This window comes from Arachis hypogaea, chromosome 6 (genome assembly GCF_003086295.3).
Source record: "Arachis hypogaea cultivar Tifrunner chromosome 6, arahy.Tifrunner.gnm2.J5K5, whole genome shotgun sequence".
In the NCBI taxonomy this organism is placed as follows: domain Eukaryota; kingdom Viridiplantae; phylum Streptophyta; class Magnoliopsida; order Fabales; family Fabaceae; genus Arachis; species Arachis hypogaea.
The window spans coordinates 64,049,563-64,121,651 of NC_092041.1; the positions used below are offsets into that span (position 1 = coordinate 64,049,563).

At 37.6% G+C, this 72,089-nt stretch overlaps 5 non-coding genes and 1 pseudogene across 5 annotated transcripts; 1 reads left to right on the plus strand and 5 right to left on the minus strand.

The window, feature by feature from the left end:
* Window positions 1-6,006: 6,006 nt before the first annotated feature.
* On the minus strand, window positions 6,007-6,110 carry LOC112700302 (small nucleolar RNA R71). The gene has a single exon (XR_003153212.1). It is a non-coding gene; the product is annotated as a small nucleolar RNA R71 (small nucleolar RNA).
* A 12,390-nt stretch (window positions 6,111-18,500) lies between these two features.
* LOC112699636 (small nucleolar RNA R71) lies at window positions 18,501-18,608 on the minus strand. The gene has a single exon (XR_003152579.1). It is a non-coding gene; the product is annotated as a small nucleolar RNA R71 (small nucleolar RNA).
* Window positions 18,609-30,129: 11,521 nt separating this feature from the next.
* On the plus strand, window positions 30,130-30,233 carry LOC112700287 (small nucleolar RNA R71). Its single transcript, XR_003153197.1, has one exon. It is a non-coding gene; the product is annotated as a small nucleolar RNA R71 (small nucleolar RNA).
* Window positions 30,234-41,490: 11,257 nt separating this feature from the next.
* LOC112699962 (small nucleolar RNA R71) lies at window positions 41,491-41,594 on the minus strand. Its single transcript, XR_003152892.1, has one exon. It is a non-coding gene; the product is annotated as a small nucleolar RNA R71 (small nucleolar RNA).
* A 27,051-nt stretch (window positions 41,595-68,645) lies between these two features.
* LOC112805594 (large ribosomal subunit protein eL18-like) lies at window positions 68,646-70,430 on the minus strand (annotated as a pseudogene).
* Window positions 69,706-69,785, minus strand: LOC112700648 (small nucleolar RNA snoR53Y). The gene has a single exon (XR_003153552.1). It is a non-coding gene; the product is annotated as a small nucleolar RNA snoR53Y (small nucleolar RNA).
* Window positions 70,431-72,089: the final 1,659 nt, after the last annotated feature.

Genomic DNA, 72,089 nt, shown 5'->3' on the forward strand with positions numbered 1-72,089 from the left:
TCTACTAGAGTGTCGATGCTTGGGAGTGGATAAGGATCTTTTGGGCAGGCTGTGTTGAGGTCGGTGTAGTCGGTGCACATTCGCCACTTCCCATTTGACTTTTTCACCAAGACGACATTTGCTAGCCATAGTGGGTACTTAACTTCTCTTATGAATCTGCCTCTAGCAGTGCTTGCACCTGTTCTGCCACAGCCTGAGACCGTTCTGGTCCGAATTTTTTTCGTCTTTGTTGTACCGGCTGGGATTTCGGATAGACTGCCAACTTGTGGCTCATCAGTTTGGGATCTATGCCTGGCATGTCGAAGGCTTTCCATGCGAAGAGATCAACATTATCTCGTAGGAATTTTATGAGTGATTCCTTTGTGTCTCATTTCAGGATTGTGCCAATATTAGTTGTCTTGTCCGAGGTGTCTCTGATCTGAACTTTCTCTACTTCACCTTCGGGATGTGGACGGAGTTCTTCTCGCCTCTGAACTCTACCAAGTTCGATTGTGTGGAACTCTTCTCCTTCTCCTCTGAGGTTTAGACTTTCGTTATAACAGCGACGCGCCATCCTTTGCTATGCTTTTATTGTAGCTATCCCTTCTGCAGTTGGGAATTTCATACATAGATGTGGAGTTGAAACTATTGCGCCGAGTTGGTTTAACGTTGTCCGACCTATTAAGGCATTGTAGGCTGAGCTTACATTGACCACGATGTAGTCTATCTTGAGTGTTCTGGATTGGTTCCCCTTTTAGAAGGTTGTGTGTAGCAATACGTATCCCAGTGGTTGTACTGGGGTATCCCCAAGTCCGAACAGGCTGTTCGGGTATGCTCTTAGCTCTTTTTCTTCTAAGCCGAGCTTGTCGAAGGCAGTTTTGAATAAGATGTTGGCAGAGCTTCCTTGGTCAATTAATGTACGGTGGAGGTTGGCGTTTGCCAGTATGATAGTGATGACTATGGGATCGTCGTGTCCTGAGATGATTCCGGATGCGTCTTCTTTGGTAAACGTAATTGTTGGGATGTCTGGCGCCTCCTTCTTTCCTTCGACATGGTATACTTCTTTGAGGTGTCGCTTGCTGGATGATTTGGAGATTCCTCCTCCCGCAAATCCACCGTGTATCATGTGGACGTGTCTTTCCGATGTGCGAGGTGATCGCTCAGACCGTCCGACATCTTCATCCCGGTCGGCCAAAAACCGATCTAGTTTTCCTTCTCTCGCTAATTTTTCTATGACATTTTTCAAGTCGAAGCATTCGTTGGTGGAATGTCCTCGGACTCGATGATACTCACAATCTTTTGCCTTTGAGTGGCCGAGCTGGGGGTATTTTTTCCGTATGGCAGACTTCTTTGTAAACATCTACCAAGGATACCCTAAGAGGGGTGTAGTTATGATATTTTTTTATTTTCTCCCCAGAGCGATCTTCCTTTTTCTTGGATTCTTTATCTTTGTCTCGGTAGGTGGAACCGAACCTCGAGGCTTCCTCAAGTCGTGAATTCTCCTCCACGTTGATGTACTTCTGCGCCCGTTCTTGTACTTCGTCCAGGGATGCAGGATATTTCTTAGATATAGATTGGCTAAAAGGTCCTTCTCGTAGGCCATTTATGAGGCCTATAATGGCAGCTTCTGTTGGTAGACTTTGTATGTCCATGCATGTTTTGTTGAATCTTTCTATGTAGTTACGAAGACTTTCCCGATCTCCTTGCTTGATCCCTAGTAGGCTGGGGGCGTGTTTAGCCTTATCTTTTTGTATGGAAAATCTGGCCAGGAATTTTTTGGCCAGGTCGTCGAAGCTCAGGATGGACTTTGGAGGTAGGCTGTCGAACCATCTAATGGCTGTCTTGGTAAGAGTTGTTGGAAATGCTTTGCAGCGAACTGCATCCGAGGCATCAGTGAGGTACATTCTACTTCTGAAATTGCTGAGGTGATGGTTGGGGTCTGAAGTGCCGTCGTACAGAGTCATATCCGGAATTTTGAAGTCCTTTGGGATTTTGGTCTTCATGATTTCCCTAGTAAATGGATCTTGATCCTTGCGAGAGCTATCCTCTGGAGTGGATCGAGTAGCTTTGGTTTTGAGATCGGCTTCGAGTTTTAGAAGCTTATCTTCTAATTCCCGGCGTCGCCTTATCTCCCGATGTAGATCCTCTCCTTTTTCGCGTTGATGTTGGGCTTCTTTCTCAAGTTGCTTTAATCAATCTTGAAGCCCCTCTATGGTTCCTGCGTTTGGAGAATCCTTTTCGTTGTTAAGTTGAGGAGTATCCTTTGGTGTAGTGTCCGCGTTTTTGTGCGGCGTTCTATTGAAGAGCGGATAATTTATACGCTTTTTGGCATTGTTTTTAGGTAGTTTTTAGTATGATCTAGTTACTTTTAGGGATGTTTTCATTAGTTTTTATGCTAAATTCACATTTCTGGACTTTACTATGAGTTTGTGTGTTTTTCTGTGATTTCATGTATTTTCTGGCTGAAATTGAGGGACCTGAGCAAAACACTGATAACGAGGCTGACAAAGGACTGCTGATGCTGTTGGAATCTGACCTCCCTGCACTCAAAATGGATTTTCTAGAGCTACAAAACTCAAAATGGCGCGCTCGCAACGGCGTTGGAAAGTGGACATCCAGAGCTTTCCAGCAATATATAATATTCCATACTTTGTTCGAGATTTGACAACGTAAACTGGCGCTCAACGCCAGTTCCATGCAGCATTCTGGAGTCAAACGCCAGAAACACGTCACGAACCAAAGTTGAACGCCCAAAACACATTACAACTTGGCGTTCAACTCCAAAAGAAGCCTCAGCTCGTGGATAGATCAAGCTCAGCCCAAACATACACCAAGTGGGCCCTGGAAGTGGATTTAAGCATCAATTACTTACTCCTGTAAACCCTAGTAGCTAGTCTAGTATAAATAGGATAGTTTACTATTGTATTAGACATCTTTTGGCCATTCGGTCTTTTGATCATTCAAGGGGCTGGCCTCTCGGCCATGCCTGAACCTTTCACTCATGTATTTTTAACGGTGGAGTTTCTACACACCATAGATTAAGGGTGTGTAGCTTTGCTGTACCTCAAGTTTTAATGCAATTACTACTCATTTCCTTTAAATTTCATTTATTCCTGTTCTAAGATATTCGTTGCACTTCAACGTGACGAATGTGATGATCTGTGACACTCATCATCATTCTCACCTATGAACGCGCGTGATTGACAACCACTTCCGTTCTACCTTAGGCCGGTCGCATATCTCTTAGATTCCTTAATCAGAATCTTCGTAGTAGAAGCTAGAATTGATGACGGCATTCATGGGAATCCGGAAAGTCTAACCTTGTCTGTGGTATTCCGAGTAGGATTCCGTGATTGAATGACTATGACGAGCTTCAAACTCCTGAAGGCTGGGCATTAGTGACAGACACAAAAGAATCACTAGATTCTATTCCAACCTGATTGAGAACCAACAGTTGATTAGTCGTGCTGTGACAGAGCATTTGGACCTTTTTCACTGAGAGGATGGGATGTAGCCATTGACAACGGTGATGCCCTACATACAGCTTGCCATAGAAAGGAGTGATGAAAAATTAGAAGGAAGAAGTAGGAAAGAGAGATTCAGAAGGAGCACAGTATCTCCATACGCCTATCTGAAATTCCGACCATTAATTTACATAAGTATTTCTATCTTATTTTATTTATCTTTATTTTCTATTTATTTTATTAATCATATTTAAACCAATAATCCCTTAAATTAGTTAAATCCGTCTGACTGAGATTTATAAGGTGACCATAGCTTGCTTCATACCAACAATCTCTATGGGATCGACCCTTACTCACGTAAGGTTTATTACTTGGACGACCCAATACACTTGCTGGTTAGTTGAACGGAGTTGTGGAAAGAAAGTGCTAAGTTAATAGATGCACATGCCAAGGAGCCATTATTGATAATCACAATTTCGTCCACCAAGTAACGGTTCATCTTGTTGCTCAGATTAGGTAATTTTCTTTTTGTTTTGTTTTCAAAAATTTTTCAAAAAATTTTTTTCCTTTTATTTCGAAAATAAATAAAAAAAATACCAAAAAATCATAAAATCATAAAAACCAAAAATATTTTGTGTTTCTTGTTTGAGTCTTGAGTCAATTTTTAAGTTTGGTGTCAATTGCATATGCATATTGTTCTTGCATTTTTTCGAAAAATTCATGCATTCATGGTGTTCTTCATGATCTTCAAGTTGTTCTTGGTAAGACTTCTTGTTTGATCTTGATGATTTCTTATTTTGTGTCTTTTGTTGTTTTTCATGTGCATCTTTGCATACATATTTTCCAAGCCTTAAAAATTTCTAAGTTTGGTGTCTTGCATGTTTTCTTTGCATCAAAAATTTTTCAAAAAATATGTTCTTGATGTTCATCATGATCTTCAAAGTGTTCTTGGTGTTCATCTTGACATTCATAGTGTTCTTGCATGCATCATGTGTTTTGATCCAAAATTTTCATGTTTTGGGTCATAATTGTGTTTTTCTCTCTCATCATTAAAAATTCAAAAAATCAAAAAATATCATTTCCTTAATTTTCTCCAAATTTTCGAAAATTTAAGTTGACTTAGTCAACAACTTTTAAAATTAGTTGTTACTCATAAGTCAAGTCAAATTTTCAATTTTAAAAATCTTATCTTTTCAAAATCTTTTTTAAAAATCACATCTTTTTCATTTTTTCAATAATTTCGAAATTTTAAAAATTTATTTTTAAAATCTTTTTCTTATCTTTTTTTTTCAAAAAAAAAATTGAAACTTTACTAACAATTAATTTGATTGATTCAAAAATTTGATGTTTGTTACTTTCTTGTTAAGAAAGGTTCAATCTTTAACTTCTAGAATCCTATCTTTTAGTTTCTTATTAGTCAAGTAATCAATTTTAATTTTAAAAATTAAATCTTTTTCAAAATATCTTTTTCTTAAGAATCTTATCTTTTTATCATATCTTTTTATCATATCTTCTTATCTTATCTTTTTATCATATCTTTTTCAAAATTTTATCTTTTTCAAAAAAGTTTGATTTTAAAATATCTTTTCTAACTTCTTATCTTCTTATCTTTTCAAATTTGATTTTAATATCTTTTCCAACTAACTAGTTGACTTTTTGTTTGTTTCTTATCTTTTCAAAACCACCTAACTACTCTTTCCTCTCTAATTTTCGAAAATATCTCATCCCTTTTTCAAAAAATTTTTTTAATTAATTAATTGTTTTAATTTTAATATCTTATCTTTTATTTTCGAAAATCATTTAACTTCTTTTCAAATTTATTTTCGAAATTTCTTCCCTCTCCCTTTCTTCTATTTATTTATTTATTTACTAACTCTTCTCTTCACCTCTCTTCATCTCAAATCACTGCCCCTACCTATTCATTCTTCTTCGCTCCTATTCCCTTTCTTCTTCTACTAACATAAAGGAATCTCTATACTGTGACATAGAGGATTCCTCTTTCTTTTCTTGTTCTCTTCTTCCCTATATGAGCAGGAACAAGAAAAATGGCATTCTTGTTGAAGCTGATCCAGAACCTGAAAGAACTCTAAAAAGGAAACTAAGAAAAGCTAAATTACAACAATCTAGAGGAAACCTTTCTAAGATTTTCGAACAAGAGAAGGAGATGGCAGCCGAACCCAACAACAATAATGCAAGGAGAATGCTAGGTAATTTCACTAAACCAACGTCCAAATTTCATGGAAGAAGCATCTCCATTCCGGCCATTGGAGCAAACAATTTTGAGCTGAAACCTCAATTAGTTGCTCTAATGCAACAGAACTGCAAGGTTCATGGACTTCCATCTGAAGATCCTTATCAGTTTTTAACTGAGTTCTTGCAGATTTGTGAGACTGTTAAGACAAATGGAGTAGATCCTGAAGTCTACAGGCTCATGCTTTTCCCCTTTGCTGTAAGAGACAGAGCTAGAACATGGTTGGATTCACAACCTAAAGATAGCCTGGACTCCTGGGGTAAGCTGGTCACGGCCTTCTTGGCTAAGTTCTTTCCTCCTCAAAAGCTGAGCAAGCTTAGAGTGGATGTTCAGACCTTCAAACAAAAAGATGGTGAATCCCTCTATGAAGCTTGGGAAAGATACAAACAGATGACCAAAAGATGTCCTTCTGACATGTTTTCTGAATGGACCATGATAGATATATTCTATTATGGTCTATCTGAGTTTTCCAAAATGTCATTGGACCATTCTGCAGGTGGATCCATTCACTTAAAGAAAATGCCTGCAGAAGCTCAAGAACTTATTGACATGGTTACAAATAACCAATTCATGTACACTTCTGAGAGGAATTCTGTGAATAATGGGATGCCTCAGAGGAAGAGAGTTCTTGAAATTGATGCTCTGAATGCCATATTGGCTCAGAACAAAGTGTTGACTCAGCAAGTCAACATGATCTCTCAAAGTCTGAATGGATGGCAAAATGCATCCAACAGTACTAAAGAGGCAGCTTCTGAAGAAGCTTATGATCCTGAGAACCCTACAATGGCAGAGGTTAATTACATGAGTGAACCTTATGGAAACACCTATAATTCATCATGGAGAAATCATCTAAATTTCTCATGGAAGGATCAACAAAAGCCTCAACAAGGCTTTAATAATGGTGGAAGAAACAGGCTTATCAATAACAAGCCTTTTCCATCATCTTCTCAGCAACAGACAGAGAATTCTGAGCAGAGCCCCTCTAATTTAGTAAATTTAGTCTCTGATTTGTCAAAAGCCACTTTAAGTTTCATGAGTGAGACAAGGTCCTCCATCAGAAATTTGGAGGCACAAGTGGGCCAGCTGAGTAAGAAAGTCATTGAAACTCCTCCCAGTATTCTCCCAAGCAATACAGAAGAGAATCCAAAAGGAGAGTGCAAGGCCATTGATGTAATCAATATGGCCGAATGCACAAGGGAGGAGAAAGACAAAAATCCTAGTGAGAAAGATCTCCTGGGACGTCTCTCAAGCAAGAAAGAGTCCCCTATTAAGGACCTAAAGGAATCTGAGGCTCATATAGAGACCATAGAGATTCCATTAAATCTCCTTCTGCCATTCATGAGCTCTGAAGACTATTCTTCCTCTGAAGAGGATGAAGATGTAACTAGAGAGCAAGTTGCTCAATATTTAGGAGCTATCATGAAGCTGAATGCCATGTTGTTTGGTAATGAGACTTGGGAAGGTGAACCCCCTTGCTCATTAGTGAACTAGATACATGGATTCAGAAAACTTTACCTCAAAAGAGACAAGATCCTGGTAAATTCTTAATACCCTGTACCATAGGCACCATGACCTTTAACAAGGCTCTGTGTGACCTGGAGTCAGGCATAAATCTTATGCCATTCTCTATAATGGAGAAACTAGGGATCATTGAGGTACAACCTGCCTTATTCTCATTACAACTGGCAGACAAGTCAGTAAGACAAGCTTATGGATTAGTAGAGGACGTGTTAGTAAAGGTTGAAGGCCTTTACATCCCTGCTGATTTCATAATCTTAAACACTAGGAAGGAAGAGGATAAATGCATCATCCTTGGAAGACCCTTCCTAGCCACAGCAGAAGCTGTGATTATTGTTAACAGAGGAGAATTAGTCCTTCAATTGAATGGGGACTATCTTGTGTTTAAAGCTCAAGGACCTTCCTCTGCAACCATGGAGAGGACGCATGAAAAGCTTCTCTTAGTACAGAGTCAAAAAGAGCCCCCACAGTCAACCTCTAAGTTTGGTGTTGGGAGGCCCTCATCATGCTCTAAATATCTGTGAGGCTCCATGAGAGCCCACTGTCAAGCTAGTGACATTAAAAGAGCGCTTGTTGGGAGGTAACCTAATTTTTATTTATCTAATTTTATTTTTATTTTATTGTTATTTTGTGTTTTATTAGGTTCATGATCATGTGGAGTCACGAAAAAAATTATTAAAATTAAAAACAGAATCAAAATAGCAGAAGAAAAATCACACCCTGGAGGAAGGACTTACTGGCGTTTAAACGCTAGTAAGGTGCATCTGGCTAGCGTTCAACACCAGAACAGAGCATGGATCTGGCGCTGAATGCCAGAAACAAGCAACATCCTGGCGTTTTGACGCCAAGAATATGCCTTGAGGAAAGCTGGCACTGAACGCCAGTAACAAGCATGGAACTGGCGTTCAACGTCAGAAACATGCTGCACATGGGCGTTGGACACCCAGAACGTGCATCACTTCGGCGTTTAAACGCCAGAATGGTATTCTAAGACATTTTACATGCCTAATTGGTGTAGGGATGTAAATCCTTGGCACCTCAGGATCTGTGGACCCCACAGGATCATCTCAGGATCTGTGGACCCCACAGGATTCCCATTTAACATATTCCCACCTTACCTCCTAATAATCCTATAACACACTTCCCCAAAAACTCTTCACCAATCACCTCAATCTCTCTTCCCAATTACCCCCTTCACCACTCACATTCATCCACTCTTCCCCATAAACCCCACCAACCTTCAAAATTCAAACATCTTTCCCACCCAAACCCACCCTACATAGCCGAACCTAACCTCCCTCCCCTCCCTATATATACCCATCCATTCAACTTCATTTTCATACCACACAACCCCCTCTTCTATACCTTGGCCGAATCCTTCACCACTCACTCTCCTCCATTTTTTCTTCTTCTTCTTCTTTTCTTCTTTCTTTTCTTGCTCGAGGGCAATCAATATTTTAAGTTTGGTGTGGTAAAAGCATAAGCTTTTTGTTTTTTCATTACCATCAATGGCACCTAAGGCCGGAGAATCCTCTAGAAAAGGGAAAGGGAAGACAAAAGCTTCCACCTCCGAGTCATTGGAGATGGAAAGATTCATCTCCAAAAGCCATCAAGACCACTTCTATGATGTTGTGGCAAAGAAGAAGGTGATCCCTGAGGTCCCTTTCAAGCTCAAGAAAAATAAGTATCCGGAGATCCGACATGAGATCTGAAGAAGAAGTTGGGAAGTGCTAACCAACCCCATTCAACAAGTCGGAATCTTAATGGTTCAAGAGTTCTATGCCAATGCATGGATCACTAGGAACCATGATCAAAGTGTGAACCCGAATCCAAAGAATTCTCTTACAATGGTTCGGGGGAAATACTTAGATTTTAATCCGGAAAATGTGAGGTTGGCATTCAACTTGCCCATGATGCAAGGAGATGAACGCCCCTACACTAGAAGAGTCAACTTTGATCAAAGGTTGGACCAAGTCCTCGTGGACATATGTGTGGAAGGAGCTCAATGGAAAAGAGACTCCAAAGGCAAGCCAGTTCAACTGAGAAGACTGAACCTCAAGCCTGTAGCTAGAGGATGGTTGGAGTTCATCCAACACTCTATCATCCCTACTAGCAACCGATCCGAAGTTACTGTGGATCGGGCCATCATGGTTCAAAGCATCATGATTGGAGAGAAAATAGAAGTTCATGAAGTTATCTCTTTTGAATTCTACAAAATAGCCGACAAGTCTTCCACCACGGCAAGGCTAGCTTTTCCTCATCTTATTTGCCTTCTATGTTGCTCAGCTGGAGTTATCATAGAAGGAGACATCCTCATTGAAGAGGATAAGCCCATCACAAAGAAGAGGATGGAGCAAACAAGAGAGACCCTCCACGGATCTCAAGAGATGCATGAGGAAGCTCATCATCAAGAAATCCCTGAGATGCCTCAAAGGATGCACTTTCCTCCCAACAACTATTGGGAACAACACAACACTTCCCTAGAAGATTTGAGTTACAATGTGGAACAATTAAGGGTGGAACATCAAGAGCACTCCATCATCCTCCATGAAATTAGAGAAGACCAAAGAGTAATGAGGGAGGAGCAACAAAGGCAAGGAAGGGGCATAGAGGAGCTTAAGGACATTGTTGGTCTTTCAAGAAGAAGACGCCACTAAGGTGGATTCATTCCTTGTTCTTATTTTTCTACTGTTCGATTTTTATGTTATATGTTCATCTATGTTTTGTGTCTCTACTTCATGATCATTAATAGTTAGTAACTATGTCTTAAAGTTATGAATAATTCCATTAATCCTTCACCTCTCTTAAATGAAAAATATTTTAATTTAAAAGAACAAGAAGTACATGAATTTCGAATTTATCCTTGAATTTAGTTTAATTATATTGATGTGGTGACAATACTTTTTGTTTTCTGAATGAATGCTTGAACAGTGCATATTTTGATCTTGTTGTGTATGAATGTTAAAAATGTTCGCTCTTGAAAGAATGATGAACAAAGAGAAATGTTATTGATTATCTGAAAAATCATAAAATTGATTTTTGAAGCAAGAAAAAGCAGTGAAAAAGCAAAGGCTAGAAAAAAAAGTGGCAAAAAAAATTTAGAAAGAAAAAGAAAAAGCAAGCAGAAAAAGCCAATAGCCCTTAAAACCAAAAGGCAAGGGTAAAAGGATCCAAGGCTTTGAGCATCAATGGATAGGAGGGCCAAAGGAAATAAATCCAGGCCTAAGCGGCTAAACCAAGCTGTCCCTAACCATGTGCTTGTGTCATGAAGGTCCAAGTGAAAAGCTTGAGACTGAGTGGTTAAAGTCATGATCCAAAGCAAAAAGAGTGTGCTTAAGTGCTCTGGACACCTCTAAGTGGGGACTCTAGCAAAGCTGAGTCACAATCTGAAAAGGTTCACCTAGTCATGTGTCTGTGGCATTTATGTATCCGGTGGTAATACTGGAAAACAAAGTGCTTAGGGCCACGGCCATGACTCATAAAAGTAGCTGTGTTCAAGAATCAACATACTTAACTAGGAGAAGCAATAACACTATCTGAAATTCTAAGTTCCTAGAGAAGCCAATCATTCTGAACTTCAAAGGAAAAAGTGAGATGCCAAAACTGTTCAAAAGCAAAAAGCTACAAGTCCCGCTCATCTAATTAGAATTAATATTCATCGATATTTTGAGATTTATAGTATATTCTCTTCTTTTTATCCTATTTTATTTTCAGTTGCTTGGGGACAAGCAACGATTTAAGTTTGGTGTTGTGATGAGCGGATAATTTATACGCTTTTTGGCATTGATTTTAGGTAGTTTTTAGCATGATCTAGTTACTTTTAGGGATGTTTTCATTAGGTTTTATGCTAAATTCACATTTTTGGACTTTACTATGAGTTTGTGTATTTTTCTGTGATTTCAGGTATTTTCTGGCTGAAATTGAGGGACCTGAGCAAAACTCTGATAACGAGGCTGACAAATTAAAGGACTGCTGATGCTGTTGGAATCTGACCTCCCTGCACTCAAAATGGATTTTCTAGAGCTAAAATACTCCAAATGCCGCGCTCTCAACGGCGTTGGAAAGTAGACATCCAGTGCTTTCCAGCAATATATAATACTCCGTACTTTGTTCGGGATTTGACGATGTAAACTGGCGCTCAACGCCAGTTCCATGCTGCATTCTGGAGTCAAACGCCAGAAACACGTCACGAACCAGAGTTGAACGCCCAAAACACATTACAACTTGGCGTTCAACTCCAAAAGAAGCCTCAGCTCGTGGATAGATCAAGCTCAGCCCAAACATACACCAAGTGGGCCCTGGAAGTGGATTTATGCATCAATTACTTACTCCTGTAAACCCTAGTAGCTAGTCTAGTATAAATAGGATAGTTTACTATTGTATTAGACATCTTTTGGCCATTCGGTCTTTTGATCATTCAGGGACCGGCCTCCCGGCCATGCCTGAACCTTTCACTTTTGTATTTTCAATGGTGGAGTTTCTACACACCATAGATTAAGGGTGTGGAGCTCTGCTGTACCTCAAGTTTTAATGCAATTACTACTCTTTTCCTTTAAATTTCATTTATTCCTGTTCTAAGATATTCGTTGCACTTCAACATGACGAATGTGATGATCCGTGACACTCATCACTATTCTCACCTATGAACACGCGTGATTGACAACCACTTCCGTTCTACCTTAGGCCGGGCGCATATCTCTTAGATTCCTTAATCAGAATCTTCGTGGTAGAAGCTAGAATTGATGGCGGTATTCATCGGAATCCGGAAAGTCTAACCTTGTCTGTGGTATTCCGAGTAGGATTCTGGGATTGAATGACCGTGACGAGCTTCAAACTCCTAAAGGCTGGGCGTTAGTGACAGACGCAAAAGAATCACGGGATTCTATTCCAACCTGATTGAGAACCGACAGATGATTAGCCGTGCTGTGACAGAGCATTTGGACCTTTTTCACTGAGAGGATGGGATGTAGCCATTGACAACAGTGATGCCCTACATATAGCTTACCATAGAAAGGAGTGATGAAAAACAAGAAGGAAGAAGTTGGAAAGCAGAGATTCAGAAGGAGCACAGCATCTCCATACGCCTATCTAAAATTCCCACCATTAATTTACATAAGTATTTCTATCCTATTTTATTTATCTTTATTTTCTATTTATTTTATTAATCATATTTAAACCAATAATCCCTTAAATTAGTTAAATCCACCTGACTGAGATTTATAAGGTGACCATAGCTTGCTTCATACCTACAATCTCTGTGGGATCGACCCTTACTCACGTAAGGTTTACTACTTGGACGACCCAGTATGCTTGGTGGTTAGTTGAACAGAGTTGTGGAAAGAAAGTGCTAAGTTAATAGATGCACATGCCAAGGAGCCATTATTGATAATCACAATTTCGTCCACAATCTATCCTCTAGATCTGAGTCGTGGTCGTTGTCATGGTCATCCGCCATGGTGATGGGATGACTTCCAGGGTCCCCGGCAACGGCACCAATTTCTGAGGATTACCTGAAATTGGAGGTCGATCTCAGACGAGATCTTCTGTGCTGGTTGGAGCAGTTGTGTTCGACTTGTTGGACTTGGTGGTAGTGCTGATCCTTCAACCCCAGAGGGTGGGGGGTACCTGCAAGGGACTCCGATGCTTAAGTTAGCAAGGGTATTAAGCAGGTATTGAATAGAATCAGAGTATGAGTTATATCTGGGTGCTCCAATGTATTTATAATGGTGAGATGTGACCTTCTTTGGATAAGATAAGTTAGTTATCTTATCTTATCTTATCTTTTGTCGAGGTCAGTTTATCTTCCATGGAATCGCTATTATCTCTATAGGCTTGGGCTGCCTTTGGATCGGGGTCGTATTCCTTGAGTTGGGCCCTTCTTTGGGCTTTCCTGTCAATTTGGCCGAGTTCTTTACGAAGAAGTCGGTCTGCTTGACCAAAAGAGGTTGGTCGCTTTGCTACTGAACATCCCGACTCAGACAGCTCGACCCAAGGTATGAACAGATTTCATGGAGGATAATGAAGTGCTCTTGGTGCTCCATCCTTAGTGCTTTTGGTGCTCCTTTCTAGTGATGGGTTTTTGAGATAATCTCTCCATCTCCCATGACTCGGAGTTGGACATAACTGCCTTTTCTTTCCTCTTCCTAGAGGTTTCTCCAGTCTTAGGTGCCATTAATGGTTATGGAAAAACAAAAAGCAATGCTTTTTCAACACCAAACTTAAAAGATTGCTCGTCCTCGAGCAAAAGAAGAAAGAAAGAAGGAGAAGAAGAAGAAATGGAAGAGATGGAGGTGTATAAAGGGTCGGCCATGTGGGGTTGGGAGTGTTTTGGGAGGGGAATAGTTTGAATTTAAGTGGGTGGGTGTAGGTGGGAAATAGTGGTTGGATGTGAGTGGTGAAAAGGGTGTTATGGAAAGGTTTGAAGAAGGGGGAAAGTGAGTTGGGGTAGGTAGGGATCCTGTGAGGTCCACAGATCCTGAGGTGTCAATGATTTCTCATTGCTGCACCATTCTGGCGTGTAAACGCCTCTTTGAGTGCCAATCCTGGCGTTAAACGCCAGGTTGCTGCCCATTTCTGGCGTTTAACGCCAGCTTTACTTTCCTTTCTGGCATTTAACGCCATCTTTTCTTCCCTTTCTGGCATTTAACACCAGCTTGGTGCCCTTTTTGGCGTTAAACGCCAGTCCGGTGCCCTTTTCTGGCGTTAAACGCCCAGAATGGTCCCAGACTGGGCGTTTAACACCCATTCTGCTACCTAAATGCCAGTAAGCTCATCCTCCAGGGTGTGCTATTTTTAATGCTATTTTTTATTTTTACTTTAATTTTTGCATTTGTTTTTGTGATTCCACATGATTATCATCCTAAAGAAAACATAAAATAACAATGGAAATTTAACATAGATAAGTAAAAATTGGGTTGCTTCCCAATAAGCGCTTCTTTAATGTCAATAGCTTGACAGTGAGCTCTCATGGAGCCTCACAGATACTCAGAGCATGGTTGTGGCCTCCTAACACCAAACTTAGAGTTTGAATGTGGGGGCTTGTTTTGACTCTGTATTGAGAGAAGCTTTTCATGCTACTTTTCCATGTGTATTGAAGGAGATCCGTGAGCTTTAAACATAAGGTAATCCTCATTCACTTGAAGGACAAACTCTCCTCAGTCAAAATCAATCACAGCTTTTGCTGTGGCTAGGAAGGGTCTGCCAAGGATGATGGATTCATCCTTGTTCCTTCCAATGGCTAGGATTATGAAGTCAGCAGGGAAGTAAAGGCCCTCAACCTTCTCTAAAACATCCTCTACAAGTCCATAAGCCTGTTTCATGGATTTGTCTGCCATCTCTAGTGAGATTCTTGTAGCTTGCACCTCAAAGATTCCCAATTTCTCCATTACAGAGAGTGGTATGAGGTTTATGCCTGAGCCCAGGTCACACAGAGCCTTCTCAAAGGTCATGGTGCCTATGGTACAGGGTATTAAGAATTTTTTGGGATCCGGTTTCTTCTGAGGTAATGTCTGCCTAATCAAGTCATTCAGTTCATTGGTGAGTAAGGAGGGTGATGAGCGGATAATTTAAATGCATTTTGGCATTGTTTTTAGGTAGTTTTTAGTAGGATCTAGCTACTTTCAAGGATTTTTTATTAGTTTTTATCAAAAAATCATATTTCTGGACTTTACTATGAGTTTATGTGTTTTTCTGTGATTTCAGGTATTTTCTGGCTGAAATTGAGGGACCTGAGCAAAAATCTGATAGTAGGCTGAAAAAGGACTGTAGATGTTGTTGGATTCTGACCTCCCTGCACTCGAAATGGAATTTCTAGAGCTACAGAACTCCAAATGGCGCGTTCTCAATTGAATTAAAATGTAGACATCCAGAGCTTTCCAGCAATATATAATAATCCATACTTTATTTGAGTTTAGATGACGCAAACTGGCATTCAACGCCAGTTCCATGCTACATTCTGGAGTAAAACGCCAGAAACATGTCACAAACCAGAGTTAAACGCCAAAAACACGTTACAACTTGGCGTTTAAGCCCAAGAGGAGCCTCTGCACGTGTAAAGCTAATGCTCAGGCCAAGCACACACCAAAGTGGGCCCCGAAAGTTGATTTCTGCACTTAGACTTATTTCTGTAAACCCTAGTAGCTAGTCTAGTATAAATAGAACTTTTTACTTTTGTATTGGGAGTCTCTCTTAGACCATTGTTCCTTTTCCCTATTTTCGAATTCATATGCCATTTGGGGAGGCTGGCCATTCGGCCACGCCTGGACCTTTATCACTTATGTATTTTCAACGGTGGAGTTTCTACACACCATAGATTACGGTGTGGAGCTCTGCTGTTCCAAGAGTATTAATGCAAAGTACTATTGTTCTTCTATTCAATAAATGCTTATTCTTGTTCTAAGATATTTGGTGCACTTCAACATAATGAATGTGATGATTCGTGACACTCATCATCATTCTCACCTATAAACGCATGACTAACAACCACTTCCGTTCTTCCTTAGATCGAACGTGTATCTCTTAGCCTCCATTCCGAAAGATCGGAGACTTCTTGATATAAGCTAGAATTTTTGGAGGCCATTCCTGAGATCCGGAAAGTCTGAACCTTGTCTGTGGTATTCCAAGTAGGATCTGGAAAGAGATGACTGTGACGAGCTTTAAACTCGCGAGTGTTGGGCGTAGTGACAGACGCAAAAGGATCACTGGATTCTATTCCAACATGATCGAGAACCGACAGATGATTAGCCGTGCGGTGACAGCGCATTTGGACCATTTTCACTGAGAGGACGGGAGGTAGCCATTGACGCCAGTGAAACCCGAACATACAGCTTGCCATAGAAAGGAGTAAGAATGATCTAATGAAAGCAGTAGGAAAGCAGAGATTCAAAAGGAACACAGTATCTTCATGCGCTTATCTGAAATTCCCACTAATGAATTACATAAGTATCTCTATCTCTATTTTATGCTTTATTTATCTTTATATTCAAAAACCATTATAACCATTAGAATCCGGCTGACTGAGATTTACAAGATGACCATAGCTTGCTTCATTCCAAACAATCTCCGTGGGATCGACACTTACTCACGTAAGGTTTATTACTTGGACGACCCAGTGCACTTGCTGATTTGTTGTGCAAAGTTGTGAAGAAGAATGATATTACAATTGTGCGTACCAAGTTGTTGGTGCCATTGAGATCACAATTTCGTGCACCATGTTTTTGGCGCCGTTGCCGGGGATTGTTTGAGTTTGGACAATTGACGGTTCGTCTTGTTGCTCACATTAGGTAATTTTCTTTTCAAAAAGTTTTCAAAAAAAAATCTTTCAAAAAATTTTTTTATTTTATTTTCGTTTTTCAAAAAGAAATTTTTGAAAAAATCCAAAAAAAATTAATAAAATCATAAAATCAGAAAAAATATTTTTGTGTTTCTTGTTTGAGTCTAGTCTCAATTTTTAAGTTTGGTGTCAATTGCATGTTTTTAAAATTTGTGCATTTTTGGAAAAACTCATGCATGGTGTTCTTCATGATCTTCAAGTTGTTCTTAATAAGTTTTCTTGTTTGATCTTCATATTTTCTTGTTTTGTGTCTTTTGTTGTTTTTCATATGCATTTTTTGATCCATAGTGTCTAAACATTGAAAATTTCTAAATTTGGTGTCGTGCATATTTTTCTTTTCTTGAAAATTTTTCAAAAATAAATCTTGATGTTCATCATGATCTTCAAAGTGTTCTTGGTGTTCATCTTGACATTCATAGTGTTCTTGCATGCATCATGTGTTTTGATTCATAATTTTCATGTTTTGGGTCACATTTGTTGTTTTTCTCTCTCATCATTAAAAATTCAAAAATCAAAAAATATCTTTTCCTTCTTTTACTCAAAAATTTGAAATCTTTGGGTTGACTTAGTCAAAAAATTTTAAAATAAGTTGTTTCTTGTTAGTAAAGTCATGATTTCAATTTTAAAAATCTTATCTTTTCAAAATCTTTTTCAAAATCAAATCTTTTCTTTTTCCTTTTGTTATTTTCGAAAATTTTTTAAACTTGATTTTCAAAATCTTTTTCTTATCTTTATTTCATGATTTTCAAAAACTTTACTAATAATTAATGTGATTGATTCAAAAAATTTGAAGTTTGTTACTTTCTTGTTAAGAAAGGTTCAATCTTTAAATTCTAGAATCATATATTTTAGTTTCTTTTTAGTCAAGTAATCAATTTTAATTTTAAAAATCAAATCTTTTTAATTTCCTTTTCAAATCTTTTTCAAAATATATTTTCAATCATATCTTTTTCAAATCATATCTTTTTTCAAAATCAATTTCAAAAATCTTTTCTAACTTCCTATCTTATTGATTTTCAAATCTTTTTCAACTAACCAATTGACTTTTTGTTTGTTTCTCATCTTTTTCAAAACCACCTAACTACTTCTCTCTCTGTAATTTTCGAAAATTCCTCACCCTTTTTCAAAATTCTTTTTAATTAACTAATTGTTTCAAATTTCAATTTTAATTTTATTCCTTCTCTTAATTTTCAAAAATCACTAACTTTTTTTTAAATAATTTTTGAAATTCTCTCCTTCTCATCTCTTTCTACTTATTTATTTATCTACTAACACTTCTCTTCTACTCATAATTCAAACCCTCTACTCTTTTCTCTCTGTGTTTGAATTTTTCTTCTTCTATTCTTTTCTTCTTCTACTCACATAAAGGAATCTCTATACTGTGACATAGAGGATTCCTCTTCTTTTCTGTTCTCTTTTTTTTCATATGAGCAGGAGCAAGGACAAGGACATTCTTGTTAAAGCAGATCCTGAACCTGAAAGGACTCTGAAGAAGAAACTAAGAGAAGCTAAAGCACAAAAATCCAAAGAAAACCTTACAGAGAATCTCGAAAAAGAAGTAGACATGGCCGAACCCAACAACAATGCAAGGAGGATGCTTGGTGATTATACTACACCTACTTCCAATTTTTATGGAATAAGCATCTCAATCCCTGCCATTGGAGCAAACAATTTTGAGCTGAAGCCTCAACTAGTTGCTCTAATACAATAGAACTGCAACTTTCATGGACTTCCATCAAAAGATCCCTATCAATTTTTAACTGAATTATTACAGAATTATGATACTGTTAAGACTAATGGAGTAGATCCTGAAGTCTACAGGCTCATGCTTTTTCCTTTTGCTGTAAGAGACGGTGCTAGAACATGGTTGGACTCACAACCTAAAGATAGCCTAGACTCTTGGGATAAGCTGGTCACGGCCTTTTTGGCCAAGTTCTTTCGTCCTTAAAAGCTGAGCAAGCTTAGAGTGGATGTTCAGACCTTCAAGCAAAAAGATGGTGAATCCCTCTATGAAGCTTGGGAAAGATACAAGTAGTTGACCAAAAAGTGTCCTTCTGATATGCTTTCAGAGTGGACTATTTTGGATATATTCTATGATGGTCTATCTGAGTTCTCTAAGATGTCACTGGACCATTCTGTAGGTGGATCCATTCACCTAAAGAAAACGGCTACAGAAGCTCAAGAACTCATTGACATGGTTGCAAATAACCAATTCATGTACACCTCTGAGAGGAATCTTGTGAATAATGGGACCCCTCAGAAAAGGGGAGTTCTTGAAATTGATACTCTGAATACCATATTGGCTCAGAATAAAATGTTGACTCAGCAAGTCAACATGATTTCTCAGAGTCTGAATGGATTACAAAATGCATCCAACAGTACTGAAGAAGCATCTTCTGAAGAAGAAGCTTATGATCCTGAGAACCCTGCAATGGCAGAGGTGAATTACATGGGTGAAGCCTATGGAAACACCTATAATCCCTCATGGAGAAATCATCCAAATTTCTCATGGAAGGATCAACAAAAGCCCCAACAAGGCTTTAATAATGGTGGAAGAAACAGGTTTAGTAATAGCAAGACTTTTCCATCATCTTCTCAGCAACAGATAGAGAATTCTGAGCAAAGCCCCTCTAGCTTAGCAAACATAGTCTCTGATATATCTAAGGCCACTTTAAGTTTCATGAGTGAAACAAGGTCCTCCATTAGAAATTTGGAGGCACTAGTGGGCCAGCTGAGTAAAAGAGTCATTGAAACTCCTCCTAGTACTATCCCAAGCAATACAGAAGAGAATCCAAAAAGAGAGTGCAAGGCCATTGATATAAACAAAATGGCCGAATCCAGAGAGGAAAGGGAAGACGTGAATTCCAATGAGGAAGACCTCATGGGACGTCCTTCAGACAGAAAGAAGTTCCCTATTGAGGACCTAAAGGAATCTGTGGCTCATATAGAGACCATAAAGATTCCATTAAACTTTCTTCTGCCATTCATGGGCTCTGAGAACTATTCTTCCTCTGAAGAGGATGAAGATGTAACTGAAGAGCAAGTTGCTCAATATCTAGGAGCCATCATGAAGCTGCATGCCAAGTTGTTTGGTAATGAGACTTGGGAAGATGAACCTTCCTTGCTCATTAGTAAACTAAATACATGGGTTCAGCAAACTTTACCTCAAAAGAAATAAGATCCTGGTAAATTCTTAATACCTTGTACCATAGGCACCATGACTTTTGAGAAGGCTCTGTGTGACCTGGGGTCAGGTATAAATCTTATGCCACTCTGTGTAACGGAGAAACTGGGAATCTTTGAGGTACAAGCTGCAAGAATCTCATTAGAGATGGCAGACAAGTCAATAAAACAAGCTTATAGATTGGTAGAGGACGTGTTAGTAAAGGTTAAAGGCCTTTACATCCCTGCTGATTTCATAATCCTAGACACTGGGAAGGATGAGGATGAATGCATCATCTTTGGAAGACCCTTCCTAGCCACAGCAGGAGCTGTGATTGATGTTGACAGAGGAGAGCTAGTCCTTCAATTGAATGGGGACTACCTTGTGTTTAAAGCTCAATGATCTTCTTCTGCAACCACAGAGAGGAAGCATGAAAAGCTTCTCTCAATACAGAGTAAAACACAGCCCCCACAATCAAACTCTAAGTTTGGTGTTGGGAGGTCCCAACAATGCTCTGAACATCTATAAAGCTCTATGAGAGCTCACTGTCAAGCTATTGACATTAAAGAAGCACTTATTGGGAGGCAACCCAATTTTTATTTATCTATATTTCTATTGTTCTTTTATGTTTTATTAGGTTTATGATCATGTGGAGTCACAAAACAATTGCAAAAATTAAAAACAGAATCAAAAACAGCAGAAGAAAAAGCACACCCTGAAGGAAGAGTTGTCTGGCGTTTAAATGCCAGAAACAAGCATCTGTCTGGCGTTTAACGCCAGAAACAAGCACCAAGCTGGCGTTTAACGCCAGAAATAAGCATAAGACTGGTGTTAAATGCTAGAAACAAGCTACATCTGGGTGCTTAACGCCAGAAACAAGCATCAATCTGGCATTAAACGCCAGAATTGCATACAGAGGGTGTTTTACACGCCTAAAAGGTGCAGGGATGAGAAATCCTTGACACCTCAAGATTTGTGGATCCCACAGGATCACCTCAGGATCTGTGGATCCCACAAAATTCCTGCCTACCCCACTTCTCTCTTCCTCACACAATCCAATAACATTATACCCTTCACCAATCACCTCAATCTCTCTTCCCCATTACACCTTCACCAATCACATCCGTCCACTCTTCCCCATAAACCCCACCTACCTTCAAATTTAAAATCTCTTTCCCACCCAAACCCACCATAAATAACCGAACCTAAACCCCTCTCCCTCCACTATATAAACCCATCCATCCTTCTTCATTCTCACACAACACTACCCTCTCTTCTCCCCCTTGGCCGAAACCCACACCTCTCTCCCTCTCCTCCAAATCTTCTTATTCTTCTTCTATTCTTTCTTCTTTTGCTCGAGGGCGAGTAACATTCTATGTTTGGTGTGGTAAAAACATAGCTTTTTTGTTTTTCCATAACCATTGATGGCACCTAAGGCCAGAGAAACCTCAAGAAAGAGGAAAGGGAAGGCAATTGCGTCCACCTCTGAGTCATGGGAGATGGAGAGATTCATCTCAAAAGCCCATCAAGACCACTTCTATGAAGTTGTGGCCAAGAAAAAGGTGATCCCTGAGGTCCCTTATAAGCTCAAAAAGGGCGAATATCCGGAGATCCGACAATAGATTAGAAGAAGAGGATGGGAAGTTCTCTCCAATCCCATTCAACAAGTCAGAATCTTAATGGTTCAAGAGCTCTATGCAAACGCATGGATCACTAGGAACCATGATCAAAGCATGAACCCAAACCCAAGGAATTGGCTTACAATGGTTCGGGGGAAATGCTTAAATTTCAGTCCGAAGAATGTAAGGTTGGCGTTCAACTTGCCCATGATGTAAGAAGACGCACGCCCCTACACTAGAAGGGACAACTTGATCAAAGGTTGGACCAAGTCCTCATGGACATATGTGTGGAAGGAGCTTAATGGAAAAAAGACTCAAAAGGTGTAACGACCCAATTTTCAATATGTCTAGATCATACCGGAAACTGAGCGCTACCAATTTGTCCTCCTAATTATTATCTATTATTTATCATATGAGCCTGATTCGTTGTTAAAAGCGTTGTTAAATTGCGAGGTATATTTTTTTTTTGAACACATTTGGGTTAATAGATGGAATCACTCATAATCAATTCACAAGTAATAACAGATAAAACAGTTGTAAACAACCACACATAAATACATCACAAGCAGTTAACAACATTCAGTGATCCAGCCTTTGATTAAGAATAGACTTTTAGTTAGAACACCCCTAGATATAGCTAGATAATAACTATATACATATACATACATACAACATCCCAGGTCCTGACCTGTTCAAGAGGTCCCTAAGCTGGCACCTAGGCTAGCCTAAACTCTATACTCACCTAGTCCCTCTAAACTACTAAAGCGAGGGAAAGTACATTCTAAGTCTTCACAACTCAAGTCAGGTGGAACGTCATCAAAAGATAGAACATCATCTGCTACTCCTCTGCACGATCAAACTTTTCCACAGGACGTCTCTCTGGTACCTCATGAAGTAGCCACACAATAGGAATCTCGTACACAGGATTTAGGTTAAAGTGCGCATACGAACGGGGTGCAGACGTTGGCTGGTCTCACAGTATATACATATAAACAGAGAATGATATTCACCCTAGACTCAGAAGACTACCTAGAGCAGGATCCTCTTCGCAGAACCATCATCAACGAACTACGGTAAGGTACTCTTACTTCCATCTGAAGGGGAAGGGAGAGAGAAGGGGTAAGAACTGGGGAGTTCTTAGTAGGGTCGGGGTTATTAGTTACGTTCATTAATTCCGTGTTGTTTAGCAGATAAATAGCAGAATATCGAGAAGCAGTGGATAGAAGAAGCAGATAACTTAGAGAAAATAGAGAAAATAGAAAGCAGAACACAAACAAGAGAATACAAGAAAATAAAACACAGACACAGTGAATAGAATACAAACAAAGAAAACATGCATTCAAACAATCAACCATAACAGAGTAAATGTGCAACCAAGTATGATGCATGTCTAGCCCTAGTGCAGGTAATGAGCTCATCTGTCGGTTACATACCCGCTCCCGACGTTACCCAGCAACCTCTGTCTGGATAAGGCTTTCCTGTTGGCAATATCCACTGCAAGCAACCTTTGTCTTGCAGGGTATCCACTGCAAGCAACCTTTGTCTTGCAGGGCGAAACTTATTAGCCGATATACGCCCAACAGACTCACTGTAAGCAACCTCTGTCTTACAGGAGCAACAACATACTCACTGTAAGCAACCTCTGTCTTACATGAGCAACAACACACTCACTGTAAGCGACCTCTGTCTTACAGGAGCACATTCATCTTGATACCTCTGTAAGCAACCTCTGTCTTACAGCAAAGCATTATAGCAAGGTATCCCAGGAAAGCGTTCTCAGTGGTCACACCACCATCTATCTGACTGCCTTCACGCAGCAGATCATCACACAAATATCTCAGGAGTTGCCATAACGCAACAAATGAATAAACACATCTCTTGGGTTGCCTCAAGCAACAAATGACCTTTCAACTGGTCCTCTACTTTTTATTCTCTTTTATAATCATAAATATGCAAGCGGGACAAAACCCACGTCCTTGCCAACAATTTCATAAACTAAATACCTTTCCTCAAAAGAATCAGTGTAATTATCATCATAAGTTATCATTCTCGTTATTCATCTCTAATTACATATTCATATACAATACCCCTCTCTTTCTTTGTTCAATCATCCTGTACAAACTTTACAGCCTTTACTTTTACAACATCTTAACTCAAACCATTTCTCTTTATCAAATTACTCTTTTCTCTTAATCTCTTTTCTCTATTCTGGTTACTCTGTTCTCTTTACTCTGCTCTGGTTACTCTTTTCTCTGCTTAACGTATGTATTTAAAGCTTATGTAAATCTCGGTATGAATAGTTTGCCTGTCCCAAGTATAGGTTCATTAAGTCTATACTGAAACAGTTTAAATTTTCATATAATACCTAACCCTAGTCGCAACTCAAGGACTAACTATGTTGCCCTAGTTCGTTCGCTAATTCTATCTGTTTTTCTGTCATTAAAACATTACAGACTTTTTCTTCGATTTTTATCTTTTCTTTAACTTTTTATCTTTTCTTTATCTTTGCCTCACTAACATGTTATTACCACTCCCTAAGTGTTTTATGAAGGTAATTATGAGATTCTGCACTTAAAGTTGTCTTTCTAAAGCTTTTACAGAAAACTGCCTTTTTCGCATTATTTTATTATTTTTATTAAAATATTATTTTTAATTAAATATTATTATTTAATATTTTATTATTATTTATTATTTTATTATTAAATTTTCGAAAATTACCTTGCCTTTACCTTTTAACCTTTAAAATTAACTTTTTACCCCGGTAACTTTTAATATTTCTACTTTAACCACCCTAACTTTCAAAAATTACCAAATAACCCCTCAAACACCAAAATAATTACTTCCTTGCCCTTTCTAAGATCTAAAAGGTGTTCTTCATTTTTCTTCACCACACTCAAAGTGTTCTTCGTGTTCTTCGTAAATTCTTCAGATTCTTTCTCTGTTTTTACCCATTTTTCAGTCTTTTCAGCAACCGATTTTTACCAAAATTTCCAGCCACTAAAACCCCATCTTTTCTACATGATTTTAACACAAATTGAACCCCAATTTAAGGCCTAGGGTTTCGTTTTCCAGCAGCCTTCAAGAACAACATTCATAGCTTAAATATCATCAAATTTCATCAAATTTTCAACAAAATTTCAACAAGAATCACTCATATAAACAATCAATTTCAAGCACAGCCAAACCATATCATAATTAAACAACTCAAACACAATCAATCAAGATTAAATTCATCAAACCCTACCTGGTTTTGCTGCTCCTAATTCAGTTAGGCTTTCAGGTGGTCCTTTAGCACTTTTTCCTCCTAAATCACATCAAGAACAACTTTAAATCCAAAAACCCTCAACTACCCAAATCTCACTCAGCATGTTAGGAAGTGATTTCTAACCTTAGACTTTCTGGAAAGTCACGTTTCTTGGCCCTCAAGTCAAGTTAAGCATGATTCCTAAGGAAAAACATCAAGAAAACACATGTTTTGCATGGTTTTCCTTGAAAACCGAATTGAAGAGGGAGGGAGACAGCCATCTCACCTTATTTCCAGCCTTGATATGATATATGGTTATGTAGAGGAAGAAGAGAGGATCATTTTGGTGAAATCGGAGTTTTGATTTGAGTTTTAGTTCAGAAGAAATCAAGCTTTGAAGATTTATGAACCAAGAATTTTCTCTCCTTTTTCTCTTGGTGATTTTCGTCCACAATGAGCAAATGAGGCAGCCTTGGGGGTTTTGGGGGTGTAGGGTGAGTTGTGATTGGTTGGCTTGAAGGTGGATTAAAATAATATTAAAATATCCCAGGTGTATAACTACTAAAACTAGATGTATCAGAACACTTGCAAAAACATCTCTAAAAATTATTTTATGAGCTACTAGCGAAAATGACACTAGTAACATATTTATTATGAGAATAGAACATGTATAATGAGGCCTTAGCATTGCTAAAGTCATCAGAGAGTGCTGGTGCTAAGCTGCACCAGTAAACCGTAAATCCGGTTAAACCGATTTTCTGTTTTTAACTAAAACAGACCAGGTAACCTTATAATATCATTCAAGCATTTTCTAATAATAGTATAATGATAATATTATACTATTATCTCTCTCCTCTCATGAATCGAGTCCGGTTCGTCAAACAGAGACTATTTACAAAAGTCAGAATCAAAGCTGCCAACCGATACGGTTCAAAAACTAGGTTCTTCGCGATTGCATTATCGAGATTGCCTCAGAGGAGGTTCTATCTTAAGGATGACATAATGATAATGAGGATTGAGATGCTTGATGATATAACAGAGGTGTTCCCTTTACTGATCTTCTGGAGAAATTCGTACTTTCAGAAAAGATCTCGCGTACTCGAAAATCAGGGTTGTTACAAAAGGCAAGCCGGTTCAATTGAGAAGATTGGACCTTAAGCCTGTGGCTAGAGGATTATTGGAGTTTATCCAACACTCTATCATCCCTACTAGCAACCGATCCAAAGTAACTGTGGATCGGGCCATCATGATCCATAGCATCATGATTGGAGAGGAAGTAGAAGTTCATGAAGTCATCTCTCTAGAACTCTACAAAGTAGCCGAAAAGCTCTCCACCTTGGCAAGGCTAGCTTTTACTCATCTCATTTGCCATCTATGCAACTAAGCTGGAGTTGTCATAGAAGGAGACATCCCCATTGAAGAGGACAAGCCCATCACTGAGAAGAGGATGGAGCAAACATGAGAGCCCATTCATGGATCTCAAGAGACGCATGAGGAAGCTCATCATCAAGAAATCCATGAGATGCCTCAAGGGATGCATTTTCCTCCAAATAACTATTGGGAACAACTCAACACTTCTCTAGAAGGATTGAGTCATAACATGAACCAATTAAGGGTGGAATACCAAGAGCACTCCATCATTCTCAATGAGATTAGAGAAGATTAAAGAGCTACGAGTGAGGAGCAACAAAGGCAAGTAAGAGACATAGAGGAGCTCAAAGACACCATTGGTCCTTCAAGAAGAAGGCGCCACCCTCACTAAGGTGGACTCATTTCTTAACTTCCTTGTTTTTATCTCTCTGTTTTTCAGTTTTATGCTATATGTTTATCTATGTTTTATGTCTTTGTGACATGATCATTAGTATTTAGTAACTATGTCTTAAGGCTATGAATAATTCCATGAATCCTTCACCTTTCTTAAATGAAAATATGTTTTTAATACAAAAGAACAAGAAGTACATGAGTTTCAAATTCATCCTTGAAATTAGTTTAATTATATTGATGTGGTGACAATACCTTTTGTTTTCTGAATGAATGCTTAAACAGTGCATATTTTTTATCCTGTTGTTTATGAATGTTAAAATTGTTGGCTCTTGAAATAATGATGAACAAAGAGAAATGTTATTGATAATCTGAAAAATCATGAAATTAATTTTAAAGCAAGAAAAAGCAGTGAAAAAGAAGAAGCTTGCAAAAAAAAAGAAAGATAATGGCGAAAAAAAGGCAAGCAGAAAAAGCCAATAGCCCTTAAAACCAAAAGGCAAGGGTAAAAAGGATCCAAGACTTTGAGCATCAATGGATAGGAGGGCCCAAGGAAATAAAATCTAGGCCTAAGTGGCTAAATCAAGCTGTCTCTAACCATGTGCTTGTGTCATGAAGGTCCAAGTGAAAAGCTTGAGACTGAGTGGTTAAAGTCGTGATCCAAAGCAAAAAAAAGTGTGCTTAAGAGCTCTGGACACCTCTAACTGTGGACTTTAGCAAAGCTGAGTCACAATCTGAAAAGGTTCACCCAGTCATGTGTCTGTGGCATTTATGTATCTGGTGGTAATACTGGAAAACAAATTGCTTAGTGCCACGGCCAAAACTCATAAAAGTAGCTATATTCAAGGATCAACATACTTAACTAGGAGAATCAATAACACTATCTGAACTCTGAGTTCCTATGGATGCCAATCATTCTAAACTTCTAAAGGATAAAGAGAGATGCCAAAATTGTTCAGAAGCAAAAAGCTACAAGTCCCGCTCATCTAATTAGAACTAATATTCATTGATGTTTTCGGATTTATAGTATATTCTCTTCTTTTTATCCTATTTGATTTTCAGTTGCTTGGGGACAAGCAACAATTTAAGTTTGGTGTTGTGATGAGCGGATAATTTTTACGCTTTTTAGCATTGTTTTTAGGTAGTTTTTAGTAGGATCTAGCTACTTTCAGGGATGTTTTAATTAGTTTTTATGCAAAATTCACATTTCTATACTTTACTATGAGTTTGTGTATTTTTCTGTGATTTCAAGTATTTTCTGGATGAAATTGAGGGACCTGAGCAAAAATCTGATAGGAGGCTGAAAAAGGACTACAGATGTTGTTGGATTCTGACCTCTCTGCACTCGAAATATATTTCCTGGAGCTACAGAACTCCAAATAGTGCGCTCTCAACTGAATTGGAAAGTAGACATCCAGGGCTTTCCAGCAATATATAATAATCCATACTTTATTCGGGTTTAGACGACGCAAACTGGCGTTCAATGCAGTTCTGTGCTGCATTCTGGAGTAAAACGCCAGAAACACATCACAAACCAGAGTTAAACACCAAAAAACACGTTACAACTTGGCGTTTAACCCCATGAGGAGCCTTTGCACGTGTAAAGCTAATGCTCAGCCCAAGCACACACCAAAGTAGGCCCCGAAAGTAGATTTTTGCACTTAGACTTATTTCTGTAAACCCTACTAGCTAGTCTAATATAAATAGAACATTTTACTATTGTATTGGGAGTCTCTCTTAGACCATTGTTCCTTTTCCCTATTTTTGAATTCATATGCCATTTGGGGAGGCTGGCCATTCGGCCATGCCTGGAGTTTCTACAGACCATGTGGAGTTCTTCTGTTCCTCGAGTATTAATGCAAAGTACTATTGTTCTTCTATTCAATTCATGCTTATTCTTGTTCTAAGATATTCGCTGCACTTCAACATGATGAATCTGATGATCCGTGACACTCATCATCATTCTCACATATGAACGCGTGACTGACAACCACTTCCATTCTACCTTAGATCGAGCGTATATCTCTTAGCCTCCATTCCGAAAGATCGGAATCTTCGTGGTATAAGCTAGAATTATTGGCAGCCATTTCTAAGATCCGGAAAGTCTAAACCTTGTCTGTGGTATTCCGGGTATGATCTGGAAAGGGATGACTGTGACGAGCTTCAAACTCGCGAGTGTTGGGCGTAGTGACAGACGCAAAAGGATCACTGGATTCTATTCCAACATGATCGAGAACCGACAGATGATTAGTCGTGCGGTGACAGCGCATTTGGACCATTTTCACTGAGAGGACGGGAGGTTGCCATTGACGCCGGTGAAACCCGAACATACAGCTTGCCATAGAAAGGAGTAAGAGTGATTGGATAAAAGCAGTAGGAAAGCAGAGATTCAAAAAGAACACACTATCTTCATGCGCTTATCTGAAATTCCCACTAATGAATTAAATAAGTATCTCTATCTCTATTTTATGCTTTATTTATCTTTATATTCAAAAACCATTATAACCATTAGAATCCGCCTGACTGAGATTTACAAGATGACCATAGCTTGCTTCATACCAACAATCTCCGTGGGATCGACCCTTACTCACGTAAGGTTTATTACTTGGACGACCCAGTGCACTTGCTGGTTAGTTGTGTGAAGTTATGAAGAAGGGTGATATTACAATTGTGCGTACCAAGTTGTTGGCACCATTGAGATTACAATTTCGTGCACCAGGGGGTTCATCCACCCAAGTCTCATTACCAAATAACTTGGCATTCAGCTTCATGATTGCTCCAAGGTACTTAGCAACTTGCTCTTTAGTAATATCTTTATCCTCTTCAGAGGAAGAATACTCATCAGAGCTCATGAATGGCAGAAGGAGGTTCAATGGAATCTCTATGGTCTCTGTATGAGCCTCATATTCCTTTGGTTCCTCAAAGGGGAACTCCTTTTTATCCAGAGGATGTCCCATGAGGTTTTTCTCACTGGGAATCACGTCCTACTCACTCTCTCCAGGTTCGGCCATATTGGTCATGGTTATGGCCTTGCACTTTCTCTTGGGATTTTCTTCTATATTGCTTGGGAGAGTGCTAGGAGGAGTTTCAGTAACCTTTTTACTCAGCTGACACACTTGTGCCTCCAAATTTCTAATAGAGGACCTTGTTTCATTTATAAAACTTAGTGTGTTTTTAGATAGATCAGAGACTATGGTTGCTAAGCCAGAACAGCTCTGCTCAGAAAACTCTGTTTGTTGCTGAGAAGATGATGGAAAAGGCTTGGTATTGCTAAACCTATTTCTTCCACCATTATTTTCTTCCACCATTATTATTGTTGAAGCCTTGTTGAGGCTTCTGTTGGTCCTTCCATGAGAGATTTGGGTGATTTCTCCATGAAGGATTATAGGTGTTTCCATAGGGTTCTCCCATGTAGTTCACCTCTTCCATTGCAGGGTTCTCAGGATCATAAGCTTCTTCTTCAGAAGATGCTTCTTTATTACTGCTGGATGCAGCTTGCAATCCAGTCAGATTCTGAGAAATCATATTGACTTGCTGAGTCAATAATTTATTCTGAGCCAATATGGCATTCAAAGTATCAATCTCAAGAACTCCTTTCTTCTGAGTTGTCTCATTGTTCACAGAATTTCTTTTAGAAGTGTACATGAACTGGTTATTTGCAACCGTTTCAATAAGTTCCTGAGCTTCTGCAGGCATTTTCTTCAGATGAATAGATCCACCTGCAGAATGGTCCAATGACATCTTGGATAACTCAGACAAACCATCATAGAAGATACCTATAATGCTCCATTCTGATAGCATGTCAGAAGGACACCTTCTGATCAATTACTTGTATCTTTCCCAAGCATCATAGAGGGATTCACCTTCCTTCTGTTTGAAGGTTTGAACTTCCACTCTAAGCTTACTCATCTTTTGAGGTGGAAAAAATTTAGCCAATAAGGCATTGACTAGCTTTTTCCAAGAGTTCAGGCTGTCTCTAGGTTGTGAGTTCAACCATGTACTAGCTCTGTCTCTTACAGCAAAAGGGAAAAGCATAAGTCTGTAGACCTCGGGATCAACTCCATTGGTCATAACAGTGTCACAGATTTGCAAGAATTTAGCCAAGAACTGATAAGGATCTTCCAATGGAAGTCCATGAAACTTGCAATTCTGTTGCATCAGAGAAACTAATTGAGGCTTAAGCTCAAAGTTGTTTGCTCCAATCGCAGGAATTGAGATGCTTCTTCCATAGAAGTTGGAAGTTGGTGCAGTAAAGTCACCAAGCACCTTCCTTGCATTGTTGTTGGTGGATTCGGCCGTGTCTGTTTTATGTTCTTCCTTTTTGAAAATTTCTGTCAGGTCCTCTTTAGAGTATTGTGCTTTACCTACTCTTAGCTTCCTCTTCAGAGTCTTTTCAGGTTCAGGATTAGCTTCAAGAAGAATGCCTTTATCTTTGTTCCTGCTCATATAAAAGAGAAGAAAACAAAGAAAGTATGGAATCCTCTATGTCATATCATAGAGATTCCTTGATGTGTGAGAGGAAAAGAATAATAGAAGGATGAGGTAGAGAGAAGAATTCGAACTTATAGAGAGGGAGGGGGTCCGAATTATTAAAGAAGGATAAGTGTTAGTGATTAAATAGAAAGAGATGGGAGAGAAAGAATTTTCGAAAAAAATTTTTGAAATAAAAAGAGATTAGAATTTAAAATAATTAGTTAATCAAAAAGAATTTTGAAAAAGAGGTTAGTGACCTTCGAAAATTAGAGGTGAGAGAAGTAGTTAGGTGGTTTTGAAATAGATAAGAGGTAATAAATTTTGAAAAGATAAGAAGTTAGAAAGAGATTTTGAAATTAGAATTTAAAAAGATGTGATTTGAAAAAGATATGATTTGAAAAGATATGATTGAAAAACAATTTAAAAAAGATTTGATTTTTAAAATTGATGACTTGACTAAAAAGAAATTAAAAGATATGATTCTAAAATTCAAATATTGAACCTTTCTTAACAAGAAAGTAACAAACTTGAAATTTTTGAATCACAACGTTAATTGTTAGCAAGGATTTTCGAAAATATTAAAAGAGAAATGAAAAATATTTGATTTTGAAAAAGATATGATTAATAATAGAGGATATGAAAAAGATAAGATTTTGAAAAATTAGTTTTAAAACTTGAAAATTTGAAAAAGATTTGAATTGAAAACAAAATTACCTCCCTGGTGTTATCCTGGCATTAAACGCCCATAATGGTATCCATTCTAGTGTTTAACGCCCACTTGGCTACCTCCTTGGGCGTTAAACGCCCAGCCAGGTACCCTGGCTGGCGTTTAAACACCAGAAATCCTTCCTTACTGGGCGTTTTGAACGCCCAGCTTTTTCTCTGTGATTCCTCTACTGTATGTTCTGAATCTTCAATTCTCTTTATTATTGACTTGAAAAGATATATTTTTGAATTTTTTTGAATTTTTAACGATGAGAGAGAAAAACAACAGAATGAAATTAAACGTGAAAAACTCGTATCAAAACAAGGAATGCATGCAAGAACACTTTGAATGTCAAGATGAACATCAAGAATACTATGAAGATCATGATGAACATCAAGAATACTCATGCAAGACACCAAACTTAGAAATTTTCATACTAGAGACACTAACAATTTGAGAATGCACATGAAAAACAACAAAAGACACAAAACAAGAGAGTTTAAAGATCAGACAAAGAAAATCATCAAGAACAACTTGAAGATCAATGAAGAACACAATGCATATATTTTCGAAAAATGAAAGAAAAATAGAAACATGAAATAGACACCAAACTTAAAATTTAACACTAGACTCAAACAAGAAACACAATTTTTTTTTGTTTTTTGATTTTATGAATCTTTTGTATTTTATTTTTTTTTTCGAAAATTATTTTGAGAAAGAGAATAAAGAAACTCAAAATTTTTAATAAGAATTCCAGGAATCATGCAATGTTAGCCTAAAGCTTCAGTCTAAAAAGATTAGACATGGCTAGCCAAGTTTCAGCAGGACATTACATACAACAGCCAAATTGATGGGAATCATCTGAAACTCTAGAATTCATTCTTAAATATTATGAAGAACAAAATAAAATAAAAAAAGAAAATTACCTAATCTGAGCAACAAGATGAACCGTCAGTTGTCCAAACTCGAACAATCCCCGAAAACAGCGCCAAAAACTTGGTACAACGAATCGTGATTCTTACACTTCTTCACAACTCCGTGCAGCTGACCAGCAAGTGCACTGGGTAGTCCAAGTAATACCTTACGTGAGTAAGGGTCGATCCCACGGAGATTGTCGGCTTGAAGCAAGCTATAGTCATCTTGTAAATCTCATTCAGGCAGATTCAAATGGTTATGGGGTTTTGATAATTAAAAGATGAATAAGACATAAAATAAGATAGATATACTTATGTAATTCATTGGTGGAAATTTCAGATAAGCGTATGGAGATGCTTTGTTCCTCCTGAATCTCTGCTTTCCTATTGCCTTCATCCATCATGCATACTCCCTTCCATGGCAAGCTGTATGTTAGGGGATCACCATTGTCAATGGCTACCGTCCGTCCTCTCAATGAAAATGGTCTGGCTCTGGGTTACGTAGGGCTAATCATCTGTCGGTTCCCACTTGTGTTGGAATAAGATCCAATGATCCTTTTGCGCACTGTCACTACACCCAGCACTCGCGAGTTTAAACTCGTCACAGTCATCCCATCCCAGATCCTACTCGGAATACCACAGACAAAGTTTAGACTGTCTGGATCACAAGAATGCTGCCCATTGATTCTAGCTTATACCACGAAGACTCTGATCTCACGAAATGGAAGGCTCTGTTGTCATGAGAGGCAACCATGCGTCGTGGACCAGGAGGTCAAGAGATACATACTCAAGCTATTGCATGTAGCACGAAAGTGGTTGTCAGGCACGCGTTCATAAGGGAGAATGATGATGAGTGTCACGAGTCATCACATTCATTAGGTTAAAGTGCGAGTGAATATCTTAGAATAAGAATAAGCTTGAATTGAATAGAAGAACAATAGTACTTTGCATTAATTCATGAGGAACAGTAGAGCTCCACACCTTAATCTATGAGGTGTAGAAACTCCACCGTTGAAAATACATAAGTGATGAAGGTCTAGGCATGGCCGAATGGCCAGCCCCCAGAATGTGATCAAGAGATCAAAAGTGATACAAAGATAGGTTCAAAATGATCTAAAGATGAAAATACAATAGTAAAATGTCCTATTTATAATGAACTAGTAACCTAGGGTTTATAGAAATAAGTAAATGATGCAGAAATCCATTTCTGGGGCCCACTGGGTGTGTGCTTGGGCTGAGCATTGAAGCTTTCACGTGCATAGGCTTTTCTTGGAGTTAAACGCCAGCTCTGGTGCCATTTTGTGCATTTAACTCCAGCTTTTATGCCAGTTCTGGCGTTTAATGCCAGAAAATGGTAGAAAGTTAGAGTTTAAACGCCAGTTTGGGTTATCAAAACTCGGGAAAAGTATGAACTATTATATATTGCTAGAAAGTCCAAGATGTCTACTTTCCAACGCAATTGAGAGCACGCTAATTAAGCTTCTATAGCTCCAGAAAATCTATTTCGAGTGCAGGGAGGTCAGAATCCAACAGCATCTACAGTCCTTTTTCAGCTTCTAAATCAGATTTTTGCTCAGGTCCCTCAATTTCAATCAGAAAATACCTGAAATCACAGAAAAACACACAAACTCATAGTAAAGTCTAGAAATGTGATTTTTTCACAAAAATTAATAATAATATACTAAAATGTCTCTGAAACTTACTAAAAACTATCTAAACACAATTCCAAAAAGCATAAGAATTATCCACTCATCAGTAGCCCGAAAGGAGATTCAAGAAGCCTTCTTCTTGGCCACCCCCAGTTTGGTCAGCACAAACAAGAAAAGGAAAAGGTGTAAAGTAGGTCGGATACCCAACTCCTGACACAACAGTTGGAAGATTTTCATAAAAGCCCAAGAATTCGGATGAAGCTGCGACGGGACCACATTACAATTCCACAAAACCTCATTTTCAAATTCGGTAAAAGGAAAGGTAATAGCTAGATAGGAGAAGAAATAGTCATAGGCATAGAAAAAAGGACACTTTATCCGATCTAAGGGAGGAAAACGAACTCTCTTCTCAAGGTCGGGCAACACCAGCTCATAGTTCTTTTCATCATCTCTACTGCTACAGATCCTATGAAATTTCCTAAGTTTCTCACAATATTCTGGGTCGGCCACAGTGACACACATTAACACTATAGAATCAAACCAATCAGCCATACCAGTAGGAACCTTTGTAGACATCTCGACAATATTCTTACGATAAGACATAAAGAAACTACACCTACAACAAGAAAATAAGAAGTGTCATTACCAAACAACTCGGACAGAATCATAGCTAAGATAAAAAAAAGCGAAGCAAGCATACAACAAACAAAAGGCCGCCCCAGGGTTCACAAGAGACAAGAATATCATTGCCAGTACCCAAGAATGTCCGTTGGAAGCAACAATGTAGATACAGCAAAGGAAGAACACGGGAATCAAAACCCTAGCTCCATCACCAAAAGGAAAAAGCGTAACTAAAAACGGCTCACCTAAGTGCCCACATTTCCCCGAACAAAGCAACAAAAGATAAAAAAGATTGCAACTTTAAAGGAACAAGGCATGCAACAACCATCGGAAACCAAAACACAGAGGAGAATAGCAGGAAAACTAGAAAAGACAGAGATACCAACCTGTGAGAGAAACAATAAACGACGAGTGCATAACGAAAGCACCTACAATTCACAAACACCGCTCGAAAACTCCAGGAAGGAAGGAAGCTTTAGGAAAAAAAAACAAAAGGGCTAGACGAATGAAAGTCTTTTGCAGGAGAACAAGAAGCAAGGAAGCGGAAGAAAGAAGGAAACTGAAAGAACCAAAAACCTCTCTAATTTCAAATTGAACGAGGGAATGAAATGGAAAAGGAAATTAAAAGCCCTATTAAAAGGCTTTAAAAGCGCTCACTTAAGACCAAAACTAATGCACTTCGGAGTGACGCAACATTTAAAAAAAGCCTCACGATTCAAAATCATTAAAGACACGAAGTTAACTTAAGAAGAGGACGGATCTGACGCAACCAGGAAGATGCTCAAGCAAGACTTTCACAAAGAGGTCGAAGCTCATAAACGAGCACAACCACACAGAAAGGACGAAGCTCAAGCAGGGGCACTGTTCATACACCGGTCCAAGCTACAAAGTCTGAGTTGGCCTAAAGCAAATAGACCGACCTCTTGAAAGGTTGGTCCATCACCGACCTCTTGAAAGGTTTGCCCGTTACCAACCTCTTCACAAAAAGAGTTCGGAAGATCGCAGCAAAGGCCCAAGCAGGCCCAAAATAAAGGATCACCGCCCATACGAGGGCGGTTGACCAAAAGATAAAGATCTCTTCCATAAAAGATAAGATAAGATAACCAAATTATCTCAAAGGAAGGTCATCAAGCATTACTATAAAAACACTGGAGCACCCAGGTATAACTGATACTCCAATTCTACAAAAAACCTGCTTAAAGCCCGTACTGACTTAAGCATCGGAGTCTCTTGCAGTTACCACCCCTCCGGTGAACGAGGACCAGCAGCATCTCCCACTCCAACAAGTCAGGCACAGCAGCCTTGATAAATTCAGAAGATCTCGTCCGAGATCAACCTCTCCGTTTCAGGTAACCCACAGAGCAGTTGGTATGGGTTAAATGATATTTGATCAATGGGAATTGATGATTACATATAGTGGAATGGTAAATTGAAGTATGGCAAATGGTAAAAATCTGGTATGGGATAGAATTAATATGGTTTTGGTTGGTTTGGGTTGTGTGATGCGGTATTTTATAACCCACAAACTAACCGGCAAGTGCACCGGGTCGGACCAAGTAATACCTTACGTGAGTAAGGGTCGATCCCACGAGGATTGATGGATCAAGCAACAATGATTGATTGATTGGCTTAGTTAGGCAAGTAGAAAATGATTTTGAGATATTCAAAATGTTTAAATTCGAACTCAAAATATAAAAAGGATAGATAAATAGATAAGTTGGGAATAAAATATGGAGAAAACTGTTAAGGCTTCAGAGTTATCTATTTTTCCGGATTAACTTTTCTTACTAACTATTTTAATCATGTAGGATTTAATTTATGGCAAACTATATGTGACTATACCCTAATTCCTTAGACCTTTCTAGCCTCCTCTAAAATTCATTAACTGCCAATTCCTTGGTCAATTAATTCCAATTAGAAGCTACATGATCAAATTCCAGTTTATATGCCACAAAAACTCTAATTACCCAAAAAGAGAAGGATTATATGTCACGTATCCCGTTAAATCCAGATAATTAAAATTTAGGAGAATATTTTTTCAAGGTGTTGTTCAAGTAAAGAGCTTTTCCAAATTTTACAGGAACTCAAATAGAAAGAGGGTCATACTTCCATTCCACCCAAATTCATAAAATAAAGAGCAAAAACAATTCTTAAATTATAAATCCATACATAAATTAAAATAGAAAAAGTAATAAAATCAATCCATACAAATAGACAGTGCTCCTAACCTTAATAGTGGAAGATTAGTTGCTCCTAGTCATTGATGCTCAGAGCCTTGGACCTTACTTTTATTATTATTTATTTATTTAATATATATATATATATATTATTTTTTATTATTATTTTTTTTGCTATTTCTTTTGCTTCAATGATTAAATTTTTGTTTATTTCAGAGAAGTCATAATAATTCCCTAAATTTCTGTTCCTCATACATCAACATCCCTTGATTCAAATTCAAATATGCACTGTTCATATCATACATTCAAAATTATAATTAATACCACCATATTTAAGTAAATAAGACTATTCTTAAAATTAACTCAATTTCTCATGCAATACATCACTTCTGTATTTTTTTTCAAGCTCAGTGGGTAATAAAGGATCAGTGAGACATCTTTTCAGAATTAAAGCACTTAAGGGAAAACTAAACTAGACCTAGGATTCTAACTAATAAAGGATCATGCAACAAACAAAGAAAAATAGCAGAAAACCGGAACATAACATAGAAAAAGAGGGGAGGAATAAAGAATGAAAGGAACTCAACCACCTTAGTTATCCTAGCTCATGGAAGGCGGAATATAAATTTGTATAGAATTCCCTAATGGAATCCCCCTAATGGAATCTCTAAAAGAAGAGAAGTCTCCCCTTTTTATAACTAATCCTAATTAATTTAAAATCTAATATCTAAAATTAAGATAATATCTTTTTCTATCTTTAAATTCAAATTTGAATTTAAATCAGAATTAATTAATGATGAGCGGATAATTTATACGCTTTTTGGCATTGTTTTTAAGTAGTTTTTAGTAAGATCAAGCTACTTTTAGGGATGTTTTCATTAGTTTTTATGTTAAATTCACATTTCTGGACTTTACTATGAGTTTGTGTGTTTTTCTGTGATTTCAGGTAATTTCTGGCTAAAATTGAGGGACTTGAGCAAAACTCTGAAAAAGGATGACAAAAGGACTGCTGATGCTGTTGGAATCTGACCTCCCTGCACTCAAAATGGATTTTATGAAGCTACAGAACTCCAAATGGCGCGCTCTTAACGGCGTTAGAAAGTAGACATCCAGAGCTTTCCAGCAATATATAATAGTCCATACTTTATTCGGGAATTGACGACGTAAAGTGGCGCTCAACGCCAAGTACATGCTGCTGTCTGGAGTCAAACGCCAGAAACACGTCACGACCCGGAGTTGAACGCCAGAAGCACGCTATAACTCGGCGTTCAACTCCAATAAAAGCCTCAGCTCGTGGATAGATCAAGCTCAGCCTAAACATACACCAAGTGGGCCCTAGAAGTGGATTTATGCATCAATTACTTACTCCTGTAAACCCTAGTAGCTAGTTTATTATAAATAGGACTTTTTACTAGTGTATTAGATATCTCTGGACGCCTAGTCCTTAGACCATGGGGGCTGGCCATTCGGCCATGCCTGAATCTTTCACTTATGTATTTTCAACGGTGGAGTTTCTACACACCATAGATTAAGGGTGTGGAGCTCTGCTATACCTCAAGTTTCAATACAATTACTATTATCTTCTATTCAATTCTCTTTTATTCTTATTCCAAGATATACGTTGCACTTCAACTTGATGAATGTGATGATCCATGACACTCATCATCATTCTCACCTATGAACGCACGTGACTGACAACCACTTTCGTTCTACCTTAGGCCGGGCGCATATCTCTTAGATTCCCCAACAGAATCTTTGTGGTATAAGCTAGATAGATGGCGGCATTCATGGGAATCCGGAAAGTCTAACCTTGTCTGTGGTATTCCGAGTAGGATTCCGGGAATCTGGAAAGTCTAACCTTGTTTGTGGTAATCCGAGTAAGATTCCGGTATTGAATGACTGTGACGAGCTTCAAACTCCTGAAGGCTGGGCGTCAGTGACAGACGCAAAAGAATCAAGGGATTCTATTCCAACCTGATTGAGAACCGACAGATGATTAGCCGTGCTGTGACAGAGCATTTGGACCATTTTTACTGAGAGGATGGGATGTAGCCATCGGCAAGGGTGATGCCTCCAGATGATTATCCATGCAGTGACAGCGCATAGGACCATTTTCCTGAGAGGATTAAAAGTAGCCATTGACGACGGTGATGCCCTACATACAGCTTGCCATGGAAAGGAGTAAGAAGAAATTGGATGAATGTAATAAGAAAATAAAGATCCGAGAGGATTCTAGCATCTCCACACGCCTATCTGAAATCCCCACCATTAATTTACATAAGTATTTCTATCCTATTTTATTTTCTGTTTATTATTAATTAATTTTCGAAATCCATAACCATTTAATTTACCTAACTGAGATTTACAAGGTGACCATAGCTTGCTTCATACCAACAATCTCTGTGGGATCGACCCTTACTCACGCAAGGTATTACTTGGACGACCCAGTACACTTGCTGGCTAGTTGAACGGAGTTGTGTCCACACATAGCAAAGAGCCATAATAATGATTCCATACAACAACAAAGAATACTACATTGATGTGATCACAATTTCGTCCACCAAGTTTTTGGCGCCGTTGCCGGGGATTGTCGAGTTTGAACAACTGACGGTTCATCTTGTTGCTCAGATTAGGTAATTTTCTTTTCAAAATTTTTCAAAAATCTTTTTCAAAATTTTCTTTTCTTTTTTGTTTTTCCAAAAATATTTTCGAAAAAAATTAATTAATAAAAATCCAAAAAAATCATAAAATCATAAAAACCAAAAATATTTTGTGTTCTTGTTTGAGTCTTGAGTCAATTTTTAAGTTTGGTGTCAATTGCATATTCATATTGTTCTTCCATTTTTTCGAAAATTTCATGCATTCATGGTGTTCTTCATGATCTTCAAGTTGTTCTTAGTAAGTCTTCTTGTTTGATCTTGATGATTTCTTATTTTGTGTCTTTTGTTGTTTTTCATGTGCATCTTTGCATTCATATTTTCCAAGCATTAAAATTTTCTAAGTTTGGTGTCTTGTATGTTTTCTTTGCATCAAAAATTTTTCAAAATTATGTTCTTGATGTTCATCATGATCTTCAAAGTGTTCTTGGTGTTCATCTTGACATTCATAATGTTCTTGCATGCATTAAGTGTTTTGATCCAAAATTTTCATGTTTTGGGTCATATTTGTGTTTTTTCTCTCATAATTAAAAATTCAAAAAAAAATAAAAAATATATCTTTTCCTTTTTTCTCTCCAAATTTTTGAAATTTTGGGTTGACTTGGTCAAAATTTTTTAAAATTAGTTGTTTCTTACAAGTCAAGTCAAAATTTCAATTTTAAAAATCTTATCTTTTTAAATTCTTTTTCAAACTATTTTCAAAATCCTTTTCCTTATTTTTATATCATATTTTCGAAAATATGCTAACAATTAATGTGATTGGTTCAAAAATTTGAAGTTTGTTACTTTTTTGTTAAGAAAGGTTCAATCTTTAAATTCTAGAATGTTATCTTTTAGTTTCTTGTTAGTTAAGTCATTTTAAAAAATTAAATCTTTTTCAAAATGCCTTTTTTCTTAAAAATCTTATCTTTTTATCTTATCTTTTTCAAAATTTTATCTTTTTCAAAATTTGATTTCAAAATATCTTATCTAACTTCTTATCTTCTCATCTTTTCAAATTTAATTTTAATATCTTTTTTTAACTAACTATTTGACTTTTTGTTTGTTTCTTATCTTTTTCAAAACCAACTAACTACCTATCCCTCTCTAATTTTCGAAAATACCTCTCTCTTTTTCAAAAATTCTTTTTAATTATTTTAAATTTTAATTTTAATCATATCTTATCTTTAATTTTCGAAAATCACCAACCACTTTTTCAAAATTATTTTCGAAATTCTCTATCTCTTTTCTTATTCTATTTAATTATTTATTTACTAACACTTCTCTTCACCTCTCTTCATCTAAAAATCCGAACCCAATCTATCCCTTGTGTTTGGATTCTTCACTTTTCGTTCTTCTATCCCCTTCTTTTTCTACTAACATAAAGGAATCTTTATACTGTGACATAGAGGATTCCTCCTTCTTTTCTTGTTTTCTTCTATTTCATATGAGCAGGAACAAGGAAAAAGGTACTCTTGTTGAAATTGATCCTGAACCTGAAAGGACTTTGAAGAGGAAACTAAGAGAAGCTAAATTACAACAATCCAGAAGTAACCTTTCAGAAAATTTCGAACAAGAGAAGGAGATGGCAGCCGAACCCAATAATGATAATGCAAGAAGGATGCTTGGTGACTTTACCAAACCCACATCCAAATTTGATGGAAGAAGCATCTCCATTCCTGCCATTGGAGCAAACAATTTTGAGCTGAAACCTCAGCTAGTTGCCTTAATGCAACAAAACTGCAAGTTTTATGGACTTCCATCTGAAGATCCTTATTAGTTTTTAACTGAGTTCTTGCAGATCTGTGAGACTGTTAAGACGAATGGAGTAGATCCTGAAGTCTACAAGCTCATGCTTTTCCCTTTTGCTGTAAGAGACAGAGCTAGAATATGGTTGGATTCACAACCTAAGGATAGCCTGGACTCCTGGGATAAGCTGGTCACTGCCTTCTTGGATAAATTCTTTCCTCCTCAAAAGCTGAGCAAGCTTAGAGTGGATGTTCAGACCTTCAAACAAAAAGATGGTGAATTCCTCTGTGAAGCTTGGGAAAGATACAAGCAGTTGACCAAAAGGTGTCCATCTGACATGTTTTCAGAATGGACCATATTAGATATATTCTATTATGGTCTAGCTAATTTTTCGAAAATGTCATTGGACCATTCTGTAGGTGGATCCATTCACCTAAAGAAAATGCCTGCAGAAGCTCAAGAACTCATTGACATGGTTGCAAATAACCAATTCATGTACACTTCTGAGAGGAATTCCGTGAATATTGAGACACCTCAGAGGAAGGGAGTTCTTGAAATTGATGCTCTGAATGCCATATTGGCTCAGAACAAAGTGTTGACTCATCAAGTCAACATGATCTCTCAAAGTCTGAATGGATGGCAAAATGCATCCAACAGTACTAAAGAGGCAGCTTCTGAAGAAGCTTATGATCTTGAGAACCCTGCAATAGCAAAGGTAAATTACATGGGTGAACCTTATGGAAACACCTATAATTCATCATGGAGAAATCATCCAAATTTCTCATGAAAGGATCAACAAAAGCCTCAACAAGGCTTTAACAATGGTGGACGCAATAGGCTGAGCAATAGCAAGCCTTTTCCATCATCTTCTCAGCAACAGACAGAGAATTCTGAACAAAACACTTCTAAGTTAGCCAATTTAGTCTCTAATATATCAAAGGCCACCTTCAGTTTCATGAGTGAAACAAGATCCTCCATCAGAAATCTAGAGGCACAAGTGGGCCAGCTGAGTAAGAAAGTCATTGAAACTCCTCCCAGTATTCTCCCAAGCAATACAGAAGAGAATCCAAAAGGAGAGTGCAAGGCCATTGATTTAATCAATATGGCCAAATGCACAAGGGAGGAGGAGGACAAAAATCCTAGTGAGGAGGACCTCCTTGGACGTCTCTCAAGAAAGAGGGAGTTTCCTATTAAAGATCCAAAGGAATCTGAGGCTCAAATAGAGACCATAGAGATTCCATTAAATCTCCTTCTGCCATTCATGAGCTCTGAAGACTATTCTTCCTCTGAAGAGGATGAAGATGTGACTGGAGAGCAAGTTGCTCAATATTTAGGAGCTATCATGAAGCTGAATGCCAAGTTGTTTGGTAATGAGACTTGGGAAAGTGAACCTCCTTTGCTCATTAGTGAACTAGACACCTGGATTCAGCAAATTTTACCTCAAAAGAAATAAGATCCTGGCAAATTCTTAATACCTTGTACCATAGGCACATTGACCTTTGAAAAAGCTCTATGTGATCTGGGGTCAGGGATAAATCTTATGCCACTCTCTGTAATGGAAAAGCTGGGAATCATTGAGGTACAACCTGCCTTGTTCTCATTACAATTGGCAGACAAGTCATTGAGACAAGCTTATGGAATAGTAGAGGACGTGTTAGTAAAGGTTGAAGGCCTTTACATCCCTACTGATTTCATAATCTTAGACACTAGGAAGGAAGAGGATGATTGTATCATCCTTGGAAGACCTTTCCTAGCCACAGCAAGAGCTGTGATAGATGTCAACAGAGGTGAATTAGTCCTTCAATTGAATGAGGACTACCTTGTGTTTAAGGCACATAGCCATCCCTCTGTGATAAAGGAGAGTAAGCATGAAGAGCTTCTCTCAGTTCAGAGTCAAGAAGAGCCCCCACAGTCAAACTCTAAGTTTGGTGTTGGGAGGCCACAACCAAACACTAAGTTTGGTGTTAAGACCCCATATCCAAACTCTAAGTTTGGTGTTGGGACTATACAACATTGACCTGATCACCTTTGTGGCTCCATGAGAGCACAATGTCAAGCTATTGACATTAAAGAAGCGCTTGTTGGGAGGCAACCCAATTTTATTTATCTAATTTTTATTTTATTTTATTTTATTGTTATTTTGTGTTTTATTAGGTACATGATCATGAGGAGTCACGAAAAAATCATAAAAATTAAAAACAGAATCAAAAACAGCAGAAAAAAATTCGCACCCTGGAGGAAGGACAGACTGGCGTTCAACGCCAGTAAGGAGCATTTGGCTGGCGTTCAACGCCAGAACAAAGCATGAATCTGGCGCTAAACGCCAGAAACAAGCAACATTCTGGCGTTTGAACGCCAGGAATGTGCCTTGAGGAAAGATGGCGCTGAACGCCAGTAACAAGCATGGAACTGGCGTTCAACGCCAGAAACATGCTACACATGGGCGTTGAACGCCCAGAACATGCTTCACATGAGCGTTGAACGCCCAGAACGTGCATCACCTCGGCGTTTAAACACCAGAATGGTCTGCAAAGGCATTTTACATGCCTATTTGGTGCAGGGATGTAATTCCTTGATACCTCAGAATCTGTGGACCCCACAGGATCCCCACCTAACATATTCCCACCTTACCTCCTAATCATATTTCACTCTTCCCAATTACCACCTTCACCACTCACATCCATCCACTCTTCCCCAAAAGCCCCACCTACCTTCAAAATTCAAAAACACTTTCCCACCCAAACCCACCCTAAATGGCCGAACCTACCCTCTCCCATTTTCCTATATATGCCCTTCCATTCTACTTCATTTTCACACAACACAAACCCCATCTTCTATACCTTGGCCGAAACCTACACCCCCATTCTCCTCCATATTTTCTTCTTATTCTTCTTCTCTTCTTTCTTCTCTTGCTCGAGGGCGAGCAATATTTTAATTTTGGTGTGGTAAAAGCATAAACTTTTTGTTTTTCCATTACCATCAATGGCACCTAAGGCCGGAGAATCCTCTAGAAAAGGAAAAGGGAAGACAAAAGCTTCCACCTCCGAGTCATGGAGATGGAAAGATTCATCTCCAAAAGCCATCAAGACCACTTCTATGATGTTGTGGCAAAGAAGGTGATTCCTAAGGTCCCTTTCAAGCTCAAGAAAAATGAGTATCCAGAGATCCGACAAGAGATCCGAAGAAGAGGTTGGGAAGTCCTAACCAACCCCATGCAACAAGTCGGAATCTTAATGGTTTAAAGAGTTCTATGCCAATGCATGGATCACTAGGAACCATGATCAAAGTATGAACCCGAGTCCAAAGAATTATCTCATAATAGTTCGGGGGAAATACTTAGATTTTAGTCCGGAGAATGTGAGGTTGGCGTTCCACTTGCCCATGATGCAAGGAGATGTACACCCCTACATTAAAAGGGTCAACTTTAATCAAAGGTTGGACCAAGTCCTTATGGAAATATGTGTGGAAGGAGCTCAATGGAAAAGAGACTCCAAAGGCAAGCCAGTTCAACTAAGAAGACTGGACCTCAAGCCTGTAGCTAGAGGATGGTTGGAGTTCATTCAACGCTCCATCATTCCCACTAGCAACCGATCTGAAGTTACTGTGGATCGGGCCATCATGATTCATAGCATCATGATTGGAGAGGAAGTAGAAGTTCATGAAGTCATCTCCAATGAATTCTACAAAATAGCCGAAAAACCCTCCACCATGGCAAGGCTGGCTTTTTCTCACCTTATTTGCCATCTATGTTACTCAGCTGGAGTTATCATAGAAGGAGACATCTCCATTGAAGAGGATAAGCCCATCACCAAGAAGAGGATGGAGCAAGCAAGAGAGATCCTCCACGGATCTCAAGAGATGCATGAGGAAGCTCATCATCAAGAAATCCCTGAGATGCCTCAAGGGATGCACTTTCCTCCCAACAACTATTGGGAACAACTCAACACTTCCTTAGAAGATTTGAGCCACAATGTGGAACAATTAAGGGTGGAACATCATGAGCACTCCATCATTCTCCATGAAATAAGAGAAGATCAAAGAGCAATGAGGGAGGAGCAACAAAGGCAAGGAAGGGACATAGAAGAGCTTAAGGACATTGTTGGTCCTTCAAGAAGAAGACGCCACTAAGGTGGATTCATTCCTTGTTCTTATTTCTTTCTGCTTTTCGGTTTTTATGTTGTGTTTATCTATGTTTTGTGTCTCTACTTCATGATCATTAGTAGTTAGTAACTATGCCTTAAGGTTATGAATAATTCCATTAATCCTTCACCTTTCTTAAAAGAAAAATGTTTTAATTCAAAAGAACAAGAAGTACATGAATTTCAAATTTATCCTTGAATTTAGTTTAATCATATTGATGTGGTGACAATACTTTTTGTTTTCTGAATGAATGCTTGAACAGTGCTGATGCTGTTGGAATCTGACCTCCCTACACTCAAAATGAATTTTCTGGAGCTAAAGAAATCCAAATGGCGCGCTCTCAACGGCGTTGGAAATTAGACATCCAGAGCTTTCCAGCAATATATAATAGTCTATACTTTATTCGAGATTTGATGACGTAAAGTGGCGCTCAACGCCAAGTACATGCTGCTGTCTGGAGTCAAACGCCAGAAACACGTCACGACCCGGAGTTGAACGCCAGAAACACGCTATAACTCGGCGTTCAACTCCAATAAAAGCCTCAGCTCGTGGATAGATCAAGCTCAGCCCAAACATACACCAAGTGGGCCCTAGAAGTGGATTTATGCATCAATTACTTACTCCTGTAAACCCTAGTAGCTAGTTTATTATAAATAGGACTTTTTACTAGTGTATTAGATATCTCTGGATGCCTAGTCCTTAGACCATGGGGGCTGGCCATTCGGCCATGCCTGAACCTTTCACTTATGTATTTTCAACGGTGGAGTTTCTACACACCATAGATTAAGGGTGTGGAGCTCTGCTGTACCTCAAGTTTCAATACAATTACTATTATCTTCTATTCAATTCTCTTTTATTCTTATTCCAAAATATACGTTGCACTTCAACTTGATGAATATGATGATTCGTGACACTCATCATCATTCTCACCTATGAACGCACGTGACTAACAACCACTTCCGTTCTACCTTAGGCCGGGCGCATATCTCTTAGATTCCCCAACAGAATCTTCGTGGTATAAGCTAGATAGATGGCGGCATTCATGGGAATCCGGAAAGTCTAACCTTGTCTGTGGTATTCCGAGTAGGATTCCGGGAATCTGGAAAGTCTAACCTTGTCTGTTATAGGGAGGCGTCCCCAGTTGCTCAGACTCGACCTGGCCGAAGGATTGCTGGGCGCAATGCCAGCACTACGCTCGATGCCTGGTCCCCCCCATAGGCAGCAAGACCCGGTACGCGGTCAACCGGGGAAGGACGTGACCCGAGGGAGAGCTGGCACCCGCCGAGGTCGGGCCACGCCTAGACTCGGCACGTGGTCCACGTAGGGGGGCCGTTGCACCGGATGCTGGGCGCGGTGCAACGGATGCTGGGGTCCGTTGCAACGGAGGCTGGGTTTGGTGCATCGTTGGCAGGGAGCGTTGCATCGGAGGCACCCGCCGTTGCAACGGAGGCAGGTCGCGTTGCAACGTTGGCTGGGGGCCGTTGCACCGGATGCTGGGCGCGGTGCAACGGATGCTGGGGTCCGTTGCAACGGAGGCTGGGTATTCCGAGTAAGATTCCGGTATTGAATGACTGTGACGAGCTTCAAACTCCTGAAGGCTGGGCGTCAGTGACAGACGCAAAAGAATCAAGGGATTCTATTCCAACCTGATTGAGAACCGACAGATGATTAGCCGTGCTGTGACAGAGCATTTGGACCATTTTCACTGAGAGGATGGGATGTAGCCATCGGCAAGGGTGATGCCTCCAGACGATTAGCCATGCAGTGACAGCGCATAGGACCATTTTCCCGAGAGGATTAAAAGTAGCCATTGACGACGGTGATGCCCTACATACAGCTTGCCATGGAAAGGAGTAAGAAGAAATTGGATGAATGTAATATGAAAATAGAGATCCGAGAGGATTCTAGCATCTCCACACGCCTATCTGAAATCCCCACCATTAATTTACATAAGTATTTCTATCCTATTTTATTTTCTGTTTATTATTAATTAATTTTCAAAATCCATAACCATTTAATTTGCCTAACTGATATTTACAAGGTGACCATAGCTTGCTTCATACCAACAAACTCTGTGGGATCGACCCTTACTCACGTAAGGTATTACTTGGACGACCCAGTACACTTGCTGGCTAGTTGAACGGAGTTGTGTCCACACATAGCAAAGAGCCATAATAATGATTCCATACAACAACAAAGAATACTACATTGATGTGATCACAATTTCGTCCACCAATTAACTACTCCGCGCATTGTAACGTGGGGACCACTTGACTTTACTGGATCTGCGTCTAACTTGGTTGCTAAAATGGGGCCTAGAATTCACCCCCAGTGGTTTCTGTGTTTTCTGCACGTGGCGCATATCACGCGTATGCGTCAGTCACGCGTACGCGTCGATGGTCTTCTTCGCGAGTCACGCGGACACGTCAGTCATGTGCCCGCGTCGCTGTGCAAATCTTCAAATCACGTTTACGCGTTAGTCATGCGCATGCGTCGCCGTGGAAAGCTCCAAATCACGCGTACGCGTCAGTCACGCGTACGCGTCGCTCCTCGCTGCCATCTCCTTTTGTTCTTCTGCTGCAGAAACTCCATCAAATCCAGCCGAATGCTACCTAAAATAAATAAAATTGCACAAAACTCAAAATAGCATCTATAGTGGCTAAAATATAATTAATTCTTAATTAAACTCAACAAATTAGATGCAACTTCACTAGGAAAAGATAGAAAAGATGCTCACGCATCACAACACCAAACTTAAACTGTTGCTTGTCCTCAAGCAACCAAAATTAATATAAGCTTAGGATGTGAATTTGCATGAGAATGAGAGTTCGATTAAGCTCATGTCTCTTTTTATAGTGGGGTTTATAACTATAATCCTGGATAAGTTTGGCATCTCACTCTCCTTTGAATCAGGAGGATGTCATTGTCATTCGGAATTAGAATCCAGATAATATTACGAATTTTCTGATCTTTATATTTCAGTTTAATCCTTGAACACAAAAAAATTTAGTTTAATTTATTTTTCTTTAGTGCTTTGCACCTTGAGCCTAGCCGTGACTTTAAATGTTTTGTCTCAAGGATTACTTGACACAGAAACACCACAAACACTTAACTGGGGAACTCTCTTTGAGACCTGATTTTTCTTTTAGTTACTCCCAGACAGTGGTACTCAAAGCCTTTGGCATACTCTGTTAAACGCACTTGGTCTCGACTCTAAGTGTTCTGTCTCAAGGATTACTTGACACAATCACACTACAAGCATATGACTAGGGAAACAACTCTTTGACCTTTTAATCATGTCTGACCTCCCTAGTCATTGATGCTCAGAGCCTTGGACCTTGCTTTTATTATTATTTATTTATTTAATATATATATATATATTATTTATTTATTTATTTATTTATTTATTTATTTATTTATTATTATTATTATTATTATTATTATTATTATTTTGCTGTTTCTTTTGCTTCAAGGATTAAATTTTTGTTTATTTCAGAGAAGTCATAATAATTCTCTAAATTCCTGTTCCTCATACATCAACATCCCTTGATTCAAATTCAAATATGCACTATTCATATTATGCATTCAAAATTACAATTAATACCACCACATTTAAGTAAATAAGACTACTCTTAAAATTAACTCAATTTCTCATGCAATACATTACTTCTGTATTTTTTTTCAAGCTCAGTGGGTAATACATTTTTTTTCAAGCTCAGAAGGTAATACATGAGACATCTTTTCAGAATTAAATCACTTAAGGGAAAACTAAACTAGACCTAGGATTCTAACTAATAAAGGATCATGCAACAAACAAAGAAAAATAGCAGAAAACTGGAACATAACATAGAAAAAACAGGGGAGAAATAAAGAATGAAAGGAACTCAACCACCTTAGTTATCCTAGCGGTCACTTTATTCTTCAGGTTGTGCTCCTCTGTGAAGATGATTCGCCTCCCTTTTGGTCCATAAGAATAAACAGAAAAGTTTTAAGCGAAGCGTCAACACCAAACTTAAATGTTTGCTTGTCCTCAAGCAAAAAAAATCTAAAAAATAAAAAGAGACAAATATTATTATAAAAGAACAAGAGAGAATTAGGATTGGGAGAGGGGGGAAGAAAATTAAAACTGGGCGGCGAACTTGTACGGCGCAGGCGACGCATACGCGTGCAGCACGCGTACGCGTGGGTTGCGAAATTTTCTTAAGGACGCGTAAGCATCAGGCACGCGTACACGTGCCCTAGGTTTTACGTGATTCGCGCGAAACCAGCTTCCCGCATGCACAACTCTCTGTTCACGTGACTAGGGAACCAATATTAGCATATGACGCATTCGCGTTATGCACACGCACGCGTGGATGGCCCTTTATGCGGATGCGTCGGTCACGCGTCTGCGTGACCAAATTTCTGCTTTTAGCATACTTCTTGCCCCAAGCCAGCACAACTCTCTGCCCAAACACTTTTATGTTGATTTTTTGGGTCACGCGTACGCGTCAATGGCGCGCACGCGTGGATGGCGATAAGTGCAAACGACGCGCTCGCGTGGGGTACGCGTACGCGTCGGCTTGTTTGTGTGAAAGTCTCTATTCTGGTGCCACTCCCACGCAACTCTCTGTTCATATTTATTTTTCACGCACGCGTCATATGCTCCTCTTCTCTCTTTTTTTTATATATCCGGCTCATGTCCTAAGATAGCTGCATGATCAGAAAATTAGTAAGAACTCAATAGAATCAACTAAGTAAGAAAACTAGTACTACAAAAAATAACTAAGAATGAAAAGGAACGATCATACCACGGTGGGTTGTCTCCCACCAAGCACTTTTAGTTAAAGTCCTTAAGTTGGACATGTGGTGAGCTCCTTGTCATGGTGGCTTGTGCTTGTACTGATCCAGGAATCTCCACCAATGTTTGTAATTCCAATGGCTACCGGGATCCCAAACTAGGGGCATAACGCCTTTGAGCAAGTTGAAGTAAGTGACAAGGCCCCAAGAATGTTGATTGTGGGAATGAATCCCAAGGTCCTAAACCTTGCTTTTACATCTGTCTTCTTGTGGATCACTGATGTGTGGAAAACGATCCAACACAAAACTCACCGGCAAGTGTACCGGGTCGCATCAAGTAATAAAACTCACGGGAGTGAGGTCGATCCCACAGGGATTGAAGGATTGAGCAATTTTAGTTTAGTGGTTGATTTAGTCAAGCGAATCAAATATTGGTTGAGTGATTTTGTATCCAACAGTAAGTAAATAGCAGGAAATGTAAAGGGGGAGGGATGAATTGCATAAATTAAAGAGAACTGAATCTTAAAGAACAAGAAATTAAATGACTGAAACTTAAAGTGCAAGAAATGTAAATTGCAGTAACTTAAAATGCAAGAAATGTAAATTGCTTGAATGGAAAAGGGGAATTGAGGATTGGGAATTCAGAATTTCAGCAAGGGAAATTAAATTGCAACAATTAATAAAGCAGAAGATGAATTGGAAGTAACTAGATCTCAAACAGAAATGGAAATTAAATTGCAGCAGGGTTCACAGAAGAACCAAAAAGGAAAATGGGATCTCAGGACTCAAGAGACTAGATAGCAAAGTCTAGATCTCAATTGCCTTCCCAGATCCAAGTTCACAAAGCAATTGACAAGAAATTAAAGAAGAAGCAGTAAAGGAAATGTAATTGAACTCAATTATGCAGAAGAGGAATTAAAGAGATATTGAATGGAGATTGAGACAGAAATTCCTCAATTCTTCACACCCAAGACTCAAACAAGAAAAGTAAAAATGCTCAAGCAAGAACGAGGAAGAAGAGAGATCAATTCTCCTCCCCAATTCTCTGAAATCTCAGTGAAGTCTCCAAGAGAAGGTTCAAAAGTTCCAAAATAAAAGTAAAGATTCAAAGCTCAAAAGAAAGGTCCTAATTACCTCAAACTATCTCCTATTTATACACTTTCTATTCTTGGATCTTGGGATTTGGATGGGCTTTTGATTTGGTGAAGAAATGAATTAAATTGGATTTTTGATTCAATTTTTAGCCCATGAAAAATTGCTTCCAGGATGCTGCCCTGCCCTTGTGGAGGGCAGGGCAGAAAATGGTGCGTGCGGCCCTTGGTGCGTGTTGGTTGGTGCGTGTGGTGCTGCAGGATGCTGCCCTGCCATTGTGGAGGGCAGGGCAGAGTTTTTTGGTGCGCCAGATTTTGCTGCCCGTGCTTGCGTGCTTGCTGGCCGAGACTCCTTGGTGCGCCAATCTGGTGCGTTGGCTGTGCACCACAAAATGCTGCCCTGCCCTCGCGGAGGGCAGGGCAGTGTTTCCAAAAGTGAAGCCCCGCGTTCGAAGCTCGTTGGAAGCACACGCTACTTCTTTTCCTTGGTTTTCTTGGCACCAAATTAAGGCCTAGTTCCTTGCTTCCTCGTGGTGCCGAGTTCGATCCTTGTGGCAAGCATTGGTAAGCTTTTTTCCTTGAATTATTCTTGATTGGAGCCCGATATTGCTCTTGAGGAGGGCAGGGCAGAGTTTTTGCTCTCCTTGATCCTTGGCAACAAATTGTGCTCCGCCCTTGAGGAGGGCATTGCAGTGTTGCTTCTCAAGCTTGTTTCATTATGTTGCCCTCCTGGAGGGCAGTGTGCCCTTGTGGAGGGCAATGTTTGCTTCCTCCCTTCCATGTGCCACACTTCTTATCTCTTGGGCCACGCTTTCTTAAACCACGCTTCCTTTTTTCTTCTTTTCTTCACCTTCAAATAATCAAAACAACTACTCAAAGTATCACTAAATTCACAAGGCTTATAAATCAATTAAAAATCAATTAAATTTATCTCAAACCTCATGAGTTAGCATCAATTTAATGGTAGTTGCTTGATTTAAAGAAGTTATGCATTTTCATTCCAAATCACTTACTTAGGATGCAAGAAAGTGCATAAAGACTAATAAAACAAGTGAAATTAGCTTGAAAAATGGGTATATGATGACTTGTCATCAATCACCATTGTTCCCACCGGGTGGCAAGCAATCTGAATTCTCATAGAGACATCCAAACAACCTTCTAGACCCATTCAAATTTGCTCTACACCAATCCTTACACTTCAATTTGGAGCATGCAACCATATTGAACCATGCTTGACATCTCTTGCCACTAACCATCTTCCTCTTACGCTTAATGCCACAAAGAACTATAAGTTGACCATCCATCTCTAGTAGCCCATATTCAAGTGGGAAGGTAAGGATTAAGAATAGGAATTTTACCCACTTGAATGTTGTATTGGATGGTGATGGCTTTGGAAGAGGTCTTGCAAGCTCCACTCCTTTGTGCTCTTCTTTGAATTCTTCTACCTCTTTGCAAGCTTTCTCAATTTCAACCTCTTCCTCTTGGTAGCTGTCTTTTAATTCAATCTCTTCTTCATTACTTACCAAGGGCATGGGAGGTTGTGCATCTCCCTCCTTTCTGGGTGCATATTCCTCCTTTGTTTTTGCATCTTCCTTTTCTTCCATGTGTGAGGATGGAAAGTTCTCTAATTCACTGGAGTATAAACTCCTTTGATTGGTTTTCTCACTTTCTTCCATAGGATCTTGCATTATATCTCTTGGAAAGGAATTTGCTTGTTCCTCTTCCTAGTTCTTGATTATTGTCTGCACATAATTCTCTACATTTTTGACACTCGTCTTTATATCATGTAGGAATTCTTTCATGAGGAGCTCAAAATCTGATGGTATTTGAGATGAATAAGGAGATTGTGGCTCTTGATATGAATAAGAAAGAGATGATGGTTCTTGATATGAAAAGGGAGATGGTGGTTCTTGGTACGGGTAAAAAGATGATGGTGCTTGATATGAAAATTGAGATGGTGATTCTTGATATGAATATGGAGGTGGTGGCTCTTGATATGAATATGGAGGTGGTGGCTCTTGATAGTTGGAACATGGAACATTGAAGTTTCTTTGGTTTTGACTTTGCCAACCAAAATTGGATAGTTCCTCCATCCACCATAATATGAATCACTACTCGGGTGTGAGTACTAACCTATGTGATCTCTCTCCATTATTTTTTCTTAGCACAAAACACCAAAAAGGATTAAACGCACCATGTGGTAAACAGGAAAGCAAAGAAGAAAGAACAAAATTCTAAGGATTAAAATAAAACTAACTAGGAAACACCAAACTTAATTTCAGAAATTAAGAAAAATATTGGTGCAATAAAAAAATTTTTTGAAATTTTTTTCTTTTTTTTTTAAAATTATTTTTTTATTTTTTTTTAAATAATAAAAGAAAAAAAGAGAAAAAAAAGAATTAAAGAAAACGAAACAGGAGAGGGGGGTTGCTAACGCGAAACAAGGAAAAAAAATTTTTCTCTTCTTTTTTTCGAAAAATAACAAAACAATTTTTTTGTTTAATAAAATTAAAATTAAAATGCCTAATCTAAACAATCAAACAACTAATAGTTGTTAATCACAATCAATCCCCGGCAACGGCGCCAAACACTTGATGCGGTATTTTATAACCCACAAACTAACCGGCAAGTGCACCGGGTCGTACCAAGTAATACCTTACGTGAGTAAGGGTCGATCCCACGAAGATTGATGGATCAAGCAACAATGATTGATTGATTGGCTTAGTTAGACAAGTATAAAATGATTTTGAGATATTCAAAAGGTTTAAATTCGAACTCAAAATATAAAAAGGATAGACAAATAAATAAGTTGGGAATAAAATATGGAGAAAACTGTTAAGGCTTCAGAGTTATCTATTTTTCCGGATTAACATTTCTTACCAACTATTTTAATTATGTAGGATTTAATTTATGGCAAACTATATATGACTAGACCCTAATTCCTTAGACCTTTCTAGTATCCTCTAAAATTCATTAACTGCCAATTCCTTGGTCAATTAATTCCAATTAGAAGCTACATGATCAAATTCCAGTATATATGCCACAAAACTCTAATTACCCAAAAATAAAAGGATTATATGTCACGTATCTTGTTAAATCCAAAAAATTAAAATTTAGGAGAATATGTTTTTGATGAGCGGATAATTTATACACTTTTTGGCATTGTTTTTAGTATGTTTTTAGTATGTTTTAGTTAGTTTTTATTATATTTTTATTAGTTTTTATTTAAAATTCACTTTTCTGGACTTTACTATGATTTTGTGTGTTTTTCTGTGATTTCAGGTATTTTCTGGTTGAAATTGAGGGACCTGAGCAAAAATCTGATTCAGAGGCTGAAAAGGACTGCAGATGCTGTTGGATTTTGACCTCCCTGCACTCGAAGTGGATTTTCTGGAGCTACAAAAGCCCAATTGGCGCGCTCTCAATTGCGTTGGAAAGTAGACATCCTGAGCTTTTCAGAAATGTACAACAGTCTATACTTTGCCTGAGATTTGATGGCCCAAACAGGCGTTCCAAGTCAGCTTAAGAATTCTGGCGTAAAACACCGGAACTGGCACAAGGATGGGAGTTAAACGCCCAAACTGGCACAAAAGCTGGCGTTTAACTCCAAGAAAAGTCTCTACACATGAAAGCTTCAATGCTCAGCCCAAGCACACTCCAAGTGGGCCCGGAAGTGGATTTTTATGTTATTTACTCATCTTTGTAAACCCTAAGCTACTAATTCTCTACAAATAGGACCTTTTGCTATTGTATTTAGGGAGATCTTTCGATCATGTTTTGATGATTGAACCCTCTTTGGGAGGCTGGCCATTCGGCCATGCCTAGACCTTGTTCTTATGTATTTTCAATGGTGGAGTTTCTACACACCATAGATTAAGGTGTGGAGCTCTGCTGTACCTTGAGTATTAATGCAATTACTATTGTTCTTCTATTCAATTCAGCTTATTCTTGTTCTAAGATATTCATTCGTACCCAAGAACATGATGAATGTGATGATTATGTGATGCTCATCATCATTCTCACTTATGAACGCGTGCCTGACAACCACTTCCGTTCTACAAGCAAACAAGGCTTGAATGTTTATCTCTTGGATTCCTTAATCAGAATCTTCGTGGTATAAGCTAGAATTGATGGCGGCATTCAAGAGAATCTGGAAGGTCTAAACCTTGTCTGTGGTATTCTGAGTAGGATTCAAGGATTGAATGACTGTGACGAGCTTCAAACTCATGAAGGCTGGGCGTTAGTGACAGACGCAAAAGAATCACTGGATTCTATTCCAACCTGATTGAGAACCGACAGATGATTAGCCGTGCTGTGACAGAGTGCGTTGAACATTTTCACTGAGAGGACGGGACTGTAGCCATTGACAACGGTGATGCCCAACATACAGCTTGCCATGGAAAGGAGTAAGAAGGATTGGATGAAGACAGTAGGAAAGCAGAGAGACGAAAGGGACAGAGCATCTCCATACGCTTATCTGAAATTCTCACCAATGAATTGCATAAGTATCTCTATCTTTATTTTATGCTTTATTCATAAATCATTTATAATCATTTGAATCTGCCTGACTAAGATTTACAAGATGACCATAGCTTGTTTCATACCAACAATCTCCGTGGGATCGATCCTTACTCGCGTAAGGTTTATTACTTGGACGACCCAGTGCCCTTGCTAGTTAGTTGTGCGAAGTTGTGATAAAGAGTTGAGATTGCAATTGAGCGTACCATGTTGGTGGCGCAATTGATGATCACAATTTCGTGCACCAGTTTTCAAGCTGTTGTTCAAGTAAAGAGCTTTTGCAAGTTTTACAGGAACTCAAATAGAAAGAGGGTCATACTTCCGTTCCACCCAAATTCATAAAATAAAGAGCAAAAACAATTCTTAAATTATAAATCAATACATAAATTAAAATAGAAAAAGCAATAAAATCAATCCATACAAATAGACAGAGCTCCTAACCTTAACAATGGAAGATTAGTTGCTCATGGAATGCGGAATGTAAATTTGTATAGAATTCCCTAATGGAATCCCCCTAATGGAATCTCTAATAGAAGAGAAGTCTCCCTTTTTTATAACTAATCCTAATTAATTTAAAATCTAATATCTAAAATTAAGATAATATCTTTTCCTATTTTTAAATTCAAATTTTAATTTAAATCAGAATTAATTAACTACTCCGCGTCTTGTAACGTGGGGACCACTTGGCTTTACTAGATATGCGCCTAACTTGGGTGCTAAAATGGGGACCAGAAATCACCCCTAACGGTTTCTGCATTTTCTGCACGTGGCGCATGTCACGCATACGCATCAGTCATGCATACGCGTCGATGGTCTTCTTCGCGAGTCACGCGGACGCGTCAGTCATGCGTCCACGTCACTATGCAAATCTTCAAATCACGCGTACGCGTTAGTCACGCGCACGCGTCGCTGTGAAAAGCTCCAAATCTCGCGTACGCGTCAGTTACGTGTACGCGTCGCTCCTCGCTGCCATCTCCTTTTGTTCTTGTGCTGTAGAAACTCCATCAAATCCAGCCGAATGCTACCTAAAAAAAATAAAATTGCACAAAACTCAAAATAGTATCTATAGTGGCTAAAATATAATTAATTCTTAATTAAACTCAACAAATTAGATGCAAATTCACTAGCAAAAGATAGAAAAAATGCTCACGCATCATTGTGAAAGTTGGTAAATTGAGATGCTTGTGAGTTTTGGTAAAAGCTGGTTTTTAGTGAACTTTGATGAGTCATAATTTGTGCCTCAGTTTTCAAAATTAGTTGAAATTTGTTTGGAATTAAAGTTTATTGAAAAATCTTCAAATCGATATAAAGTTTGTAGAATTTGGATTTTTGTAGAGGAAGTTATGATCATTCAAAGTTTGGTGTCAAAATCTGAAATTCTGCAAAGTTGCAGAATTTTGTGATTTCTGGTATGTGCGCACGCACACCCCTGTGAAATTTTAAACCTGTGTGCACACACAGCCTTATACGCGGGCACACGCAGGGGAAGGCTTTCTTTTTTTAGCACTAGCACAACCTGTGCGCACACCTAACCAATGGAGTTTTACAATATGTGCGCACGCACACGTTGGGAAGGGCAATCTGTTGAGAGCACTAGCATGCCTTGTGCGAGCAAACAGAATTACAAATATTGGTACCTGTACATATGCACACCTCTATGTGTACGCACACGTTTTGAAACTTTCTTTGGACATGCGCACGCACACCCCTATGCGTACGCACACGCCCTGTTTGTCAAACTTAAACTTTGTTTTCAACTATTTCACCTTCCCAACAAGATTGTAAGCTTCTGTGACACCATTTTAAGACTCTTGGGCTTATTTTTGGGCTTTGAAAAATGGGAATTTCCTTAGGAGAAATTATTTGATAATTCTTTGAAAAAGTTAGAAAATGGAGGTTAGGCTTCGGGTGTACTGAGGAGGGGTTTGATGGCATGTGAATGTAGATTGGTACATGAAATGAGAACTGACGAACTGATAAGTTCGAAATGGAACTGTGAATTGACAGTAGTTGAGATGAGTCGAGGACTCAGAATGAAAATGTTAATTGACAACGGTTGAGATAAGTCGAGGACTCGAATGTGCAATGATGAATCATGGATGTATTGAAAATGTTTTCTAAAAAACCACTGAACAACTATTTTAAACTGAGAAATGATAAGACGCTATGCGCCTGGCAGGAATGGTGGTTAATCCCGCCTGTCAAGATAGCGGCGGCGGCAGCGGCGGTGTAAGGACGGTGGTTAATTCCGCTTACATTGAGATGTGAGGTCTAAGGCAAGAGTATCCCTCTCGAATCCCTTCGGATAAATAGAGTGTGCAGGCACAAAATCTTGGACGGTGATCCGAGCACCATATCTCGAGGGTTCCCAAATGATGATTCCGAAGGGTGACATCCCCATGGAGGTGTGTCGGGTTGGCAGTTGAACTGACAATGTGATATCACAGCCAATAGGACAAGCATTCATCATGTGCATCTTCTAATTGTTTGTATGCTTTGCCGACTTGACATTGTATGCCTAATTGTATAACATGCCTAATTTCTTACTTGACTTACTTGCCTTATATGCTTCTACTTGTGTTTTACTTGCATTGTAAATATTTGTGCTTTCTACTGGGATTGAAGAGGCTTGGAAGGCGGTGGCGATAGGATCGCAAGGAGGATAGGTTGGTGAAGGCTGTGGGACAGTGGAGAATTATTAGTATAGAAAATCCACTAAGATAGATTACCCTTTTATTGTATTATGGTGTAAATTATGCTTTACTGTTTTTAGTATGCTTTAAGATAAATCTTGTGATGGATATGAACTCTAGGATTGCCTTTGGCGTCTTGGGGTCTTATATCTTATAACACTGGGCACTATTACGATATTGAGAACCTCCGGTTCTCAGACCATATTCTGTTGTTATTTTTCAGATGCAGGTTGCAACCCACCTTGGTAAGTTGCTCTGATGGTGATAGAAGCAGAAGATCATGATACTTTTTGGAGTCCTTTTTTATTATTTTGTTTATATATATCTCTCACTTTTGTATCTTACTTTTGCCTAGAGGCTTGTATTGAGAGAGAAAAACTTGTATAAGCTATTTTTGAACTTCAGATTCTATTTTGTCTGTATATATGATTAGTCGGCTTAAACTCCGCGAGCCGTGCTAGATTCTTATGATATTATACTCCTATCTTTTGTTATATTACATCTGTTTCTTATGCTTTAAGTTAGTAGCATCGTTAGTATGTTTTGTGCTTTTTAAATCCTGTTTTTGAGCTATATCATTCATCGGGCTTCTAGATTATATTATTCTTCTTTATATTATATGTATGAGCTTAGAGCTATTGTAACCTTTGATTAACCTTTTCTTTACGACGTGAGGTAAAGCTTAGGCTAATTAGGGTGTTACAACCCTAATGTAGCTAAGTCAAAAAGTAAAACAAAAAAATGATAATGTTGCACAACAAACACATAATAGAGCCTGAAACAAAAAAAATCCAACACAGAAGGAGAGGCAGCGAGTCAGCAGAGATCGAGAGCAGGGCTAGTGCAACTAAACAATCAAACAGATTTATTTTAAATAACAAAACAATCAAAACACGAATCATACAATCACCAATTGCAAATTTTTTCTTCATAAAAATATAACAATGAAAGGATGAAACATATAATAAATCAAAAGATTACCAATTGTAAATTTTATTAATAACAGAAGTTAGAACAATATAAAATGAAGCATATAGTAACTCATTCAATCCCCAATTGGAAGAGAATATTGAAAACATTCATCATACAATGACTAAGTAGAAAACAATCTGCACAAAGCATATTGGAAGAGAAAAAATGGAAGATAGTCATAGTCTAAGCAAGTGATACTTGATTGGCAAAAAACATTATTACGAGCAAATGCATCTTGATTTATATTATCATCCATAATTGAAATTACAATTACAATCTAACCACAAGATTAAGAAACTAACTCCTATAAGAATTAAATAACCTATAATTCAATTCCAAAGATTTGTTAACAGAAATAACATGTTGATAACAAAATCGCTAATCAAAAACCAAAGTGACATTCATTTTTGTTTTCAATAATGATTAATTACAAAATTTCTTATATGATTTTGCAAAGGAATCACCATAAAATCCCACATATAATGAAATCAAATTGTAATTAAAAAGGGGACACGGATAGTAGTAGAGATATAATTCTTCTCCTACAAAAAGCATAGCATAAGTTAAATTCTATTAAATTCACTAAGCCAGTATCAATTTATCATCAAGAAGTAAGCCAGTGATAGCGTTAATCAACCAAGAGTCCAAGAACAAGTAAGAACATGCACTGACTGATTACCTTCGGCGAGGGCAGTGAGCAAAGATTTGAAGGAGAGAGAGAGGGAGCAACAATGTGTCGCAGAGAAGCTAGCGGCCGCGACGAGCACTCGACAGACGACGAAGCTGGACCTGGCGTCGCAATGGACGACAAAACTGAACCAGGCAAAGAAGCTGGCGACGCAACGAACTGGACCTGGCGATGGACGACAGGGCGGCAAGACCAGGTGAAGAAGCTAGCGACGCGCGAAGAAAAGAAGCTGGGGAAGAACGGCAGGGTTTGTCACATTTTTCCTTTCTTTGACAGAGGAAAGCTTGGTTTAAGGTTTCAAGGTGACTAAGAGCAATGGCCAGTGGCACTAATTGTCACTCCCTGCAGTAGTGGGGGAGACTTCTGTGACCTAGGGTTGTGATTTGTGTAAAACCCCTGATTTTTTAGAAATTAAATTATGAGATTAACTAAGATTTATGATAATTATTTATATTTATATTTTCAGAAAATTATCTTATAAAAAAGGTAATTAAAGCTAAGTATAAGGTTTTGAGTTTTTACATTAATTAGCACTCATATAATTTTCTTAGTAATTTAATATTTTTTATTTATAATATAAAATTTTTATAATTGAAAATTAATGAGAATTTTATATACTTTAATTTAAATATTTAAATCTTGAACTTTATTTTATGAATAAAGAAACTTTATTTAATTATGTCTAATTTTAAATTAGAGTAATCAATTGAAAATAATTTGTAAGTTAAAAAATAATTAATGTTTTCAAAGCTAATTATATTAGGTTAAAATTAGTTTTTAAATTATTACTCTATCTTTTCATTTTTTATTAAAATTCTTACCCTAATTTCTACCCACACCACTCTAACTCTAGCACAACATAACACACACTTACCTTACCATCTTTATACCATGCTACAATTCCCCCATCCCCCAGTCGAAAGAAAGAAAGAAAGAGAGAAGAGGGGGAGCTACAAAGAGGGAAGAGAAAAAGAAAGGAGAAGGGGAGACGGCGTCGGAGGGGATGGGTTTCATCGTCGCCGTCGTCGCAAACTACATGTCGTCGTCGCTAACAAGGAGAAGAGAGAGCGCTCAAATTTGGGAGAAGGAGAGGCATCGCTGTTGGAGCCATGAGAAACTGCCGTCATCGAGGTCTTTGTGACCATCGCCGTTCATGCCAGTCGCCGCTATTTGTCGCTGCTTAATCGCCGTCTAATTCGTCACCGTTGCTGCTGGGTTGGCATCGACGCCACTGCTCGACATTCTAAGTTGTGCCACTGTGTTTGTGGCCGCCAGAACCACCACTGAAGGTATTGCTGCTTGGTTCAATTGTTACTCCTTAGTTACGGTAAGTTGTTCCTTATTTCGAACCTCTGTAGTTGCTATTCTATTGCGGACCATGAGAAAAGAGGTTTATTGGACGTGGACACGTTTAATTTTATGGGTTTCAAATTTGAGGTAGGGGATTTCTTTAAATATATTTTTATATTACGAAATTGTTATAAATCGATATAGATGTAAAAAATATATTTTTGTAATTTTGTGAGTCTTATGAATTAAACTGATTATTTTGGATGAATGTGATTGTTTGTTTGATTGAATTATTGATTGATTGAGTTGGCGTTGTGGTAATTAATGAAGCTTTATTTGGAATCTAATTTGTATGTTTATATTCAGGAATGGCTTGGTTTTGAAACCGTTGAAAAAGGTTGAGAGATGGTTTGGATGGAACCCTTGAAGGGTGGTAAAGTCTGAATTGTAGGGGAGGTGCTGCTGAAATTTTTATATATTTGTGTAAACTTGAATAATAAGAAAAATGGAAGGCAGTTGATGACACGTCATCTTAAGCGGTCTTAAGGTCCTTTTCTTATTTATTTTGCCCAATTTTCTCTAATAAAAGCCTAACTTTAAGCTAATTACAACTCAAGATGCAACAATTAAGGCCTAAGATTAATTATCCACAATATTAGAACCCTTAATCACATCTAGAAGATTGAAGATGCTAGAAGATTAGTCATAAGAGATTTGATACTTTAGATTTTGATTTGAATTTTCGTTTTGATTTTGAAATTGAAGTCAGTAGCTTATCTTTCTCTCCAGAAGATAAGTAGTTATCTTATCTCTCTTAAGGATAAGATTAGTTTAGTTTAGTTTTGAATTTGAATTCTAGAATATAGGCTATAAATAAGTGAACCTTGTTTACAAAGAGGAGATCCAGCTCCTCCGTAATCACTTCTTATTTTTTTTTTCACTTTTTCATTGGTAACTTATCCTCTGTCAAAGGGTTAAGGAGCTCTGTTTATATTTTCTATGGGTTATTAATCTACGTTTATTTATTTTGAAGTCTTGCATTGATCTATTTCATGATTAAGTTACTCGATTTTCATTCAGATTAATATTATCGAAAGGTATGCTAATCTCTTTTTAATTCTTTTATTATAATTGGAAATTTTGATATTTGAATTAAGCTTGAAAACTCTTTCACATGACTTTTTGAATTCGGCTAGGAATAGTGGTTCAATTAGTGTGCAATACATACATGATTTCAATCACTCTAATTATAAGTGACATATAATTCATATTAGAACAACTTTTGAAATTTGTGTTTTCTTTTAAGATTTAAATGGACAGGACTAGCTTGTTCGACCTAAGGACTACTTTTAAATCTTAATTGAATCTAAAATCAGCTTTTTTACTTAATCTCTTGATTAATTAATTGATGACTAATTAATGCTTGAGGAACTGAGGAGCCGATGAATTGAAAATCAATTACTAAAGATTTTTTCGTGAAAGAATTTTGCAATTTCAAGGTATTTAAATAAGGTTTGATTTCTCTAATAAGCATAAACATCTCCGTAGCTCTTGACTCTCATCATCACTGTCTTCTCTCAAATCATCATTCAAGCATTCAACATTCAAGATTTTCAAAGCTCTCAGCAAGGCTCAATCTTGCACTCCTCATCAATCAGGTTTTATCAATCTAATTAGGCTTTTAATATGATAATTACTTTTTCTATCCTTGAATTCTCGTGGGAACGATACTGTGGTATTACTTGAACAATTCGATGCACTTGCTGGTATCTGTGAGCTTCAATTTTCACTCATTAGTGGTGCTAATTTCATAAAAGCTAGGGGCTTTATTTTGAAACTTTATTTGGTTAATTTTGATTAAGGAACTATGCCTCGAGAACATATTTTAGTGAATTTAGAGTATTTGAACTTGATTGGTCAAACAAAAATAATTTTTTATTGACTAATTCAAATTAAAGAAATATGTTTTCAGAATGTTGGTGAAATCTTAAGTAATAAGGGTTAATTGAAGAATTAATTTGTTTGATTTTGAAGTAATTAAGTGATTGATTTAAGAATAAATAATTATGTTGTTTTGATTAGGATTGTAATTTGTAAACAGGATGATTTTTGAATCTTTTGAAAGAGATTTAAGCTTGAAATGGTTTTGAAGTTGCTTTTGAGTTTTCGGAAAATGTTACAAAAAAAGGTGTTGGTTTTTAAGGAAAATGATTTGAGAAAAAGTGTTAAATAGTGTGTAGTAAGAAAAGTGGTATTTTGTAAAGGATGAAATGATAATTTAACTGGTTTTCGAAAGAATGAATTTGGAAAGATGTATGTTTTGAATGTGCTAAGTTTTTGGGTAACAAGTGATTTCTGACTAAGTTCGACGGGCCATAACTAGGCCTTCAGACCTCGAAATTTGTTGAAACTTATTTTAAATAAAAATGGGATTTGTCTAGTTTATGTCATTTGAAGAACGAACGAGAAATGGTTTTTGAAATAAATGTTATGAGGGTTTGAAAACTGTACTATAAAACTGAAACTTCGAAATTTTGCAGCACACTATAATTTTGTTGGTGCGCACACACACAAAGGTGTGCATGCACACTATACAGGGCCATTGATGAAGCCTGTGAGTGCGCACAAGGTGGTGCGTACGCACACCAACAAAAAGTTGCAAGCTGCGCGTACACACAGGGTGGTGCGCACGCACCTGTCGGGGAAATTGGCTCTTGTTCTGTGCGTGCGAACAAAAGTGTGTGCGTATACGTCATGTTTTTTTGGAAAGAACTCTGTTTTTGTCTTTATAGTCTTCCCGGCAAGCTTGTAACCCTGTGAATCTCATATGATTTTTGATAACTAATTTTTTAGCTTTGAAATTAGCATGGATAAATCCAATGAATTTGAGTTTCCAATTGGTATGTGAACCCAGTTGTGAATTTTAGATAAACTGAGAAATGAAGGTGATTCTTGGCACGAGATTAACATAATATTAATATATTGTTATCAAAGTAAATGTGTCAAGTATGATTTTGAATTGTAAATATAAAGACTTATAGTGTCAATTTTAATTATGATTGAATCTGATTATGACAATGAGTATGATTTTGAATCGTGATGAATATGACTATAAAGACTTATGGTTTCGATTATAATTATGAATTGAGTTTGATTGTGATTTTGAGCTTAATTGATTGCGAATATTATTGAGTTGTGATCGCGGAGCAAGGACGGTGGTGAATGTTGCTTGTGTACTTTTTCGAGATTTGTAAAAACTTATGATTATGATTGAAAAGTGTGCCAGGCACTATATCCCAAGAGTGTGCATGGGCACTAATCCTAGATAGGTTAGTTCTGAGCAAGGACGATGGTAATCCTGCTTGTTCGTGGTTCTCGGTAAGGACGATGGTTAATCCTGCTTACTCGTGGTTTAATGTGATAGGCAAGCAAGGTGGTTAATCCTACTTGAATATTCTGGGTGAGGACGGTTGGTGAATTTCGCTTGTTTGTGGAACCTTCGTGTAAGGACGATGGTGAATCCCACTTACTCAAGTCGGGTTCTGGCAATATAATTAACGCGTGAGCTCATGGCTAGTAGAACAGCCATGCATTATGTGCATCTTATGACATTGTTTGGGTATGCATATTATATTTGGTTTGCCTATGTGAATATTTCTGTTTAACTACTAATTATCATACTTGCTGTTATTGTTCTTGATTGTGTTTGAACTTCATTACTTGTGATTGTGACTGGTTAGTTCGGATTATGGTGGTTTGAGTGTTGATTGATTGTGCTTGGGCCGGAGGCCGTGATTGATTTATGTTTAAGGTTCAGCATAGTATAAAAAATCAAACTGGTTCAGCATAGATTTAATGAACCTATGCTTGGAACATATTGGTCATTCATATAATTTAAGTAACTTTTAAGACTTTTATAATTGAAATATGAATTTGAATTTTTGGATAATTAAGTGTGGATTTTCGAAATGATTCATAAGACGAGTGATGATCACTGTGGTTGAAAATAACTTTCTTTTCATTTATCTTCTTATGACAATTCTAAAACTCCTCTGATGAGACCGTGTGGTTAGGTTCTCACCCCCTACAAAATTATCTTTTCAGAAAACGAACAAAGAAACTTATGAAGAGATTACTACGTTTTTGGTTATGCGATATTGTTGTATTAACTTAGTTATTATTTTTTCCTCGCCATTATTTTCATTATATTTTTGTAAAGAGAGATAGGAGTCATGATTGTAATGATATGTAATGTTTCTAAGTTACTTGTATAAGGAAATCATATATATATATATATATATATATATATATATATATATATATATATGATTGGTTTGTATGTATGTATGTATGTCAGTAACAAGAAAAAGTATTTCTGATTTTCAACAAAAGTTGATACAGTTTCGAGTTAAAAGCTCCTATTTTATTATTAAATATATGGATATTGTTGTAATGTCCATCGCTATTACAATGGCGCAATTGAAAGCATATCATTCTAGTAGTATGCTGTTACATTTTAGGGGTGGGGGATTGTAGCGTAGAGGAATGGGGCTGAGAACCAAAGAGAACCTTGACGCATTCTTTTTCTTAACAACGCAAATGATGTTGCTTTTAAAAAAAACCGACCAGGTCTCAATTTGGTCTGACCAGCTGGTTCCCAACCAATTCAATGATTTTAGCCTGTTTTTACTGTAGCAGTTTTTTATGATGAACCGAACCGTATTACTGTCCGGTTTGAGGTTAGACTGGTCAGACCAACTGGTTCGGCTGGTTTTCAGAAAGGAAAACGACAAAACTTTCAAAGGAGAGGGTGAGAGGAAGGTGCCTGCGCACGCACCGAATGACTAGATCTTTACGCTCTTAATTCCTTCATGTATCACCATTTGCTTAAAAAAAATAACAATCAATACTCTTTTTATATTTATTTTTATCTTAATTGATATTAATTAGTTTTTTTAATTTTTACTGTTCTTTGTAGGTCGAATGAATTCCCACTTGTTATATATTTTTGCATTTGAAATCCGTTAAATGTATAAAAACTTTAGAACTATTAGTTTCTTTTTCTTTTAATACATTAAGAGTATAAAAAATTTAAGGTGCGTTTTAATTTATATTTATATTTTTTATTTTTATTTTTTGTATTTTGTATTTTTTGAATTTTATGAAAAAATAATAAAAATAATAAATTCTTATATTTTTGTTTCCAATTCCTATTTTTTTGTCATAAAATTCTGAAAACAAAAAATACTAAAAATAAAATAAAAAATAAGAATCTAAACCAAATGCGCCTTATATTTTTAACAAGAGCAATATTAAAGAATCAACAATATAACCATCAATTTTAGCTAAAATACTATAGTGGATAGTTAAACAAACTCAATATAAAATCTACTAAAAATTAGTTTTCATTGAGTTTGAATTTTAAATGTTTTTCTAATTGAATTTAGGATATTTTTATTTTTAAGAATTTTGAATATTTTTTCTTGTATTGAATATTAACGGTAATATTGAGTTTTAAAAAAGTTTTTCTTTTAATAATTATCCTCTTGAATAATCATACACATTTAAGTCTTTTTGTTAACCAAATTTAACCAAATTAGTCTAACATAATAAAAATTAGTTATAACTAATATTATTCTAAACCTTATTATTTTATTTAGTTGAATTTGATTTATAAAAAGACTTGAATATATAGTACTACTTTTATCTTTTTTACCTTTTAAATTAATATCTTTAGAACTCTTATAGTTACAATCATTCCGCCTATTTATTATTGCCATGCACCTTCAAACGATGGCTAGAGCTGGGTGGTTAGTACTTACTAAAGGATGGTGAGTTTTTAACCTGTACCTGGCTAAATGAGATGAATGATACACCTGGTACTTTTTGGATTGTTGTTCCTCCTAAAATATTGACACGTGAAATGTGAGTTGGTGACCTGACATGGGATGAGTTACTTTTATGACCAATGAACTGAATTGCAGGTCTTTATGCGACATAGTTACCTTGATCTTGGGTTTATGTTGCAATAGTGTAAGTTTGCCAAGCTTAAATATAAAATATCTGTTGGCATTGTTTTTGGGCTTATGTTGTACTAATATAAAGGGCATAGGTTGTTAGATAATAGCAAAAATCTCAAGGAGCAAAAGATTACTTCAACAATTTTTTAGAAATTGGCTAAAAAAACAATTTTTTAGAAAAGTCTACAATGAAAAATGAATTCTCTCAATTGTTAAAAAAAAATTAAAAGTACAAAGTATGATCTCTAATTCTTTGTTGCTCTCTCTCTCATATTTATTCTTAGTTTCACTTATAAAATTAATGGTGAGAGATCACGCTTTACACCCTCAATTGTTAAAAAAAATTGAGAGGATCCATTTTCCCTACAACGTAGGAGGAGAATAGCTTCAGCAAGCGAGAAAAGGAGAGGAGTTTAACCGGGTCGGATTTTGGGTTTTTTGAGGTTGAGCATGGGCTTTTGTTTTATTTGGGACTGGGCTAGGTTGTTGGTCTACTTTCTGACAAAAAAAAACTGAAGACCAAAAAGAAATTAAAGCCAAGTCGAAAAAGAAAAGAAGAAAAAAAAAGGCCAAGTGAAAAATATATAAAGTATATCAAAAATAAAATAAAATAAAAAAATATAAAAAAATTTTATCCCCAATAAATAAATGTTATGTTAATACTCTCATTTGGTCTAAGTCGCTTCTAGTGAGTGAAATGCAGCAAGTTCAAGAAAAATCACTAGAAGAAAATAGCTCTATTGCCACGCTTTAAAAACGTGGCAAAAAGTTGAAAAAAGCATGGTGATTAATTTTTGCCTTGCTTTTTGAGCTACCGGCACGCTTTTGAAAGGGTCACATCTGTAAGGGTGCCAATTGTTCTATCTCAACGCTCTTTTTTGCCACGCTTTTACAGATTGGCACACTTAAAAGTGTGTCCATATGTAAGAGATATGGCCACGTTTTAAAAGCATGCCTATATGTGAGATATGGCCACGATTTGGCCACGCTTTTGAAGCATGCCAATAAAGAGAGATATGGCCATGCTTTCAATGCTTGACAATAGAGAGAGATATGACCACGATTTTAAAGTGTGGCAATAGCGAGAGATACGGCCACGCTTTTAAAGCGTGGCAATAGCCTTATCAAATTAAAATAAAAAATCATTTTTCTGACTTTACCTTCTTTCGTGCATAATATAAATTTTTCGTTCTTTTTTATTACCAAACCTATAAATATTGTATGCAATTTTTGTTACAAGACAAATCAAACAATAATTAGCGTCATATATAATTTTTGCTATAATTATTTTATACATTAAAAAATTAATACTCAAATATAAAATAAATCTCGAGTTCAAAATCTCTGATTTCTCAACAAGCTTCTCAAACTTCCTTCCCGTAGATCGTACATAAGGCTTGGTATGGCTATGAGAAACACCAGGAGCAGGACCAAAGTGTTTATAGCTGCCCTGGAATTCTTTGGGCCTCTAAGAAGGACCTACATTCATACAACAATATATAAACCAAATTAACCATCAAAAAACTGATCACTTTAACATTTCCAAACTTAACCTATCATAATGCATAGTACCATTATAATTCACAAACAAATATATACTTGGTTTCATATGATTCATTCAATCAAACGGTATAAATATTGTTTGAACCAGTCCAGCTCAAATATCTATTGATAAGTTTATATGTCATACTCATAGACATCATTTGAAACTAGTAAGTGTATTATATATCTAATCTATACATACCGTGTTCTATCCGAGAGGTGCCCTAAGTGCAAGCTGATCAAATGTCAAGCATTCACCACCAGCCTTCTATATTCTAGCACGTGCAGTCTTTGTAAACCTGAGTGCAGTAACCTTCAATGCAGGAACTTCAAACGCTCTGATATCGTTGGTTACAATTCCCACTACCACGACAATTTTACCTTCCAGCATAAAAAAACAAACATCCATTAGAGAGTATAAGTACTCAAAACTTGAAAGGATTCCTATCTTACCTCTGAGAAAGATAAGAGAGGGAAAAACAAACCTTGCTCTTCATGAACTTAATCAAATGTGACAAAGAAAATGGAGACTAGTTAACCTTGCTCATGAACAAGCGCTTTAGTATCACGGCATTGAAATGGCTGCCGGTCCTCCTCACAAGGAAGCGGTCAAGCTAATCTTGTCACACCAAATCAAAACCGTCCAAATACATACTTTGATAAAGAACAAATAAATCTTTAAAACAGATCAAAATTTGCACAATTTATAGTTAAAGGAGTTCCCTCAGTATAATAAAAGGAATAATCAAATGTTATTCAGCATTAGCATGGTAAAGAATAACAGCACCATTGGGAACCTTGCGAATTACAAGCACTAAAGTATTACTAAAAAGCATAAATCATAACGTTATTATTCAGAACATTATTAATCAGAATTTGGTACATATTAGAGCATATGTTTGTTTTAGATCCTAATCTACAATCTTAAAATTAATGACTAATAATGAGCTAAAATGGACACCAGAAATTATGCATAGCAAATATAAGAACTCCTTGGGTGCAGTGTAGCAAACATCCACATGATTAAATCGTTTCAAAGAAGCAAAAAATTAACTATATGATAAAAGTTTATCCAAGCAAGGAACATAAGCAGGGATTTATGGTTTTTAATAATTTTTAAATGATTACAAGCTCTGTTCAAATCAAACACATAGCAGCGCAAATGAAACAACCCACTTTCCCCAACAATGCCTAAGAATTAGCAAAGTTTAAGTATAAATGAACAAAAGTCTCTACCTGAAAATGCACAATTATGAATTTTACAAACCTTGTGTTGAACTGGAAGTCATAGAAGGCCTTCCCCTTCTGCACTTCCAAACACTCCTGCCAAATAAATAAATAAACAGAAAGTTTAGAAAAGAATTAGAATTAGTATTCATAATTTCATCTGAATTAGAAGTGAAAGCGTGAAGCAGTTGAGGCGTTCACCTTGTCGAGATCATTGCGAGAATGCGAGAGGTTCTCGTAGTTTTTGTACTGCTTCAATTGAGTCTCGCAGTACTTCTGTAGCTGTAGTTAAGCTTCTCCCATGGAATCCCTTGTATATCTTTCCCATGGAGCTTCAGCACAGCCACACGCAAGAGGAGACAGAGACCGGCAATACAGGAGGAGAAACAGAGCATTACGGGTTTCAGCCATAGAGGAAGGAGCAACTTTTGAGGGCTTACGAGAGAATGAGCACGATGGAGGCTTTGAGACGGAGGGAGCGCCGACGGAGGGAGCAGGGTTAGGGTTGGAGGTGCGATATGATTAAAAAGCTCTGGGACGATGAAGAATGATGAAAAACATTTAAGTGTAGGTGTTAACAGTGAAGTGTTTTTGCTCAGTATATTAAACATACCTATTGGCACGCTTAAAAATTGTCAAGTATGCCTACTCTATTGGCACGTTTATAAAGCGTGCCTATTGCTATCTATGGCTATGCTTTTAAAGCGTGGCACAAAAAAATGTGGTCAAATTTTTAATCAATTGTCATCCTCATAAAAGCACGGCCATTGACCAATGCGTGGCAATAAAAAGCGTGACCAAATCTTTAATCAGTTGCCACCCTCATAAAAGTGTGGCCATTGACCCATTTTGCCACGCTTTTCAAGCGTAGCAAGAAAAAATATGGACAAATCTCTAATCAATCGCCACACTCATAAAAACGTAGCAATTGACCTCTTTTGGCCACGCTTTTAAAACATAACAAAAAAAACGTAGCTACGGGCCTTTTTTCTTTTAGTAAACAGAGTAACTATTTTACTTAATCATTAGTTTCAGTTTCCCTAGAGTTTCACAAGCTTCATTAATAGTTACATTAAACGCTCAAAGCAAAATAGCAATCTTCTGGGACTTTTTGGGGTCAAGCACCCTATAAAAATATCATTGTAAAACTTATATGTATAATTTATGAGAATATTATTGTAATACTTATATATTTAAAAATTAAAAGATTCTTGTTCTAATCCATATGCACATGCATATGGTTATAATAAGAACTTATATTTACATATGAAGTATTTGCTGGAAATTGTAGGATCAATAATAAAAACTTGTATCCATTTTGAGCAGCTTCATGCATGCACTTCATGTTCATTAATTTCTTTTATTGTCAATGGTTTCATGTTATTATTTTGCTTTAGTTTCTTATACGTGTTTGGCTTGTTCAAAGCAAAATGATGTACATGACCAAAAAAAAACACAAAATGATTCATTAATGGATTATTGTAGGCCCATCTGCTCAGCACGGGACTTTTATGAAAATATTTATTTTTTAAAAAGACTATTAAACAATTTTGAACAATGAGGTCTTTAGGAATTTCATGCAAAAACCGGTCAACAAAATACTAATTTGTGTCAAAAGTACTGGATGCATCATTCACCTCATTTAGTCAGGTAAAGGTTAAAACTCACCACTAGAATTGCTTATATATAATGTCTTGCAACATTCCAATTAAGGGCGGCCTTGGGTCATTTTTCATTTCCACTTACTACTGCACCTTTAATTTAAATTTCAAAAAGAAAAAAGTTTCTTTTGTTTATACACTAATGGTAGTAAGCTCTTGAAACTTTGGAAAATTGTCTGAGTGTACCACAGTTCCATTTGTATGATTAAGGCA